Below are 72,089 nucleotides of genomic sequence, written 5' to 3'. Positions count from 1 at the left end.
ATTTAAGAAAGTAAAGGATTCATCCATGCAAAAATTGGCCTCAATCATTGCTTTAATAATGTCTTTTCTTGTTCCAAATTTTCATAGCTATACTCTCACATTCTTGGAAATTTTTTTTTTTTTAGCTCTTGCTAGGTTTTCCAAAGGATAAAAGAAACTATCTCTCGAGGCACCATGAGGAAGGATGCTAAAGTTGCAGATAGTTTATATTATCCTAAAACTTTGATAAGGAGGTAGCTAAAAATTTAGACCTATTTCAAGTATTCCACCCTAAGTTCCAAATCATTTTACAAGGAAGGGACCAGTTTTCCATATTGTATTGCATACCCATTGTGCCTCATCCAATCTATTTGACCAATCTGATTTCCTCAAAGAAATAATCTTAGTTACAATATTTTCCAATTCACTATTGGTGACTTCCACTTGTCCATTTGCCTGTGGATGGTATGGTGAAGACTTCTAGTGTGTCATTTTGTGCTTGTGCATGAAGGCTTCCATTGTGGTGGACATGAACTGTGATCCTTGATCAGATACTATCTCTCTAGGTGCACCAAATCTTTGAAGAATGTGTTTATATAGAAAATCAACTACTTTGCCTTCCCTTGTTGTTGGTAATGCTTTCACTTCAGCCCATTTTGTAACATTATATGTGCAAACCAAAACGTAGTGACATCCCTTGGAAGGAGGATCAACAGGTCCCACAAAGTCAATTCCCCATTTTTCAAATGGTTCAAGAACTATCTGTATTTGAAGTGGCATCTCCATTTTTGTTGTTAGTCTCCCCATGTGATGGCACTCATCACAATGTTTCACATAAACTGAAACATCTTTGGTCATGGTAGGCCAAAAGTAGCCTGCTCCCAAGTTTTTGTGAGTTGTTCTAATTACTGAACAATGTCCTCCTTCCAGCTCATTATCACATGCATGTATAATGCACTAGTACATTTGGGGCTGATTTTCGACGGCCAATCGTCGAGATTTTGACTACTTTTCGTCAAACTGCCAACAAATGAAGCCATCGAAAAATCGACGTTGAGCATTTCGATGATGCCATCTAACGTTAGAATTCTAACGACATCCTAAACTCTTCTGACGGTGGTCATGATCGCTCACCTGGCCATGGAATGTCATCGGATGGACATCAGAATTTCGATGCTCACCAGGAATATGCATCGACTACGACTATGACAACCATCCGACAAGAAAGTGTCGTCAAACATACAACATCCTTGTCGGATGTTTCTTCAATTGGTGTCAAAATTCTGACGCTTGCCAGAAACTATGCATCGACGAGGATGTTGTTGGTCCAACGATTTGGCCGTCGGTGCAAAGTTGGGTTGCCGTCGGAATTCCAACAATAATTTATTTATAAAAAAAAGAATATGCATGCCAATTACAATGGTGCTTGTTGGTTCCCTTCTAGCATGTGGGGTATGATTCAGACCTTGACCTTGGTTTTGAGACCTCAGGTATTGGAGGCTATTAAGCCTATTAGATGGGGCCTTCAACCTACCCATTCCCAAACAATTCACCTTCTATTCTTCTTGGTACAAGTTAATAAGCATTGGGTCTATCTTGTGTGTATGCATCTCTATATGGTGTGTATGAGTCTATCTGGCGTGTATGAGTGTATGGCTTCAACACTTGAAGCAACCAGAACCAACAAACTATGCACAATAGGATAACACCTTCAACCAAGGATATACAAATGATAAAATTATCTCCAAGCATAGGGTATCTGTTGTTAAGGAGGTTTGCTACCCTTGAGATAGTGTTCGTTGCTCTAGGATGAAGATCATTGTCATCAATGATAGTTCGGAGCCTTCAAATGAAGCTCGTTGTCCACAAGATGAAGTTTGCTACCCTTGAGAATAGTTCGTTGTCTCTACATTGAAGATCGCTATCACTGCAAGATGGTTCGCTATTCTTAAATAATTTTCATGCTCTACATCACAATGCTCCAATGTTGACCTTACCTAGTTCTTTATTTCTCATTGAAGCTTACACAAATGCTATTGAGGATGTCATGGGAGCCATCTTGTTATAAGATGGTAAAATAGTATGCTACTATTTAAAGGTTTTCTTTTCAACAGTGAGGGACTATCTAGCTTCTGATAGAACTTTATGCATTAGTCTAGGTGATGAGAAAACGTATAAAAACTAGTATGAGAAAACTCAAATTATGGGGAATACAAATAGCAAGAAAATACACGATCATCAAGGGAAAATCTAAGATTGGTTGACAAATATAAGATAGCAACCATGCAGATCATACAATAGTGATAAGGAGAATTCCTAAATAATAGTCCATATGAATCACCGAGTAATAGCAACATATAGTCATAATAATCCTCACACAGAGCAACCATGGAGTCAAGTAATAAAAACTAGAACAATAAATTCCATATAAAAGTGGTTAGACTTAAAATGATAAGGAAAATTTAAAAATGCTAAAGAAAATGTCAAGTAATAAAAAAACTTACAAGGATGAGGCATATTCATAACTTTTGCAATCCCGCCATGGATATCAACACTAGAAGAAACTCATACTGTTAGTATACATACAAGACAATATGGGAGTTCATTATACCCAACAACTTGTGGTGTTGTTGTTCGTGTTGGCTCTGTTGGACCCTGCAATTAAGATTCAAGTTACATTATTCAATAAGATTAACTGTGTAACATAATGAAATATTGAAAAGTGTGTTATCTTATTGAGCTTTGCTTGGTTTCGAGAATAGTTTAATATTCTCTACTTAACAGGGCCAACCACGTGAAGGTGGAAGCTCATTTGGCCCCTTCCCCCCCCCCCAACATCACTCTAAATTCCCCGTTAACATCTAACATTCATTCATTCTTTCTACCATTAATAAAATATAACATTCATTCATTAATATCACATAACGTTCATTAACACAACATTGATTAACATTAATTAACATGCAACATTCGTCAATATTAATTAACACATATCATTCATAACCATTCATTAGCACATAATTACATTCATTAACACATAAAAATCAGTCATTATCAAATAAGGTAGATTACAATCATTTATTTTTTTGTTTTTTCTTTGAAGCTATGAAAAGACTAAGTGGAACATCATTTTCTTTATCATTTCTCCCCTCTTTAGTTGTTCTGCCCTCTGCTCATGATCTCAGTGTATGCCTGGTCCTATACTGAGGACGAGGACACTAAAGCAAAGGGGGGTCCTCTGCAATAACAAAGAAATGGGTTAAATTCAAAACATTTTTTATTATTGTTACAAGTATTTCATTAATTTGGAGAACATAAGTGTTGCGCTCTTTACCTGATGGGGCTACATCATTTTGTGTAGCCTCAACCTCAACATGTTGAACACCCTCTAGATCCTCTGGAGTTGAAATACTAAAGGTTAGATTAATGTTGAACACCAATTTCAATTAAATTTGTTTAAAGGTATAACAGTGGTCCTCTTTACCTAATTGGGGAACATCACGTTCCTGATGTTCTGTACCCGGATCATACTCCACTTGGTCACCACCGACTACATGCTCTAAAATATTAACAAAAAAGGTTACGTTAATTACTACTCTAATTACAAATCAAGATGTTTAATTGTATTAATAATTACATAAATAAATTTGAATAGCAAATGAATACCTCCACTACTGGGATGCACATCTAGACCTTCATGTGCAGGTGGTGTTTCACGATTAGCATGCTGCATTCCAATGTCATGCACATTGTTATCATTGCTTTCTTATTTAAAAAAAATATAGTAACTTTATGTTGGAACTCAATATCAATTAGATTATTGCAGGTAAAGTATTCAATTTATAACAATTTTTATTTAGCTTATTTATCTATGTGACGAATGCACCAAAATCTTGTGTTTGCCCACTCAATTCTCGTAGCCGATCAACCAAGGCTGTATAGCCTTGCGGGTAGTCAATTCTCTTGTCATCTTCTGTGGGCGCTCTATTGAATTCAAAGCCTTGCATTGTTGATTGGTGTCATGAATTTTGCTTGCATTATTTGATCAAAAAAAAAATCATTTGCAATTTACAAATATTTTGATGTGATATTTCATTTACAGATACTTACAATTCGTGCACCAAGTTTCATATAACCACCAAAGTCGAGTTTGTGTTTCCCATGCTTTTCTTGTCTTGCCTTAGTTGCCTTTGACGTGTCACTCAATCTATGAAAAGTTTGAAATATGTTAGATTATATAAATATAAAGAGTAATTAATTAGTACATAATTACATTCTTAATAGTATCCCATACCTTCTTTTGGCGGCTGGCGGTGTATTTCCTTTTTTCCTTTCAATTCTCTCCTTGGCATCCAAAATTGGGTCCTTCCACTCCCTCTCTGGAATCATGGGGGGACGCTCTTACTTTACATTCATCTCTAAATGGGTCTTGTATTGGTCCCTCACATACTTTAGATATGTGCCAGCTTTTTCAAGGAGCTTGGTTTTGTCGAAGGCGTCATTTCCAAACCACTCAACCATACGGTTTGTCAATTCATCTTTTAACCCTTTTTCTTGGTCATTCCACCTTTTAAAGCAAAAACAAACCTATTAGATTCAGAAATGAACTAAAGGTACATTTATTATAGTTCAAGAAATGGATCAAAGGAAAACTATTCTAGCAATGATATGAAATCAAAATAGTGGATTAGGGTTAGTTCACATATGATGTTCCACCTTTTACGTATGGTGGGCCCAAATATCTGCAATGCAATGTCATTAAGATTTTTATAAAAAATATCATTTCCTACAAAAAATTCATGGGATCATTAGTCCAAAACGAGTGATCAGAAAGTAAATTACAATTATACTATATATAATAATAATTTTAAAGTACCTGGAACCTTCTGTATCTTTAAGGGAATCATTTCTTCGTTGCTCACCACCAATGTGGCCTGCAATGTTCCCATAGTAGCAATACGAGAAGATCCAGGAAATGATGGTATGTTATCAATAGTAGTCACCTCTGGCGCATCCTCATGTGCATCTCCTGCTGGAAAAAATGAATCCACTATGAAATGCCCTCAAGAAATAATGCTTGAAAGGAAATAAACACATAACAGGAGATAGAGCAAAAGAGGGATCTACCAACAGTGGGCAAGCCAATATGACATGCAGTAGAGGATGTCTGCATGCTACGTGTTGCCGACATTGTAGTCGGCAATATAGGTAGGGGTACCTCTGATGAGGCGTCGGTGGCATTTGCACAGGAACATTGACAACACCTGAAGAATAATACATTAAATATATGAAAAGTGCAAGAATTGTAAACAAGGATGAACCTTTATTATGAACATTGACAGTATCAAGTATGATGTATTTTGGGTACTCAAAGTGATAAGCCAAGAAAATCATCATCACCTGAACTACCTGCAACACCCTGATCATGGCCACCAGTTTCATGAGGACGCATAAATTGCTGTAAAAACAAAACGTACATATTTTAGTTAATGACATAAAAGAGTATAAAATATAAACCATTATTGAACTTTTGCTATAATTAAAGCTTTCATTACTACTTACTTGCAAGTTTTCTACTGTCTGAATCAATTTTTGCACCCTCTCTCGTATCTCATCAGTCTAAGGCTCCACGGATGCCAAAGCAACAATCTCTCTACTAATTTTTATAATAGACTTTTTTATCATTTCCATAGGGTTTGTGGAATTTGCAGGGTCATCATTGCTTAATCCTGTTAAGTCCACATCCCTAGAGAGGCGCTCAGGTATTGCAACTCCCTTTCCCTTTCCCCGAACATCCGTCTGTGGAAATAATATCATTAACAATTACAAAATTAGTCTAAAACACTAAAAAAAAGAACATAATAATGTAACAGTTTGCTTATATCTAATTTGTACAATTACAATGAGGTTTACCTGCTCAGTAGAAGTGTCGTGACCTAAGTCCTTGTCTGTGCTATGTGATGGATCCATGTCGCCCTGTGACAAAGAAAAAATATAAAAACATTAGCGAAATTAAACCAATAGACTTAGCAAAAAGACTTCATAATAGAATGGTATATTGGAGTCATTAATTTGAGGTTGGTTAATTTAAATGGTATATAATACGTACCACCCCCATGATAGTAACTTTGTTTATATCTATACAATTCAAATTGTAACCGATTAGCAGCTCTTCCCCTGCACTTATTGATTTTATAGCACATACGAATACATGATTTCCCTCGCGTGCCTCAAATATACAATTGAGTTGTTTATTAGTTGACCCAGATCGCATACTATTTATAAAACCTGCAATGTTCCCTGTTGTTTTTGGCCTTCCATCAATGTATATAGCCACTTGTTTACTTTGATCATTATCTTTTTGTTGCATATAATTTGCTGACATTGCATACCTATGCATACTTTTTTTTTTAATATATCGAACAATCTGCATCCAACTATTGTAATTGTAACAAGGTCCGATAAACTCCATCAATTCAGCAACTTTGTTGTAACAGACCTTTGTGTCGTCCATGGAAAATAGGCCCAAACCATGTAACGACGAAGGTGCTATACGATATATCCTATCATTTAACACAAAAATCAGTGTTTATTGGAGGAAGTTCCTTGGGTACCTATTGCGTCTGCAGATGTTTGTACCTCAAGGGAACCTCAATGTCGCCTTTGGTCTCATCATCATAAGAACATGACCCCTCTTGAGCAAGGAAAAATTTCATGCATTTATTGAATTTTCTTTTAATCTTTTGACCTCTAGTTGATCTCCCTATTGTAGACCTACTACATGTCTCACTTCCATTTTCTATTCCTACATTTCCCTCACTCGAGGAAGCCACATCTGACAAATACCTATTTGGTGGTACCTGCACTCCATCAAATGAGAAAGTTAGTTGGTAATGAGAGGGATATTTTGCAAATGAGGGTAATGTTGATGAATAAGTCAGCCCTAAAGTTGATGTTGAGATTAAAATTTGAATAAGTCCAACTGGGGCCTCAAGTGTTGATAACTGTATTAGATTTGCTGCTAATGTCGAGGTTTGAAAAATTGAGGAAGTTTGTCTTCCAGGTAATTTTTTTAAAATAACTTGTTTCTATAGGGTGTATTGACTTATACTTGTTGATCCATGAGACTATGCAGGATCCTCGTCAAAGGGGTTCAGGTTCCTACACATGTAATTCAATTATCTTATGTTATCTAAAAATTACATAGTACACAACATGAACAACATGAACTTTGTGGACAAAAAGAGTATTAAATAAAAAAAAGATGTTGTCATCATAATTATTGTAATTTTTTTAATTCCTTATCTTTACTTTATGTAGACTATGCAGGATCCTCAACTAAAGGGTTGACGATGTCTGTAGTCAATGACCTGTTCCCACCAAGGGTGACAACATCACACAAAATATATACATGAAATCAGCACCATCAATTGAGCATCATAAACATTACATTTGTAAGTTAATAAACAATAACTACATATGTATCATAAGCATCATAAGCATCACATGTGTATCATCATATATGTAATTGAGCATCATAATTTTCATCACACATGTGTCATCATAAACATTCAATCCATCACATATGTATCATAAATCACTATCCATCACATAGGTAATAAACAATCCGCAATCTATAAATAAACGCAAAGTTCAAAAAATGTCACATGTAATCCATCACATGTGTATTTTAAATCAACATCCATCACATAGCTAATAAACAATCCAAATTCCATAAATAAACACAAAGTTTAAAAAATGTCACATAAATAGTCACTCTCCCTATCTCCATCTCCTTGGGGTGGCATAGTTCTACTATAAGGACCTGCTAGAGGTCATGGAACATGAATTAAAAACATTAAAAGGTGCATCATGAATTAATTATGTAATGATATTAGAATTCAAAACATAATGAATTAATTATGTAACCATATAAGTCAAATAAATTTCTATCAAGAAATAAATATTAAATAGATAATATACTAATCGCATACCTCATACATTTCTTTCATCATCATGACCATCATGATCATCATCGCCACGATGATGATGATGATCATCATCATCATCACCACCACCACCACCACCACCACCACTGCCACCACCACCATCGTCTTCGTCATCATCATCATCATCGAGTAACTGTCACTCATGATCATCATCTACATCATCTTCTACTTCTTTGGTATCTTCTTATTCCATCACATTATACTTTATCGGCCTTCCTCTTGGATCATGTCTAACAACAAATGACCAACCCGGTTTATGTGGAACCTCTAAGTAAAATACCTGCTCACATTGGCTTGGAAGAACATAGGGCTCATCCCCAACTGGTTCAAATGACCTTGTATTAACCATTGTAAAACCATTATCATGTTCAATAATAATTCTATCAGGATCATTTTTATTCAATCGTAGCATGTACCATTTGACGACGAACGAAACTAATTTGAAGGAATTAAAGTCACACTCAAGTATATCATCCAAAATGCCATAGTATCAATTTTGAGACTCTTGAGGATGTATGTCGTTTCTTGATGAAACATTTGTCACCTCAAAGACTTCAGTTATCCCAGAATCACAAGTTTTCTTTGTGTCGTCCGACTTCTTGATGTGAAATTTATGACCATTGCCGCACATAGCGTTGTGGTGTTTGATCTGCGATATGTCAAACATGTAAAAATTATTGCATTGTGAGTTGATAAACATATGGGTGGTTAATAAATTTATACGTACCTGTTTATCTCTTAAACCATATGCTAAATCAATTTCCCTTTGCATAACATTGGAATCTCCATTATGATGAGCTTCTTTAACCAATGAAGCCACACCTTCCCATGTTAATGTGCAACCAAAATGTTGACAACGTTCAATCCATACCGTCATCCAATCAAGATTGTTTGCAATATACAAATGTAGTGCATCCCACTCTCGACCAACTGTACAAAAAATAAATAAACGTCTTACAAATGATTTATTTTAAAAATTAAGAATTAATTAACTACAATAACATCTTATAATTACCTCTCACTTTCCTCAATCTACCTTTCCCCATCAAGTACTCCCCTTCGAATTTGTTAATGGGGTTGGGATCCCAAATGCGATCCACATGGATCTTTGTTGTAAACTTAGGAAGATATTCTCTTTATCTTTATCTAACCATAGAACCCTCAAGATGTTCTCTTTATCTAACCAAAGCCTTCAAATATTTCAAGTGCCTCTCAACCATCCACACTGACCTAGTGTGTACAGGTCCACACAATTCAATCTCTTCAACTCGGTGTATGAGGTAGTGTTCTTGTGCATTGAAAAAAGTTGAAGGTAGACACTTTTGCATTTCACACATTAGATGAGGAATTTTTCTCTTCCAATATTTTATATCTTCTTTATAGATTTCTTTACATGACAACCACCTACAAGATACTCAAGACGCAAAAAAATATATTACATAACAAGTAAAACAAATCGCAAATATAATAGCTATACAATGAACTGAACAAATATCACTACTTACCTCATGTATTTTCCAAGATCATATATGACTTGCTTGACATTATTGTCGAAGTCGTCTGGGAGAGATAGAGGTAGAACGTACTGCAACAATTATAAAATTATCTTTTTTATTTTTTTCTAACACAATACAATGAAAAGTACATGCGCAATATACAAATATATAGTAAAAACACAAGAACATGAATTACCTTAATGAAGGTATGCCAATCATGCGTTTTCATCCCTGACCCAAATTCACTTTTCTTTGATATGAGATTGTTTATGTTCGTAGCAAATACTGTGGGAAATCAATTTTTTTCGTATGACTTCTTTTATAGCATTGCTTTGTTGGTCCATTAATAACCAAGGAAGGTCACTTATATTAATCTGGTCTCCATGACTATTTGATTGAATGACACTTTTCATTGCATGATTGGATTCCTGAATGTCTCTACAAATTTTGACAATTTTTTCTTTGTCACGCCTTCCATCCAATATTTTCCATAATGTCTCTATTATATTCTTTCCAATATGCATAGTATCAAACAAATGCACAATTTGTAACTGCTCATAGTAGGGCAACCTACTAAATTGTCGGGGACAACTTTTTAGTCCCTTAGGAAGTTGGTCATTTATGCCTTGACGACCTTCATGATCATCAGTCACATCATCAGTAAACAAAACACAATAGAAAATATGTTTTATGACATAAACCATTAGATGGAATGGTATTACCTTGATGATTAATTCAATTATATTCCAACTTCCATAGGTGAGGTGTCATTCTTCGTGGCTTTGATGTATTCTCTTCTTTCCCACTGAAAAGATGTTTTTCAGTATTTCGATACTTATGATTTTTGTGGAGAAAGTGCCTATACTCATCAAACACCTACTTTCCTAAACTTTTTGAATGACGAGATTTCATCTTTGGACCACAAACTGGACATGCAAATTTTCCCTTTGTTTGAATACCTACAAGATAATATATAATTGGATTAAATATGTTAATTTTTTTAACTATAATTATCATGCGCAACTTGAACACTATAACATACCACAAAAATGTGTTATCCCTGGGGCATCGTGTATTCTCCATACAAGCATCACATGGAAATGAAATTGTCTTTGTCCTATTGCTCTAGAGACATCATACATAGTGACACCATTCCATAACTCTAGCAAATTGTTGATAAGAGGCTCAATATATACATTCATATCTTTAACTTGGTACTTACCTAATCGAATGAACAAAAACATTACATAATTATTATGATCATTTTACTGCAATATTTATAATTAAATGTAGACAACTATTAAATGATAAAATATCTAGAACAATCATTGCCAACATTATGTGCTCCCTCTTTATTGACATCCATGGAGGAATTTTATTGTTGATAACAAAAATAGGCCACACTGAGTAAACAGATCTCAGCTCTCCAAATGGATTGACACCGTCCGCTGCCAATGAAAGCCTGAGATTATGAGGTTATTCTTTAAAGTGTGGCCATTTTTCCTCTATGTCCATAAATGTTGAACCATCCGCAGGCATTCGAATAATGTCATCTCAACTTCTATTGTGTGCATGGTAATCCATAAATTGTGCCAAGGTAGTGCACTTGAATAATCATTGCATACGTGGAATAATGAGAATATAACGAAGAACCTTGTGAGGCACCCTTTTGTTATTTGATCTGTTTGATATCTACTGATGTGACATTCAGGGCATTCAATTCAAAATTCATTTTGTCATCTATTGCTTGATACTCCATGCCAATATCTTTCATAATTGCAAATAATTCTCAGTATGAGCGAGGTAGAATATTTGATGGTGGTAACAAAAACTCACCTATCAATCTACAACAAAAAATAATAATTTGTTAATATAAAGAATATTAATGGTACATGATTCACCATTTATTAACTATAATGACATATATGACATACCTTAACATACGTGAGATTGTTATGTTGGACAAACCATTCATAACCTTCAAGTTCACCAACAAAAATATAGCGGAGAGAAGAGTTGTCTGGGAGTCTTCATAAAGGGCCTTAGATGCCTTCTCAAGTAGAAGGACATCATGAACAACATCAAGTTCATCTTCATCATCATGATCAGTTGTGTCAGTACTAAATGTGTCATGGATCAATGTATTTGTACCATCATCTTTAATTGTGTTTTGTGGCTCATGATCGTCATCCTCCATGGGATCATTATCTTCAGCTTCGATATTCACACCTCCATGTTCCTCCACTTCGAAAACCATATTCTTCAGGTTGTGTTGATCCATATCATGTGCTACGGGTCCTTGACCTATATAAAATTGATAAACATAAATAAACCATGATCATGATCTCATCATCAAGTGATTTCTTATGTATATAAATTGTTAAAATGATATAATGAAAAACTTACCAATGGATGATAATCATGTCCCCCTTCAATGTGACCATGCAGCCTACAATGTTTCTTAGTTATTTTGATTAGAAGTCTTCTAGTCTTTAATCCCTTACAAATTTTGCAGGGACAATAACATTTTCCATCACCTTTTCTTTTCAAGTTAGACCACAATCTAACAATTGTCTCCGTATTTTGTTATTCACTGATATTGTCTGGCATGGTCTTTCTTCACAGGAAAAAACATCGAGCTATAGAACTAGTTGTATAGAAGTTGAAATGTTAGTTATGAAATTGCTTTTCAGTATAATATAGAAAATTAAATTACTTGAACATAGAAATTATGCAAATTGAACCAAAACCATTTAACTCTTCTTTTTCATCTCAAAACATATCTAATGGCTTTGTGGTGATTTAAAGCAGGTGATATGCTAATGGATTTGTGGTATGCAATCCTTGTATCATATCTTAAGTTTACTAATGTCTAATTGGGGTAGTCCATGAGTGTCTAATGTGAATTCATTATCAATGTTGTGAAGTCATCGAGAGTATGGTGACAAGTAAGACAAAATTCTCAGTCACACCTTGGGTGCAAGTGAATGGTATTACATATACTTTTGAGAAGAACACCATTGAGAGTCATAGACCTAAGTTAGTTTATAAGGAAAGTAATTATCCATTCCCATGTTCATGCATGCTTACATGACTAATGTTGCCCTTGTGTATCCAAAACATTGGAGAGACCTTATTTGATTTGCCTAATCAATGTGGTTGTTGTCCTAATATGAAATACTGAGTTCAACCCTTGCCTCTACATCAAACTTCTCACATCATGTTTCTTCACCAAAACACACTATTCCCAATCTTCCTCAATACCCTCAATGGAGGGGCATGTATAATGGTTTCAACATACAAAGTCAATGATCATACACTCTATTCTTCTAGACACCCTTGGATACATTACTTGGCTTCTAGGCTTGAGAAAACTAATATGAATTGAGCCAACACCATGAGGATAGGGTCAAGTTTAATGACAACTGATCATAATTTTTGAAGACAGGGTTCACACCTAAGTTTTGGCTCTCGACGATTCCACACTTCTAAAATTGTTAGTCTCAAGACATCTCCTATTGGGTCAACACTCATTGATGGCCACAAGGCCAAATCAATGTATCTACGCTTCAAACTCCTTACTCTGGGCTTGGAGGACCCTACACAAGGTCTATTAATTTTACCATTATAATTATTTTTTAATGGATGAGGATCTATATTATCATTTCCAAAATAGTGTTATGCATATTCACAAAAAGAAAGGTAAGTGGAAAGAGTGGCATCCTGCTGTGATGTATTCACACATCGCCCCATTGCAAATGGGGACCCCCACTTTTTCGCTTTCTAGGTTAGTTGTCTTATCTTAGTTGGTTATTGTTGAGTCTTTGTTGTTAACCTTTGTTCATAATTGCTCAAGAGCTAGCCAAGTCTTTCTCTTTGGAATGAAGTGAGTTTTAACATTCCCTTTGCCCAGCCAAGGCATAATCCCTTTCACTTTTGTCGATCGTGTCAGTGGGTGCCCAAACTCAATCACTACCGTTTCCATTTCCTCCCATTTCCACCTCCCCTAACACTCTTCACTTCCATTTACCATACCTTCTAACTCACCTACCTTCCTATCCTCTATCCTCCATCCACCTTTCATACCCCGTGCCTTAACCTCCTTCACATCTTAACTTAAACCTACCCTTCCATCTTACACCCTCACCTCCCTCCACTAACTTGCTTTCCACCTTACCCCTACCCCTATTCTATCCTAGCATCTCCCTTCCCGTCATACCTTCTATCTCACACTCCCCTCCACACTACCTACACCTTTACCCCTTTATTCCCCTAAAATCACCTATTCTAACCCACATCCCATAAGTCTTACTTCCTTTATTTCCCTAAGCTTACCTCTACCACACACCTATTATCCTACCCTTTCCATCTTATCACCTACCCCCATCCTAGCCTACCCATATCCTATCCCTATCCTAACCTACCACCCTACCCCCTTACCCTTTTTCTGTGCCCCTTATAACTCCCATTATAACCTACATCCCCTTTATCCTTTCATTACCCCCTTATACCTCCCACTCCACTTTATTCCCCAACATATCCTAATTCCAACCCCTTCTACCTCCCACATCCTAAACCTCTTTCCCCCCCACGCATCTCCTTCTTTCATCATTTATATCCCTCATGTCCCCCTTTTCCCACACATCCCATTCCCTCCTCTTTCTCCATGTAGCAGCTACCCTTAACATTTCCTACCACTCCCCCCTCATATTTCTCTCCACCGTATCATATCATCCTTTTGGGACCCACACACTCAAAAATGGAGAATCAAACAAGATTTTTTAAGGACGCAATGTAAGGTGTGGCACTTAGGAAATAAATAAGTCGACCTTTGAAGGGAAAGATGTGTCACATGAACAAAACCATTTGGGGGATTTAAATTCAAAATAAGATCATAAGGAGGGCATAAGTAAATGACAAGGCAAAGAAACAAATTCATATTTGAATTGAGGTAGTCAAATTTTAAGGAGAATTCAAGAGGTGCAGATTTAAGTGAATAATCTAACAGGCATGGATTTCAATCTACATCAGATTCTGGAAACAAGTATATGCAGTCCTGATATGAATTCAAGCAGAGATCAATGCAATCTAGTGAAGAAGATCAAACTTAAGCTAAATCAGAGAAGAAGGGAAGTAATTCTTGAAGACAAACAAGCTGTTCATATTCAAATCCAAGTGTTTTCCTCTCATTCTTGTGTCACAACTTACCTAGGCTCTAAAGGGAGTGCAATTGCCAAATGACCTTTCCAACGGGGCTCACTTCTTGTTTTGGTTACTTCGGAGCATCAACACAAATCAGTTCATCATCCTTGATCTTTGTTTTCCTCAAGCCACCTAGATCAACAACTTGAAGGAATTTGAGGAGTTAGTAGCTAGTTCTTCAAAATCAATATAGCTGAACAAAATAAAACACAAAATTGATAATTACAATATAGTTGAACAAAATGATCTTTATTTTAATTGAGTGTGTTTACAAAATGGGTAAACTTTGTAGTAGAGATGAATGCCTTCTATTCTTGTTACATGATTCAAATTCAGCCACTATATAGCTTTCAAAAAAAGGAAAACTTACTAAAAGTAGTATATTAGGGATCTTGGTGGAACCAAAGAATCATCACACCTAGTACTAACTAGTGTCCTTGGAAGTTGAAACAAGCATTCAAATAAGGACAAACCTAATGGAAAACTGAAAATGTTTGTTGGAAAACTATTTATTTGGCACTCCCATTTATCAAGGCCATAACTCTTGTCTATAACTGCCATTAAGATGATATTCTCAACAATTGATTGAATCTCTTGAGCTAGGTGACTAAGACACTAGTGGTCCAAAATCGAGAATAGGGTCGAGGAATTGTTATGGTATTGAATATAATTTTGAGTCAAGGAAGTTCTCTTAACTACTCCGTAGATCAATGACAATGAGTGTGTCAATTTAGAAACAAACTTTGAGATGCACACTCAATTAGTAAGCTCCTTTTTAGTAACATCATGTAGCAAAGTCTATAGGTGCTTTGTGTAAACCTTTCCTTGTAGTTTTTATCTTTGTGCTATCCAAAATCTATTTTTCTACACGTGTCATATCCTTGATAATAGAATTTAATAATATGTTGAGCTCATTACTATTTTCTTAGACAAATATGTATTCATTTTTTTAGCAATGCTTTCTATTTGAGTTGAAACCATAAAATTCTTCAAATAATATTTGAATTTTATATTATTGGAATGTTTATTAATCAAATTATTGTGTCCTTTTTCTTTATTTCCTTTGGATCTAGTGATGAGTCCAAGCTCTAATTATTTTCCTTTGTTGGGAGTTAATCTTATAACCCTCTTGAACTTCTCAAGGGAGAACAATGACATACGCTCCAACTTGTTCTTTCCCTCCCTCTAGAGCCAAATTTGTTAATGGGTCTTTTGACACACTCAACATAGACTAAGTATCGCCACTTAATCTCTCTTATAAAATAGTAGAAACTAAAGGTATTCCAGACCTCCGAAGGTAACAATGATACAAGATAACAAAGTGTTCATGTGGCCAATTTGTTCAAGGGGAAAATGTCACTAATCAAATTGAAATGTTGATTTCTCAATCTGCCTAAGCTAAAAGGTTAAAATAAAATGCGAAAGATAGAACAAGGCTATGAGAAAATGAATCATCAGTATTACCTAAACCCACATTATCAACAAAATCTAGAAATAACCTTGTATGTAAATAATTTATCATGCCAAAATTGCCAATTCTAACATGAAAATGAGACCAAGGAAAGCTCTAGAACAACTACTGCTATTCATTTGCATGCTCATTAACCTCAATCACCACGAATGATGCACACATTGATTATAACAGAGAAGATGTTTCATAAATGTAAATATTAATTCAGGACTAAGGAAAATGAAAGAAATAGAAGAATACCAAGCAATCAAAAAAGACTACCAATATCGTTGCAAACTATGAACTTCATTTCCATTAATTCTTCAAAATATACCAACAAAGCACAAGTATTCAATCTACAACCTCTTGCTAAATGTCTTTTGAAATAGAACAAACTAAGTAGTGTTAATAAACTTGGACCTTAAATAATCAATTCTTAGACCCTCAAAATGAATTTTGAAATTACGTTTATAGGGAAACTTTTTCCTCAAAATTAGAGATTAAAATCTATGCAAAACCTTATTAAACTAAGAGGTACAATCAACACAAAAGATACTAGCCTATAACTGAATTAAGAACTATAAGTTGACTCATGAAAATGAAATATAAGTCAGAAGGACTTAGAATATGGAGTTGTCAAGCATTGGGAATTGATAGTTGTAACTCAAACTATTGAGAATGAGCACTTTGGACCTTTAGTTGAATTGAGAATGATCAAACTGTTGAGAATGATCATACAGTCCATTCTTCTAAACACCCTTGGATACATTAATTGGCTTTTAGGCTTGGGAAAACTAATATGAATTGAGCCAACAATATGAGGATAGGGTCAAGTATCATGGCAACTGATCATAATTTGTGAAGGCAGGGTTCACACTCATTGATGGTCATTTTGCAACTAACCTCGAGTCTACATGAGCTGCAGAAGCTTGTGATAAGTATGAATGATTGTCTCTTTCCAATATGTAGTCCTTTCATATTCTAAGTGCCTACACACTATGTTGTTGTAAAGTATTGATGTAGTCTTAAGACATCTCATGACTCCATTACATGTCCACACTTGGGTTTACAAACACAACTCTATCAAAAAAAAACAATATCACTAGTAAAACTATGACTGTGATAATTAATACCCTTAGGACAATCATACAAATTTAATCTATTTCATTTGGTTTTGATCCACAAAACCTTTTGAAGGTTGCATAGGGTCCCCTCACCCCTCTCTCTATCATCAACTACTTCAAAATACTAATCCCTTGGTCTTCCCACCATATTCTTCACTCTTATTGCCTTTTACTGTCTGATACATAGAGATATCAGATTGTCCTCATGCCCAAACACGTACCAAATCTAATTTGGAGCCCTGCACATAACATAATATGATACATAGCATGATACCCAAGTTAGCATGATACACCTATGATTACTCCTACTTAAGTGCAAACACAAGAAGCAACGGAAATGGTTGTGGACCAAGACAACTCAAGAATTATCATGACAATAGAAGACCGATAAGATTTATTTTTAGAGCCCAAGGCCAAACAAAATGAAGAGAGAAGAAACACAGAGTCAAGAAGCATGGAGAACAAGAAAAAGAGGATCTATTTAGGCCCCCACCCACAAGATGACTCCTCCAAAATTTAAAACTTAGGTGCACAAGCAACAAGATGAAGAATAAAGGCCAAAGTAGGTTGCAACTACCATGAACCCATCCATCCAAAGTGATGAGAATCTAGATGTTCCTAAGTGGCTACAATTCAACTTTGAAAGGATAAAGAAGAGAGTATCGAAGAAAGTAAGTTTGCAAAAGATGATCTTTGAGGTTGAGGCCGCAAGGAAGCCAAAGAAGGCAATGACCTTGTATACCACCTAAAACTAGGCAAAAGGAGAGATAGTTGCAAACATCGCTATCCCAATGCCAAATAAGGATGACTGAGAAATGGATCCTTTTGACATTTAGGGAACTCGAGTGAAATTTAGAAAATAAATTAAATGGGGAGAAGTACCAACTTTAGATGCAACTACTGAGACTATAAAGGTAAGGATGCAAAAATGATACCAATCTAAACAAGAAAGGAAGGCTATTTAGTATCATAGTACATGAACAACTCTTTAAAGATCTCGATGCCCCTTGAGATTCTCAAGTTTTAGGGATACTGATGCCTACTTTTCTTCCTAAAAAATAAATGGAATATTTGTATGCTATGAAGGGTAAAGCTACAATGATGGATCCATGGGTTATGAAGCAAATGAATCACATCAGAACCTTCTTTGCTAAGTTCTACAATGTTTATGATGAAGCCAGTAAGTTGGAATTTAATAATGTCAACCTGTGCTAATCAATGGGAGAAAGATGCGAGGAAGCGAAATTAAAAAGTTGAGTGAAAATAAAATCAAAGAAGTTGATGTATTGAGAGATGAAGATAATGGATTCATTCAAAGTAGTCTAGATGAGCTAATATTCAAGCTAGAAATCATAGAAGGAAAAATAACTAAGATGGTAAAGTGCCATTATCCCATGTTAACTGAGCATCAGGCTTATGATGAATACATAACAATCAATTTGGGGGCTCATCCCTTTAGATCAGATAAGGATTGGTTGGACACTATATAAGTTATTTAGTCTAAATGGGATAAGAAGGTGGAAGGGAAGTTTGGGATAAATAGTAAATTTGATAAACAAGTCTTGAATGAATATATGGGGTTAATTGTGGCTACATCTCATGCTGCCAATGTTGTGAAAGCCTTAGAGAATTCCATTACCAAACTAAATAAAGTTGTTAGAGTTGTTGACTTTCGAATCAAATGGATAGATGGGCCAAATGAAATATCTTTAGGCTAATATTTTAATAATTATAAGGAGTATAAGGAAAGGCAAAAGAAGGCTTCCTCCACAAGAAATCCAAGTCCGAATCGATTTGTTTCAAATTTTGATCAAGTAGATGGCAAACAATGGATTCTTAGTTAATTCAAAGTGATGACCTAGCAAGCTTATCTTTATTTAAGTAAGGGCCCGTCCAAATACTATTAGTGATTTCTTGTGTTCTCATATGTAAAAGTTTACTAAAATGAACTTTTCTTTGTATTAACTGCTTCACCAACTTTGGAGATCCATTGGATGTGTTAGGGGAGTGGATTCTTTGTCATTTTCCTTTGGTTTCATCCATTTTCATTCATTTTTTACAAAGTTAGAGAAGATTTAGTAAAAAATGCCAATACCCTAAACTGGGGTAACCCAAGACAGTAAGAAAATAATTTGGGTGTCATTCCCACGTTGAAAATCTTTGTCAAGAAGTGGGATGACCCTAGTAATCATGTATTTAATCTTATTTGTCTTTGCAAGGCCACGTGATAATTCTTCCACGTGCTACATGAGTTGGAAGGACTGGTTTTTGGGTGTCTTAGTTTGTTAGGACGGTATTTTGATGGTGAGTTGGGTTGTGAATGAAAAGATTAGGCTTTGAAATGTTGGAGAAGGGATAGGCACATGGTTTGTGAAGATACCGCAAACTTGTTCCTAGCTCTGCACCCAAATTAGAAAGTTTCCTTCTTTCTACAAGCATTTCAACTTCCTCCTCTACATACATAAATCCAACTTCAATGTACACAATGTATAAAGGAAAGTGTGAGTTGTCCAAAATTTGCCATGCAAATATTATACAAATTAAATCCGAAGATCCAATGAATGAATTAAGGTGAAGATTCAACAATTATTCATTATGCAAATCCGAAATTAAGGTAAAGAATCTACCTCCAATGGTGAGTGTGCCATTTGATCTTGTCAGGGGTTGAAGTCGATGCGGACGCCTACACGGGATTGCAATGCACAAATGACTTGTCCTCTTTTTTTTTTTCTTTTTTTTAAGTAATGCTCGTTGTCATTGGAATTTCGACGAACGTGGGCACTTTTTTGAAAAAAAAAAACAAATTTCATTACTAATTCCTTCTCCGTTGAAACCAAATGTGAAATTACAGTCAGAATTCCAACAAATGCAGGCATTTTTTCAAAAAAAAATCAAATTTGGTCACAAAATACCTTCTCCGTCGAAAACTCTGTAAAAAATCTAGACCAAATGTATTAGTGATGTCATAAACATCAATTTCTTGTACACACCTGCGAAGAACATGATCAGGACATATTTTAAATAAAAGACCATCAATCCATTGAATTGTAGAACTTTCATGAATTAATCTTTTCTTTTTCTTAGGATTGAAATGATTTGGCCACTTCCTTGTTACAAGATAATTTGCAATATCAGCAAACCAAGGAGATTGTGATGAAATAGCGAACAAATGTTCATTTGCAAATGCATCATTTACTGGTTCATTATTTCCCTACAAAACCATTCTTGAGAGAAAATCAACAATGATATTATCCTCACTTGGTTTATCCATGATGGTAATATCAAATTCATGCAAAAGTAACAACCATCTTATTATTCGTCCACCTACAACAACTTTGTTCGTTAAATACTGAATGTTTGCATGATCAATGTGGATAAATATTTTATAATGAGTAATATAATGTCTAAATTTGTTTATTGCATACACAACAACTAAAAATTCCTTTTTAGTTGTTGTATAATTCCTCTTTGTTGGACTCAAATTCTTGTTGACATAATGAATAGCATGCATTGCTCCATTTTCATCTTTTTGTCCCAGGACTACACTAATGGCCAAATTGGATGCATCTATATGTATGTAAAATGGTTCTCCCTAGACAAGTCCTCTGATAATAGGAGTTGTTAAAGCATACTTAATAGCTTCAAAGGATTTCTAGCAATCATTTGTCCATAAAAATTATGCTTCCTTCTTGAGCAATGTAAACAATGGTTCAACAATCTTACTAAATTCCTCAATAAATCTTTTGTAATAGCCTGCATGTCCAAGAAAACTTCTTACATCAGTTTGAGTTTTTGGAGTTTCAATCTATTAGAATGATTTCTACCTTCTTTGGTTCAACTTTAATGCCCTCTTTGAAAATATGATCTCCTAAAACAATTCCTTCCGTCACAATAAGAGCGGATTTTTTATAATTTAATGATAATCTATGATCTTTGCATCTTTTCAATACTTTATCCAAGCTTACCAATGCTTCATCAAATGTTTTTCCGTGGACTGTAATATCATCCATGTACACCTGAACACATGAAATAGTCAAATTTGCAAAAATAGCCAATACAACTCTTTGGAAGGTGGTTGGTGCATTACAAAGTCCAAATGGTAAGACCCTATATGCATAAGTTCCACAAGGACATGTAAATGTTGTTTTGTCCTAATCCTCAAGAGCCACTTGTGTCTAATTATAGCCACTAAAACCATCTAAGAAAGAGAAATAATTAATGTCAGCTAAATTATCCAACACTTGATCAATAAATGGTAGAGGAAAATAATCCTTCTTGGTGGCTTTATTTAATTCTCTATAATCTACACAAACACGCCACTTAACCATTTTCCTTGGGTACTGTTACCAATGGTGAAACCCACTGGCTATCTAAAATTGGATAAATGAATCCTACTTGCAATATTTTTTCTATTTCTTGTTTAACAAAGTCTCGCAAGGCTGGATTGATTCTTCTTTGTCCGTGTCTTACAGGTTTAACATCCTCGGTGTAAATGTGGTGTGTATAAATAGAAGGATGTATTCCTCTCATGTCTTTGTACTCCCAAGCTAATGCTTTAGTGTATTTTTCGAGAGCAATTTTTAATTCTTTTTCTTGTGTTGGAAGAAAAGATGAATTAATAAAGAGAGGTTTATCATATGAGAAAATTTTCCTTGGTATCTTTTTCCTTCAGATGGTTTTCCAATGAGTGTATTAAGTGGACAGGGATGTTTCTCATCGTGATGTAGAGCTTGCTTTTTACTTTCCCTTCTAACTGGTTCATGAGAAGGACATTCTTCATTTCCCCAATTCAGCATTCTACCATCATTCAACTTTCTTCCATGTTCTACATATTCCTCATATTCCTCGACATGTTGAGATAAATTAACCATAGCTAACTCAACCACCCCATCCCATTCTAAATTTGTTTCCTCATCAATCCAATACTTAGTGTTAGAATGAAATGTTGGCTTTGCTAGAGGATAAAGGGTCAATTCCTTCTACTTCTGACCATTTTAAATAGTCATACTTCTCAATCTATAGTCTATCAATGTTGTTGTAGTTGCTAGCCAAGGTCTTCCTAATATGATCGAGTATCCTGATTCTCTCTTTCTAGCCTTGAGTACCAAAATGTCAACTAGGTAATCCCAAGTATCAATAGTAACCATGACATTTTCTAGAACACCTTCAGGTTTGGCAGTAGATTGATCTACTAACCGAAGTACAATTGTTGTGGGCCGAATTCCTAAGATTCCCAACATTTCTACTTTGTCTACAGTGATAACGTTTATGGCTGCCCCTAGATCAACCAACACATTAGGTATCTCAACTCCTCCTATGCTCAAATTAATCACAAGACTTCCAAGGTCACTATATTTCCAAGGAAGCAATCTTCCTAACAATACACTAGTAAGATTGGTCCTTACTTGGATTGTGGAAGGAAACTTTCATTTTCTTCCAGGTTTTATTATACAAAGTGACTTAACGAGTTGGTTAATTTTTGGGATGTCCTTAATGGCTTGTAACAAAGGGATCTCTATGTTGATATTTTTCAATTCATGGAGAAGTGGAGAGTTTTTCATGCTAATATGTTTAGATCAGGAGGAAGCAGGAGCTTTTGTGATGTCTTCAAATGTTTTGGATATGGGGCCTCATCAGTTACTTCCTTTACTTTGTTAGAATTTTCATCACCCTTGAGACTCCTCACTTTTTTGCTCCTCCTTGTCCAAAGCATTGGGATTTGAAGGAATGTTGTGATTTCTTAGTTGAATATCATCAACTTCTATTACATTCAAAGTACGAGGATTAGAATCAACATTGCATGCTTGTTTTGGACGGTTGTTTTTCAGATTTGGGCTAGGTTGAACTAGAATTTGAGGTTGATTTACCTATTCATTAGCGGTATTTGGTCTTGTGATAAGAGGTGGAGGTTGTCTCATTTTGGGCCTTGATTTTGCCATGGTTGAAATTGAGATTGATTTTGTTGCCATGGTTGTGGATTAGGCTGCCACTGTGGTTGATTCCATTATGCTTGGTTTTGTTGCCATTGTGGTTGATTCCAGTGTGTACTAACCCACTTTGGAGGTCCCCATGATGTAGGGGTGGTTTCATTTGTTACAAAGGGTTCCATTGATTAGGATTTTGCCACTAATTTGAATTCCAATTATTCTTAGAACCAAATAATCTTGAATATGCATTAAACCCTAAATTATAAGATCTTTGTCGAACATAATTAAGCTCTTCTTCTACCATTGGAGGTTTCTTCAAATGATTTTTAATCTTTGGTCAAAGACTACAAGAGCTATTTGAATTATTCTTTTCACAAATTTCACAAAGATCAATCTTGTTCAAATGACACTCTCTCAAAAGATGCTTTCCTCCACATTTTGAGCAATACATGGCTAAGGGTTTAGTGTTTTTCTTGTCTACTTAAGTATTAAAATGGAGGAGTAAATCAGTTTTCATGTTTTTTGGCTCCTCCATTACTTGGGATACATCGGGTACCGAATCTTTATTTCTCCTAAAATCCCTAGTTCTAACTCTGGTCCTAGAGTAGTTTCTGTGTATATTAATAATATCCTCTAAAGGAATCTTATTAATGCCACCTTTTCTCGTTAAGTTCAAAGCTTCTATTGATTCATCATCAACTCCACGTAAGAAAATCATTCGACTAATATCATCATTGAGTCCTTCAGCACATCTTTTGTATACAAACATAAACCCATCATCATAATCCTCCAAACTCTCATCTTCCAATTGTTTCATTCGAAACACTCATCCTTCTTATCTCTTACTCGATAATAATCCTAGTACTTATCTAGAAACACAATTTCCATTTCCTGCCATATTGCAATTGAACCAGCTCGTAATCCCATGAAGCATCTTAATGCTGACTCTTTCAAGGTTAAAGGGAATAACTTCAACTTCTGATTATTAGATGTATAGTCATAAGTCTGACAAAGGACTTTGAACGCAAAGAGAAATTGATCAAGATCCTTAGAAGTGTTTCCTTGAAAGTGGGTAAAACAGAAGGTGATATATTTTTCATCGGAGGCTCATTATCTCTCACATTTAAACTAATAGGATATGAAAATGCCCTATTAGGTGGGGAATCCTCTTCTACACGGTCTCCAATTTCTTCTTCTTCTTCTTCTTCTTGTTCAATTTGTTCAGCTTGTTCTTCAAAATCGTTTTGTTTCTCTTCTTGCAGTTGATTGAGATTATAATGTCTTGGAAGAAATATTCCAAAAGGATCTCGAGCTCTTCTCATCAACTGCTTAACTTTTTCCTTATCAACACTAAGGATTCAACTCTAGTAGCTAGATCTTTTAATCCCTGACAATGGTGCCAAAAATGGTGGGCAAGGTCATTGATGTCACAACTTGCACCATTTAATTTCCTTTCAATATCGAACGGGGTGTGTCTTAAAGTTGTCTGCAGTAAGGATTTTGTTAAGGTTGGAGGTTTTTGTACCGTAGGACAATGATTTAGGTTCGGTCATGCTCCGTTCGGAGCTCTCAGGATCTCTTTCCTATGGCTAAATTCGAAGTTAAAGATATTCTATGAATTTAATTTAAAGAAACTAGATTAACCTAAGGAATATTTTGGCTTTTGTACCAAGAGTTAAATGGGACATGATTGAGACTCATTCATGGAATTATCTATTTTAAAACTATAACAACTTTTAATTTCCTATGAAATCAACTCCTAAATTATGTGCTGAAAAGTAAATCTATTTTACGCTTGCAAGAAACAAAGTCTACTTTACATTTGCATAAAACAAAATATATTCTAATAAACATTAAAATAAACTAGATTCCATGAGTCAATCCAATAGAATCTTCATTTTAGACTTGATTCCAAATTCCATCATCTCTTAACAAATATTGTGGAAACAAAATTTAATAATTATTCTAAAAGTAAAATACAATACTAAGTGAAATTAAAGCTATGAAACTGAGATTTTTAACAATGCATCCATTCATTAAAGTACTACTGCATGAAAATGAACAACTACGACCTTTGCAATCAATTTTCATCTACTTAAACCTTATCACAATTGAACAAAATAAAATGTAATGAAATCATTGCACAAAATAGAAATGAAAATGAAAACAAACAAAGATCACCTCCCTTTGGTTGAGTGGGTCATGCTCTTCCTCTAGTGGGATCCATAACACAAATATTCTGAGATCAACTTTGGTCTTTCATTGAAAATGAACTTCCATGCAGAAGTAGAACAAGTTTGAAGATCACAAAAAGTAAGACTCTGAACTACTGACTAATTTACATATGAACTTACTAAATAACTAGCTTTCCTGAAGAAAGCGATGGAATATTTAGACTTATCCTTATTTGAAGTCAAAAGAAAAGTTACTCACTTAAAACAAAGTAACAACTAAAAATTAAACTAAAGAAAACTTAACACTAAATTAATGACTTAAGATAGAAGTTGAAGTTCACGGAGACAACCAATAAAAAAGACTTAGAGTAGATCAAGGGAATCTCTCCAATTGGAACGATCAGGAGTGACCATCACTCACACGGTGGTTGATCATAACTCTTTGTCTGCTTGTTAGTTTCAAATACATTTGAAATGCATTCAAGAAAATTGAACATAACACAATGGTAATCATTCTGAATATTCAGCCATTCATCCATATTAATATGCAAAAAGTAAAACATTTAACCACGAGATATTACTTCTAATATACTTTCTAATCAGTGGAATATAATAGTATAAGAGAGTATATATGCATGCATTAGATTTGCTGCCAGGCATATTAGTTCACATAGTATTAAAAATTTTAAGTAGAAAGTATAATTAAAAGTAACATAATTTATTATCATCAATCTACTTTGCTTTGGTGCTATCATTTTTTCATCATTGTGAGTAGAAATATTACTTTCAAAAATTTGGTCTTTTTAGGCCTATTTTGGCATATGTAATGCTTACGTCTCAGTCAGGTATTTTGCATCAGCAATTTGAGTCTGTTGTAGTGTACTTAAGGCAGTTATAAATAAAAAATTAGAAATCCTTTTTTCCTTGATTTGCAAGTGGACTCTTCAATAGGCACTAAGTATATAGTGTCGTCATGCTTTTTTCTACTTTTTTTTTTGCGGGGGGGGTGGGGGGGGGGGGTTCTTTAATTGAGTGAATTAGGGGGGCGTCTTATGTGGTTTTGCCTTCATTACTTTCCTTGCACTCTTTAATTTTTAGTTATGGGTTTTCCTAAGTTCCCACTTCTAACTTCACATAACTATGCATCTTGGAAATACATGTTTGGAGTAAATTAATGGAAAAATGACTAGCTCATTACATTGGTGGAAATATTGAAGCACCGTCAGATCCTAAGGCCAATTCAAATGCTCAAATGGAATGGCTTGCTAAAAATACTATAGCTCTTGGAACTTTGAGGAAGTATGTATCGGACAATCTTATCTTTCACATTGATAAGTGTGAGATGGTTAAAGATGTTTTGGAAAAGCTTGGTCAATTGTATGACCAATTTGATGAGGTTAGGGGATACAAGCTTGACAATGATCTAATGGATTTGGAACCTAAAAGTTTTTATACAATCCAAGACTATGTAACTAAAGCAAATGAGCTACGAGCAAAAGTCAAGGATTGTGGGTAGTTCATTCACTACACCATCATTTGATGCATTCACATAAATGTTGATGCTTGAGTAATCAAAGTTGATCAACATGGTGATTCTCAAGACTTCTAAGTCAAAAGATTTGGTGGCTAATCAAGGGAATCAAAGGAAGCAAGGAGAAGGAAATAACCAAAAGCAATCTAAGCCAAAACCACAACATGATAGAGCACAATCACCCTCATAACAAGACAATTCTTCATCCTCTTTCAAGAAGAGAAATTCAAACAATAAGGAGAAGCCAACTTGCTCATATTGCAAGAAAGTTGGACATTATGAGAATCATTGCCACACTAAGCAAATTGAAGAATTGACAAACATCACGAAGAAGAACAACATCAATTTTCCATCTGCTTACAAGAAGAATGATTCATCTCCTTCCAATTCCTCATAATCAAAAGGAAAAGGGAAAGCATTTGTGGAAACTACAAGTTCTTCACATCAATGGATACTTTACTCGGGTGTCTCTCATCACATGGGTTCTACGAGGGAACATTTTTCTTCATTGGAGCCATCCAAGGTGCCTCACATTTTCATAGGTGATGATACACGAATGGAAGTTGAAGGGAAAGGTTTGGTTGATATGGATGATGAAATATTTGAGAATGTTCTCTATGTTCCTAACTTGAGCACCAACCTTCTTTCAATCCAACAAATCAATCGCTTTGGAATGGAAAGAAAGGTGAGTTTCTACCTAATTTCTTTATGGTCAAAGAACTTAAGGATGATGCCTTGGTTGTAGTGGGATCAGTCAATCACAACACTTGACTTTACTCATTCTCCCACTTTGTGCCTCAATCTCCTTCTACATCCTTTCTTACTCATTCAAATTTAGAAAGTAAGCTATGACATGAGTAATTTGGATATCTCAATTACCACCACCTTCAACAGCTTAGCTCCAAGGAGATGGTTACAGGTCTTCCTCAAATCAAATTTTTAGATTTTGTATGTCCAAGTTGCTCAATGGGTAAGCATCTAGGAGAGAAGTTTGACAAAGGGAAGTCTTAGAGAGCTTTAGAAGATCTTAAATTGGTTCACAGTGATGTAGCAGGTTCATTTCTAGTGTTGTCATTTAGCAACACTCGCTATGTCCTAACCTTTGTTGATGACTACTCCCGCTTCACTTGGGTCTACTTCCTTTATCACAAGAGTGAATTGTTTGACAAGTTTCACAAATTCAAGGCTCATGTTGAGAAGCAATCGGGAAAGCAAGTCAAGATTCTTTGAACAAACAATGGAAAGGGATTTGTGAACAATCAACTTGTGCAATTTTGTACTCTTGAGGGTTTTGATCTTCAACACTCAGTTGCCTACACTCCAAAGTTGAATGATGTTGTAGAGAGGAAGAATAGAAATGCATGACTCAGTTTCTTAGTCCCGCATTTTGAGTATAAGCCATTAATTATGCCACACACTTCCAAAATCAGGTTCTCAATAAGGAATTGAAAGGTAGGACTCCTTTTGAGGCTTGGTGTGATAGAAAAGTGATTGTGAGGCACTTTAGAGTTCTTGGCATGCAATGTTGGGCACACGTACCTCTAGTGAAGTGCAAGGCATTGGAACCTCAAAGTAGGCCTTACATATTTGTTGGATATTTGGATGGTGTTAAGGAACATAGACTTTTGGATCCAGAGGAACATGAGCTATTCATTGAGAGGAGTGTTCACTTCGAGGAAAGCTCTGGTAACTTGGCTTCCAATCCTCCTCCATAGTGGAAAGTGATGATAGTGACTCGGATGATGATTCTACCTCAACTTTGACTCACAGGTTCACACCTACGTAGGGTCCACTTGAAGTTGAGGATACTTGTCCTTCATCTCCTACAAGACCTCGTTGGTCTTGATAGACTCTTTAGTTAGCTGGTACTCTTGTTGGGGATCCTTCTGACACTCAAAGGACTTGGCCACAACATCAGCATCTTGCACATGTTTACATTGCTAGTGCTTTCAATCCACAATCCTTTAAGGAAGCATCAAGAGTACCTAAGTGGGATTCAACAATGGAGGAAGAGCATAGTTCCTTGATGAGGAACAACACATGGGACTTAGTTCCTCTCCTTGAGTGGCAAAAGATGGTTCAATGTGACTAGATCTATTGGGTTGTAGCGGATGGAAGTGTAGATAAGTTCAAAGCTCACCTTGTGGCAAAAGGTTTCTCACAGGCTCCTAGTGTTGATTATAAAAAGACCTTTTCCACCATTGCTAAGATGAATTCCATTCTCTTGAAATTTGCTATTATTGCAACTCATGGTTGGGATATACATTAGATGGGTGTGAAGAGTGCATTTCTTCACACGGATCTTCGGGAGGATATTTACATGGAGCAATTGCAGTGATTCATTGAGGATTTTTCTTTGGTTTATAAATTGAGGAAATCTATCTATGGCCTCAAGCAAGCCCTTAGGGCTTAGTGTGCCAAGATGGAATCCTTTATTCTCTCAGTAGGCTTCACTAGGTGTCATTCAGATTTGAATGTCTACATTTTGAAACAAGATGATTCTCATTTGCTACTTGTGCTCTATTTTGATCATTACAAAGTACCTCATCCATCATTGGTAGTGCCAAATCTGCCTTGCATGATAGATTTGCTATGATTGACTTGGGCCGTTTGCCCTACTTTCTCAAGCTTTAGATCTCACAGTCTTTTAGGATCACTCTTGCTTAGCCCAACCATGCTCTAGATCTTCTAGCTCAGTTCCACATGACTGATTGTAAGCCTGCGTTGACTCCCTTTCTTTTAGGAGTCAAGCTCGAGACTGAGTGTTCCATTCCACTTGTTGATGCCACCTTGTATTATCGGCTTGTTGGGAGTCTCATCTACATGAATTGCACATGCCCTAATATTTCCTTTGCAGTTGGCATGGTTTCACTCTTGAACTAGGAACCACATGAGCTTCATTAGAAAGTTGTGAAACACATCTTGCACTATATATAAGGTACACATCACTTTAGGATTCACTATGCAATGGGTACAACACTTTACTTGGTTGGGTATACAAACTCATATTGGGCTAGTGATCTTGATGATCGTAAGCCCACTTTCGACTACAACTTTCATCCTGGTTTCGACCCCATTTGTTGGTAGAGTAAGAAGTAGCATGTTATTGCTCTCTCTTCAACTATAACTATTTGGCTTCAAAATATTATCTCAATGTTTGGATTCACCATTCCATGACCTATAGTCCTTCATTGTGACAATCAAACTACCATTCAAATATCAAAGACCCTGGTTCACCATCATCAAACCAAACACATCAAGATTCATATGCACTACATCAGGGAGCCAATACAAGAGTAGGTCATTGATTTACAGTATTGTCCTACAACAAAGCAATTTGCATACATCTTCACCAAACCCTTCACTAAGAGTAAGTTTCATTAGTTGCAAGCTCTATTGAAGGTGCGAGATATTTCATCAAGATGGGTCAATTGACTTCTCCATTCTCTTTCATCTGGGGGACTTTTTCCTCACTTGGGGTTTTGTCCTTCTTGTTCTTCTTTGAGAGTTCTTTTGTATTTTCTTCTCTCTCTCGTGGGGAAGTTTTTTCCCATTGGATTTTTTACTTTTCTCCGTTTGTGAGAGATTTCATTGCATTTGTACATGGGTACCTATCATGGGCTAGTTGTCATGACCCATCTTGGATTGTTAGATTGAGTCTACATTCCCCTAAGTTGCACTTAAGGGGTTTTTTGGTGTAATTAAGGCATTTTACCTTGGTTTATTCTTTCCTAGGTCCTAATTACACTTTACTTAAGCTTACTTAGCAAATTGCATAAGAGTAGTTAGAGCATCTCCACTTTAGGTGGACCTATCACTTTATCATATCCACCTTTCATCGTTGCTCACTTTTCCACCTTCGGTGTGCAATCCACCTTTAATGTTGTTGTCATGTGATTACTTTTCCACTTTAGGTGGGATGATAACTTTCTGCTATACTTATCATATCACGAGATAAAGACACTTGTCATTGTCTCACTCACTCACCTTGGCTATATAACCAAGGGGGTCTCTTATGTGTTTTTGTCTAGCTTATTGCATCATCAATGAGAATACAATTTATTCTTGTCTATATTATTCTCTTGTTATCGTGTTATTCAATGGACCTGTAGGTCTTGGGTGGCTATCCCCATGGCCAATTCTTACAACAAGATTTAGAAAGGGTAACTCTATCCACATATGATATTTTGATCTAGAAGGGCCTTTGGGATGAAAGTCCAATGTTCATTCCTACAAGTAGCAAATGTGTCTATAGATAACCCAAATGCCATGTTGAAAGTAGAACTTGTGCATGATCTCCACTCCCCACTCAAATTCTCCTCCATTTCATTGCCATCTTTACCTTCCCTAGTGATCTTTGTGGACTTTGTTGCCTTTTCTTCAACCAAGTCAATGACGCCATTTGTTATTTATCTAGTTGTGGCATCATTATTTTTTATTAGAAGGACATCATTTTGATTGGTGTCCAAAACTCTCATTAGATCCCCTCTTTCTTTTTGTTCTTTTGTCTCAAGTCTCGTAAGTGTAATTGACCTCTGAACACAATGTGAGATGCTAGTGTGATTCATAAACACATGGATTGAAAGTAGATCACTAGGTTTTTTTATTCCTTTGTAGAACACTCCTTAGTAAAAACTCAATTCTAAATCAAACTTCCCATCAAGCATCCATCAAACAATAATATGCAATTATGAAAAGCACGACCATTCTTGTAAGGACCATCATAATATCAAATTGACATGATTCACAAAATACATACAATTAATCAATAGTTAAAGCAACTTACTCAAATATACAAAAGAATAAGGACATGGGATTTCATTTTTACATAAAGAGTACACAAGCCAAGAATAAGAAAACATATTCCTTTACACTAGGCTACAAGGTTGTTCATACAATGAATACATAACAAAAAAACCACGAAGACCATCACGAGAGGAGATCCCAACCTTTGTCTCCCTTGAGCACACCATGAGTGAGAACATTGTCAAATTACTTATCCACCATGCCACAAAGTAATTACACTTCCTCGAAATTCTTCCTAACATGAAGAGTGCTCGACCTAGCAAAAGGAAGACTAGCAATGCAATTCTAGTAGGAGTAATGGAATGTATGTAGTATGACATATCTACATTTAATGCAAATGTAAAGATATCTTGATTTTATAACACAAACAACGAAGACACCATAATACAATCATGCATCTAATCTTGAAGTCAAAATCAAGAACATATCAAGAACATATTTCCTCTTTCAAAATATCACGAATCCTTTAACATATGGGGCAAAAGATAGTGGACCGAATAATTTAATTAATACGCACAAACATTGCAAATATATATGATAACTACTCAATAAGAAGAATAATTTGTTATTCAAGCTTATGCCGATATTATGAGATTGCATATAAAGAAAAGCGAACCTTGTCATGCACTATTTAGTTGATATCATTCAAGATTTCCAATTATTTAGAAAGATATCAAAGCAACAATTCATGAGTAAGTACTAGAAAGTCTAGTGAACACTTTGCTAATGCATTTCATACCTACGGTCATTAATTTAACATAAAGGTATTCATAATTTAATTGTAGATCTTGTCAGAATTAATCATACCTTATTCTTAGGGACTCAAAATGATACCTCCATATAATTTTACTTACAATATCCAAGTAAGGTTCTCACAATTATATAACTAGCATACTTACATTTTTCTAAAGTCCATGTAAAATAAGTTGAGATATATCATGAGAATATTCAATCGTCAATATAATTGAACTTGAATTTGCAACGACTACCTATATGTTTTAAAAGCTTCTAAATAAATTACATAGATATTTCAAAATCATACAACAAATTTATTATAACAATCATAAACTAATATGCAAATTTCATTTCTAACTCTAGATCACACTAATAAATGTTTAGTTAAGATAAAGATTAAAACCATACTCCCTCTCCATTAAAACATAATTCAAAGTACAACTTCAAAAAGAGTTTGTGCAATCTCAAACCAAGAAAAAGGAAGGGTTCATAGTAGACTAAAGTTGAAATTTTAAATTTTTTTTGTTAAACCTTTGAAACATCAATTTGAAATACGTTGCCCCTACAAAACTTGATAAGGGAAATATATACTTAAATGTTAAAAATCTATTACGCATAAACAATGGTTAATCTAAAATAAAGTCAAATTGGATTTTTTGATTCTTTTATGGAAAAGTGAAACACCATTAAATGAGGTCGTGATAAATTGAATAACAGTGGTCTTTACTATACAAGTTGTGGGTCATCTTTAGACCAACAGGAAATACAAGATATTTCTTGAAACATTTGCAATTACAACTTTGAAGGCTAGTCAATGATTAAGATGTATATAAAATAGGCTTGAGAGAAATGATGAATACATGTATTTAAGACTTTAGGTAGTTCATCACAAGCTTGAGCATACGCATGAGTGTCATTTGCATGGTATAAAGAATAGTTAAGACACTATCGCAACACACCCAGAGGAGACTAAAAGTTATTGCAAATATATAAGTATTGACGATATCGTTAAATAAATTGATAAAGCATTGATCAAGCAAACCTAGGTACTACAATAACAACAATGAAGATAAAATCAGTTGACACTGCTTTGGGATCACATGCAAGGAGAACCCATGAACAAGAATGATTTAAAAATAAGATTGCATGAATAATTTAATAATCAAAATCAAACCCAAATCAAGAAGACCGCATGAAAAAAAATCTTGGGAAAAATTCTCTATAGTAGAAGCAAGTAATTACTATGAACCTATTTTGAGAGAAATTCTCAAAAAGATTGCTTATACTAGATTTGAACATTCAAAAACATCAAATCCCAATAGCAGACATAGGAAGAAGGAGGTGGGTGTAGGCAAAACCAAAGCAGAAGAGGAAGCATGTAAAGTGTGCTTGGAAAACCACTTACAAAAAATTGAAAAACAAAGATCAAATGGAAGCATTGCAAGGATACAAACTTAAGTTCATTATTGGTACCAATAGTGCAAGATTATTAGAGGAATTGTGCAACTTTACTAGCACCGATAGTGCAAGATTATTAGGGCATTTGTGCTAAAGTATTGAATTAGTCGTGCAAATTTTGTGGTGGTTAAAGCGAATGTTGAATGAGACAATAGAAAATATGTATCATATGTCAACTCGAATCTACATGCATAATAAATCCTATCGTGTTTGTCGTATGTAACTAAAAAAAAACAAAAAAACTATAAACATATATATTACTTATGAAAAAACCCCAAAAATATCATCAAAATCCTACCATATAAGAACTTAATAGCTATAACCACTTGGGTATAACCACTAGTGGTACCCTCCCATAATGCATTTGTGAAAAATAAGTCTTTAATATCCCTAGCACACACAAAACTAACGAGACATAGTTTATATGGAGATTACTTCAAAAATATATTTTAAAAAGCTTAATCCATTAAAAAGATGACAGCATTCAATGCCTTGGGAGATGCGCCCTTAAATGGCTTCATGCCACATGTGTTTATTAACAGTCTACGTTGCTCTCATTTAGTATACGTATAATTCACTTCCATGCGCGCTGTTTTAATGCAAAGCTTTCATTAAAAGGCAATGGCAGATGTCCCTTCAGAAGAGTTCGTACGTCTTGCTTTTTTAACAGAGCCATTTTTTATGGGCTTCGAGATGAAATCTTGAGCACTGCTCATTTTGTTTTTCGTTTGTTTTTATCACTTCAAGCCCTTCAAAGGTCAGTTCTGATTCCGTCTTTGTTGTGAGGCATAGTTTGGCCACGCCTTTCCTCTTAGTTAAATTTGAAACACTAAAGATTAATTGAGTCATTCTTATGTTTTTTTTGTTTCAGGATGGTAATGGCTGTTAACCCTCGCTTGCTTTCACCAGCAGCGTTGGAGCATGTTTGTGTTGCTTTCCATCCATTTTTCAATTAGGCCCGCCTTTAAGGGTTTTATTTCTGAAATATAATACTTGCGCCGTAACTTCTATTATTTTTTCCACCAGCGCCAAATTTTTATATAAATTCTGTCAATTTTTTTACGCAAAAATAAAAATTAAACCAGTGTTTATTTTAATTTTTATTTTGGTGTTTTTTCTACAGAATCTCATATAAGGGCCACAAGCTGAGCGTAGGAACTCTGAGCGCACCTGAGTGTCAGGTAAATATTCTTATGAATCTTGCTTAGGTTATGAAGTTTGCCAGTGTCTTAAACAAATTCATCCACTTGGAAAATTTATTTATGCCACGGGTTTATTGTAATTCATATTCTCAATACATCTCATGACTGTAGTGGGGATTGCATTCTATTTGTGCAGTTGTAATGTCCCCTACTAAGGTTTGGTCAATTTTAACCATAATTAATCTATTTTTAAAGTATTTATGACTTAAACTAATTTGATTAAGAATCAAGACTATCTTAGCATAAATCAAATCTGAGATGTTCTATCCTTTCTTTAGTCTATCAAGTACTTGCTATCGTACCATACTAAATAATTAATCTTATTCTGATCCATTTATAAATCCTTTATATATTTATTAATTACTAATTATATGAATTATTACTAATTTTTAAAGGTATTATATTAATATTTATTATTATCAATACTATATTTACAATCCTTATATATTATTCCTTACTCTGATTTGAATATGTACATAAATAAATAAATAAAGTAATATAACCAACTATTTATGTATTAGCTGATATCCTTCTATATAATTTACTAATACTACTACCAACTTAAAACAATCCTAGTAGTAATATGTTTACTGGCTGGTAATGGCAGACAGATCTGATGCATGTCAGATCTGGTCTGCTACTGTCATGATACTTGGTATCCTTATTAAATACATATTGCACTCTATGTTAATATTTCTATTAATATTAAATTCTGCGTAGAATTATTATCATACTTCATATAGTACAATACATTCCCATGCATACCATCAAGGTCAAGGATGCTACCACCTGTAGCTTTATGCAGTTCTGATCTGTTCTGATCGGTGCTATTTCTGATGTAAACTTTAAAGTATGCAACCTGTTATGCCGATGCAAATAATTCTCAAGAGAGCAGATCAAATAGGATACAAATAAACAAAGAAAAACTCCCATTCCATCATTCCCTGGAATGAGTTCGTTCCTCATTAAATATCTTGTGGGATTGAATGGATGCAACCCTTCCTTGAGAATGGACACATCCTTGTCTTGATTGCAGTTTGCAAATAATATTTATTATTGTCTTTTAGAACTAATTACACTCCTTAACTTCTAATCAGATCATTCACGAATGAATCGCTATTTTGTTAATGTTCGTGCCTTTCTATAATCGCTGTTGTATTATTGTTTTGCTTAATGAATCGTGGCATTGAAAATAATGAATCGTTGCCATCTTTTAATGAATCACTGTTTGGTGCTTGTGTCACTTGCACTATCCCTTAATGAATCATTCTTTAGAATCTAACTAAATCTTTCTTATTAAAGACTTAATCATCCAGGCCAAGGCACCTTTAGATTGCTTGATCTTTCAATCTGTAATCTGATCATATCTTTTTACCAACAGAAACATTGTATGAGGTAGCTATCTTAATCAATTGCTTAGAATATTAATTACGGTATACCATTGTTGTCTTGTCATTCTCCAATATACTCAATGTTATATGTCATACTGATGCAATCGCTATACGTTAATGGTAGTTACGTTACCTTGTAATCAAGTCATTGCTTTTAGTATATGCATAGGCTTTACAATATCATCGCTGTTCTTTAAAATTAATCTCTTTGGCATACTTCCTTAATCTGATAATATCTCTTAATGCCAACTAGGGAAATCATCTTTTTTTAGTAAGACCTTCGTGATTTTCCCTCTTACACTTTGATTCTTAATAACTACTTAAGCTGTAGAATATACCTTCATCAAGATGTGTATGTATTCTATACTCAGAAATATCCGAGTCTATAATATACTGTAGGCTGATTGTTAATAAATAACATTATTAATTTATAATAATATTATATTAATTTAAGATTATTAATAAATTATGTTTCATGTAAGTAATAAATAATAGTAAATAATGAATTAATAAATAATAAATAATTTGTTGGTAATTATTATATTAATTAACAGTAATAATTATATATATATATATATAACGATCAAGGAGGGGACATGACAGCAGTCGATTTCAGAGTAAGTTAAAGCACATTAATAACTGAATAAATTATATTTCTTATAATTAGGACATTGATATCTAAAATTGAGGCAAATTAGGCAAATTAAAATTAAAATGCCTAAGGAAAGTTTGGCATTCCTGTCTATCCACGGGTCTGGGCGGTTCACCCATTCACAAGTCACCTCTCCTTTCATTTCATAACTCCATTACTTGCGTATATGTACATCTAAATTCATTTTAGTGCATCAAATTAAAATGATCTTCTATGAATTGCTCCTTAGGACGAGTGAGGATGTTTGAGTGAGAGGATGTGAATTTGTTGCAAATGAATACCTCAAAACAAGCACGTAGCATCATATTGTGCAAATGAATGTTTAGTTGCTTTGGAAACCAAAGTCGATAGGGTGATTGTCAGTTTGCAACTTCCCTTCCCAAATCCCTTGAGTGATCATGCATTCTTGTGTTACCACCATCCTACACCTCAACATGACACTTATTGAAAAGCCTTTCCCAACTGTATAGACCGCTCCACTCTGATCCCTCCCATACTGCAATGGCGGCACTTTTCCTCAACCCAATGAAGAAACATGTCGTATCCAAGAATAGCTCTTTCTTTTCATTGTCAAAGCCATCATAGCTGACTTTGAGGCTCAATTTGACGTTGTCTGGCAATATTCTGGACAATTTATCTAATAGACTGCCAATAATGTTTTGCAAGATCTACCATATAGCTATGCCCCTAATCCCTTGAGTGACAAAGGCAGACGATAGCAAGCATTTAAGAACTCCTAATGAGATCCTCTAATCCTGACAGCAGAGAGGGTTAAAAGAATGGATGCCAACAAAAGAGCTGCTTGGAAGAGTGGCATTGAGAGGTCTCATTTGATCTATATGATCCATGTCAAAGCGTCTCCCTTTTTGGTAAAAAGCGTTGAGTTGGTCTATGCCTTGCTCACTTAACCCCCAATTACTAACTTCAAAGAAAACAAAAAAATGACATCTAAAAGCACATTAATAAATCTCACAGCCGCCTAGTTGTAACCTTAGTAGTTATAATTTGTAGACTTTAATTGGATGAGTTGTGCAACTTTACTAGTACCCATAGTGGACGATTATTGGGACATTTGTTTATAAGTATTGATAATTTTTGAGGTGGCTGTAGTGCACATTTATTGGGGCATCTTTAAGTAGGTATCAGGTGACACTTTGAAATGACCACTTTTTAACCATTGCATGCATAATGGATCCAACGGCGTGTGGTGTTACTACCTAGAAGCTAGAACAATAGCTATATGTAATTAAGTCACATACAGAGACAACAATTTTTTTTGTTGAAATTCAATGTACCATTTAGGATTTGTGGGTGCAGGAAGTTAGCTATAATGACTACTAGTACAGTTCCCCTATATATACATATATGTATATGTATATGTATGTACATATATAAATGCATATATATATATATATCTATGTATACATATATATGCATACATATATACATACATATATGTATATATACATATATACATATGTATACATGCACACACACACACACACACACATATATACGCACGTGTGTGTGTATGTACATATATATATATGTATACATATATATGCATACATATATACATACATATATGTATATATACATATATACATATGTATACATGCACACACACACACACACACATATATATACACGTGTGTGTGTGTACACATATGTACATATGTATACATATATGTATATGTACATATATGTATACATACATATGCATATACATATGCATATACATATGCATATACATATACAATATATACGTATATACATATACATATACATATACATGTATGTACATGTACATATATGTATCCGGCTTTCCAGGCTAGTGTAGAGTCCTTAGCTATTAGCCTTTGCATTGGAGGGGCATAGTTGGTCGAGGGGCCGAGAGTCAGGAGGATAGCTCTTCTTTTCTTGGGGGTGAAATGAGGTCAAAATGAACATAAAGAGAAAGAGGTTTGATGGAGGAACTCTTCAAGATCAAGCCCAATCAAGCATTGCAAGGAAACATCAATTGGGTCAAGTATGTAGGCAACTTCAAGTGCCCCTCTCTCAGACTGAATTTCACTCTTATTGCCTCAGGTTGAAGGTGAAATCATATCAAGGTGAGTTTTTGAGGCCTTTTAGCACATAGGAGCATAAACTAAAGCATAAAGTGATAAGGTTCAACTCAAAAGTGCATTTTCAAGCTACTTCAGGTTCTCAAGGTTGAGGGCGAAAAACTTCAAGTGCTCCTCTTGAGGAGCAAAATTCACTTCAAGTGCCCTTAGTTGAGAGCAAAATTGTTCCTAGAATGCACCATGAGCCTAGTTTCAACAAATTTGAATGAATGGAATGAAAGAGAATGAGCAAGAAAACTGTAATGTCCCCTATTTGTAGGCCATGAATTCCAAGAGCAACATCTATGTTACTACCTTCTATCATGATTACTTAAGCATAACTAACTAATTCTCTATAATATAACTTATGATGCCATTAAAACCATGCCTAAATCCAAATCAATCTGACCCCATTTCCAGAAGAGGGCTTGGCTGCCTAGGGTGCTTGACACCACCTCTTTAAGGTAGCCCAGATTACCGAACTCAGTCCATTCAGCCTTGGGGCCTGCAGCCCAGATTTCAAGAGGAGTCTTTCACCCTTCGGGCTTTCTATTGGATGGTTTTACTCTGCCCTTCCCTAGCAGCACCCATCTCCCTTGGGGAATAGAAAATACAGAACTGATTATGATTTAGACGGTTTAAAGTCATTCTTATTTATGTTTCAGAAATTATCAATTTATTTGTTTATCTTCTTATCTATTTATTCTTGAACCATGGATTAACTCTTTATTTAATATATTTGATTTAATTTAAATCGTAATAATGTTCTTTGATTTATTTATATATTTATATTTACTGTATATATGATCAGTATTTATATTCTCCTTTAACTTCATACAGATTACTAACTGTTCCATTTGCATATATATATATATATATATATATATACTTATAATTATACTTATAATTATACAAATACAGGGAAATACAGAAATATTATTATATTTGCTATTGTAGTTACTAATGCTGGGTAATATTCTACATACCCGTGAGACCAGAACGAAGTCACTGTTTATGTGCTTCTTTCTTTTTCTATCTCCTTGTCATCTCCTTGTAATCTCCGTATTACCCCATCTTTAAAACTATTTTATGCATTCATATACCTACATGGAACAATACGTCTTTTTCTGAGAAGTCATATTCATTAGTTTGTGGCACTTAAAAGCTATTTGTTCCACCGTAGCTTCTTAATGTTTAAGTTCCATCATGGCTTTTCAAAGTCTAAGTTTCATCGTGGCTTTTCAGTCTAAGCCCATGACTTTCCAACCGTGGCTATTCATATTAATATTGCAGCCATTATGAGTATAAAGTAAATCGTGACTTTTTTTCAACGATTTGTTACTAACAAATCGTGGTATTAAACAATGCTTGGCTTTTGACTTTAGTCTTGTTCAAACTTATTAATATTTATAATATTGATAATGATTAATATTATAATATCTCATTTACATTTATAATATATTGTTATTATATAATATCTTATTAACATTTAATCTTCTTTCTTTCTGATCACTGCATTTGATATACACAGATCTTTTATATCGCTGCCTTTAGTTATATATTGATCATCGTCTTAGATTGCTTCATCAATATAATCGCTGATCCTCTACAATTTTCTTAATTACATAATCATTGTCTCTTCTTCATTATCGCTGATTTATCCTTCCATTTAATCGCTGCTACACATACTTAATTGCTTATCATTCTTCATAATCGTTGCTTTCTCTTGTAGTCACGATCATATATCCGATACCATGTAATCGTTGTCATATATTATAGGCTTATTCACTGCTCCTTATTCACTGAGGTATGTCTATCGATAATGGCATTTGGTCAAAGTCTGGGGACATGACAAAAACACCAAGTGTCAAGTTTCAATCCACTTCACATTCATCCACTTTGGAGTGAACTTCACTTCATGTGCATCCACTTTGGAGCGAACTTCACTTCATGTGCATCCCTTGTGGAGTGAACTTCATGTGCTCAAGTCTTAGAGGGAAATTCTTCCTAAGATCTCATTTTAAGCATGCTATGATGTGTTGGAATTTAGAATGTGAGTGTAAGTGAGCGAAGGAGAGTTAGAGTGTTGATTTGAAATTAACTTCAAGTGCTTTTCTTGAGGAGCGAATTTCACTTCAAGTGCTCTTTGATAGGAGCGAATTTTCCTTTTAGGCCTTCCATGAGGCGAGTTTGACATGTTTTCATGAATGAATGTTTGAGAAACCTAAGGTTTGAGTTGATGGAGCAAAGTAAAGTGATTGAGAGCAAGTTTAGTTTTGATTTGAAATTCACTTCAAGTGCATGCAAATTGGAGCGAACTTCAAGTGCATAGGCTTAGGAGTGAACTTCATGTGCATCCAAGTTGAAGCGAACTTCATGTGCTTCACTCTCAGAGCAAATTCCTCTAGAGGCCTTTCCCTAAGGACATTTTGTCATGTTTTCATCAATAAATGGTTGAAAGACTCAATGTTAGAACTTATAGGATGAAAGGAGATGAGTGAAAGCAAGATCAATGACAAACTTGAAGGCAACTTCAAGTGCTTCTTCTTTGGAGTGAACTTACCCCTAAAGCCTTGATTGAATGTGATTTAGTGCATTGGAATTGTCATTAGTGAGCAAGACCTAGTTTTGAAAGACAACTTCAAGTGCTCCTTCTTTGGAGCGACTTCAACTTCAAGTGCCCTTTCATGAGAGCGGATTCTCTCTAAATGCTCTTATCAAACCTGCAAGTCACATAAAATCAAAAATCATATCAAATTAAGAGATTATAGAGGTTATATGTCATGTGTGTTTGATGCTCATTTGTTTGTTTTGCAAGAGATGAAGAAAGAAATCAAGGGGATCACATTGGAGGAGGATTGAAACAAGTCTCTCAAGGAGTAAATTTCAACATCAAGATCAAGATACAAGGAAGATATCCTCAAAGGGACTTCATAGACAAGCACAAAAAGGTGACTACACAAGAAACGTTTACTAATACAAGGGCATGATCCAGCTATTCAAGGAATCAACAACATGAAGGGAGTCACAAAGAAGGAATTCCAAAGGAGAGAAGCAGTTGTGACATCAAGAGTTCGTTCCAAGGCAACATCAATACTTCAAAACTAAGAGGAAGTCAAAATCTATACCTTGCACTTCCATGATTAAGGCATTCAAGAAGATATTTTCAGAAGGGTTAATCAAAGTTAGAAGATCATCATCATCGCCGCTGAAGCTGGATAATGATATTCATGATGATGAATCAGGTCTACAAGTGCAAGTTAAAGTGGCATCCTAGTCATCATCCCAGTCACCACTAACCAATAAGAATAGTTCCACATCAACATGTTTGGATGCAATGTACCTAACTCGTCCATGGTGGCACAAACTTCGAGGCATCTACCCCCATTATCTATTGATCGAATATTTTAGAGGTGACATGTGTCAAAATGTTGTAATTATTTCATTGCCCAGAATTGAGTTTGTTGTAACAAACCCTAATTAGGGTTTTCATTGTAAAATCTTGGCCATTGATGGAGATTCAATCCTGGCCATTGAATTGTATTAAGAGCATTATAAAAGGCTCAAGCTCTTCATTTGTAAAGGTTAATAGAATAATAGGATAGTCTTAGGAGAATAGAATAGAGAATAGTTCAATAGATAATAGTAATTAGAATAGAAGCTAGATTAGGAGAAGGCAAAAAGTGTTGCCAAACCTTGTTGTAAAGAACAATTGATTTCATTGAAGTTATGGTGAATCTGATTTGTTACTTCAACAACTTGCATGGTCTTTACTTCTCAATTTATTTTCATGTTGATTAGATTGAGTGGAAGAAATTGTTGAATGCATTTAAGTGGAATCTGTTTAGTCCATACCACTAGTCTCTTCCTGATTGTAAGTGTGCCTTGTGTGGTCAGCTGGAATGATATACGTTTAACTTAAAATCGCTATACATCCATTGTTTATGCATTGACTTGAATGCTGATCAATGTTTGATGGTAATGATTTGAATATCGTTGAATTATCCCTTAGAAGATTGCACTGAGCTTGTGTCAAATTGTTCAGTTCGATGGTGAGACCTCGCCCAGTAGGATTCCATCTAATCATTCACCTACTTTCTTGCATTCCAAGCTTTAGAATAGGCTTCCTCAACCTTTTCCTTTTGTTCTTTTTGCAAATCAAGCTAGTTTAGGATAAAAACATCACAAGATTGCAACATCAGATGATTGAGTTCCAACAATTCAAACATTCAACAATTCAACGTAAGTCCCCTTGTGATTCCAGCATTATCACATCAAACCAACGAGCTTATCCACACGTCGTGACCCAACATACCAGAACCTTGGAGTTATCTCAAGTGATCCTTATGTGAATCTTCAGCATTTGAGAAACTTTGTTCAAGAGAGGATAAGATACTTTTGGGCATTTTATTCCGTGTTTGCATGTGTATAAAAAACACATCAACAGTATATACATATACATATACAACATATACATATATGTACATATATATATACGTATATACATACATATGTATACATATATACATATATACATATATATGTACAGCTATACTCTTATTAGTTTTTGCCGTAGTCACTACTATTGCATTCATTGAAGCATTTTGTTGGTTATTAATACACCCACACACACACACACACACATATATATATTAGTTTTCGTGATCAGATTAACAATAATGAGCAGGAAATAATAATGCACAGTCACAAGAATCAAAGCACACAAATAGAAAGGGCACACAACACAAGTCTACCTTGGGAAAACCTCCCTCTTGGAAGAAAAACCCAGCAACAACAGATCCTCAGATCTGATTATTCCTTATGAATAAAATTGCAGTCTTACAACACTTATCTCAGGTTGAATACATGTGCAGATATCTTCAGCTTCAAATTACCTTTTTGTAATCAGCATAACCGTGCCTTCTTCAGCATGAACAATAGACTTAAGTTCTCATCAATCAGAGCAGAGTCGCATCCATAGATCAGGTATCTTCACACCAAAGGAGAGCAGATATATTTCGCACTGTTATTGCAGATCTGATTCGCATATATAATAATTGTATCAAGATGCATTCTATGTAGCTTTTATATATGAGGATTGGTGCCTTATTGGGTCGGCCCAATAAGGCACCTTTTGGCGCTAAAGTCTTTGTACTTTTCCCACATTATATGTGCAAGATAGGGTCGGCCCTATATCTCACTCCACAATTTATTTAGGTTCAACCTCCTGGGCGCTAAGGTAGATGCTACAATCTCACACGTTTTACCTTGCTTGGCGTGTGGCAGAGAAAGGGCCCAGCCCTATCCTAATTTGTGCACATAGATAGGGCCCAACCCTATGTGCCCTTTTACATAAATACATTAGATGGAGATAGGGCCCAACCCTATTTACACGCCTCCTTAATGAAGAAGGGCCCAACCCTATAAGTATTCAGATGATGCCTTAAGGCAATCCGAATCCCTTTTATTTTCCTATCCTAGTTACACACACAAAAAAAAACACTCCCTCTTAACTAGGGAGGAAAATAAATACATAGCCAAATTTTCATGGACAAACCCATGGCATGAACATTTACAAGGTTTAGGATTAGGGCCCAGCCCTAATAGTACAATCAATATACAATTTGTGATTTGATCACGCAAATACATTACAATGAACCTTTACATGATCTTCTCTTGCAATGCTTGCAGAGGATGAAGCCAACGCTTCATTACTTCACACTTTCCTGGGGACCTGCATGTAACACCATGATCTTTCATCATGCATATCCGCAGAGGATGACAAAGACCTTTCCATATGCACACCTGCAATAATTAATACTCAAAGATATATATAATCACACAACATAAATCATGCACAACCGCAGAGGATACATAAGCTTCTTCACTGAGAAGAACAACCTGTCACCTTGCACTTCGCAGAGGGTGAACTCACCTTGCACTCCGCAGAGGGTGAACTCACCTTGCACCTCGCAGAGGGTGAGAAATAACCGCCACCTTGCACTCCGCAGAGGGTGGAAAGAACTGCCACCTTGCACTCCGCAGAGGGTGGACTCACCTTGCACTCCGTAGAGGGTGGACTCACCTTGCACTCTGCAGAGGGTGAGCGAGCACTGCCACCTTGCACTCTGCAGAGGGTGGATGATACACCAAGCATATCATGGTTAGCATCATCATAAATAAACATTTTGCAATAGACAAGGAATATACATTAGATATATATTATCAATTCCTCTATTAAACCATAATGATTAGAACCCAAGAATGAAATGAGATATTAAAAGATATCAAGACTCCCTCTAAAACCCTATCTAAATAAAGAATTCACAGACCTGATGATTCATTCTTACTTACGAAGTGGACCCATAGCATCTTAAAAGAGAGAGATGAAAGGTAGACTTTCATAATTAGTCCGATGACAAGATTTGATTGAGGTTGGGCTTCTCAGGTCATGCATGAATGCTTTCTTCAGAGTGACATAATCTGAAAACATTATCCTCAAGAGTAGACATTAGGTTACCTTAGAGACATGATATAGTAAAACAAAACACCAACCCTTACAAACCCTCAACACACAGATTCAGACATATAGATAGAAGACATTTACCTATACTCGGATCCTAATACACATCCATATATATACACTATCACTATTCAGCCATGAAAACATTGAATATATAGGTGATAGCAGGTATATGATAGCAGAAATATATAAGGATGACAACAAGTATCAAAATAAGGTAAGTTTTAAGGTAGCTTCAAATCACCTACAACTTCACTTACCTATCTCCCTTGAAATAAATTGAGATTCATCACCTTTGAAGGTTCTAAGATACTAAGAGGATGAGGAATCCATTGATGCAGATGAAGGACCTTGACTGTGCATGTAATCATCTGAAAACCCTAGCTGTCACACAGAAGTCCAGGTTGTAAATCTGATCACTACACATGCAAACCTAGGCTCTGATACCATGTTAGTTTTCGTGATCAGATTAACAATAATGAGCAGGAAATAATAATGCACAGTCACAAGAATCAAAGCACACAAATAGAAAGGGCACACAACACAAGTCTACCCTGGGAAAACCTCCCTCTTGGAGGAAAAACCCAGCAACAACAGATCCTCAGATCTGGTTATTCATTATGAATAAAATTGCAGTCTTACAACACTTATCTCAGGCTGAATACATGTGCAGATATCTTCAGCTTCAAATGACCTTTTTGTAATCAGCATAACCGTGCCTTCTTCAGCATGAACAATAGACTTAAGTTCGCATCAATCAGAGCAGAGTCGCATCCATAGATCAGGTATCTTCACACCAAAGGAGAGCAGATATATTTCGCATTATTATTGCAGATTTGATTCGCATATATAATAATTGTATCAAGATGCATTCTATGTAGCTTTTATATATGAGGATTGGTGCCTTATTTGGTCGGCCCAATAAGGCACCTTTTGGTGCTAAAGTCTTTGTACTTTTCCCACATTATATGTGCAAGATAGGGTCGGCCCTATATCTCACTCCACAATTTATTTAGGTTCAGCCCTATCGTGGGCGCTAAGATAGATGCTACAATCTCACACGTTTTACCATGCTTGGCGTGTGGCAGAGAAAGGGCCCAGCCCTATCCTAATTTGTGCACATAGATAGGGCCCAGCCCTATGTGCCCTTTTACATAAATACATTAGATGGAGATAGGGCCCAGCCCTATTTATACGCCTCCTTAATGAAGAAGGGCCCATCCCTATAAGGATTCGGATGATGCCTTAAGGCAATCCGAATCCCTTTTATTTTCCTATCCTAGTTACACAAAAAAAACAACTATATATGTGTGTGTGTGTGTGTGTGTGTTGTTGAACACACCACAAGCCTGAGACGGGGGGGGGTGAATTAGTCCGGACCTTAAACCAATTTATCTTTAAGCCCTTAAACTTAAAACCACAATTATCTTATCTCTACAATAATGAGACATGAAACCACAAAACACAATACACAAGAGAACACCAAATTTACATGGAAAACCCTAAGCGAGGAAAAAACACGGTGAGAATCACACTCACAATATGAATAATTGATTACAATGTTTTAGGCTCAAGGCCAAGGAAGCTCACTGTTCTTGATTTGGACTTGCAAGACTAAGGCACACAACCCTAGGGCAAGATACAATGGACTTGCATTACTGAGACACACAATCGCAAGGCAAGATACAATGGATTTGCATTACTAAAGCTCACTACTCCAGGGCAAGATACAGATTTGCACAAGCTGCCAAAAGGACACACTGTCTTCTGGTAGGCACAAGGAAATGATGAATTGAAATGAACAAGATCTCCTGATCATGAAACTGCACTTGAACCGCTGTGTCAAGCAAACAATATCAGGGCAAACACAACTAACACTTTGGGGGTAAATCAGTCTGGACCTTAAACCAATTTATCTTTAAGCCCTTAGACTTCAAACCACAATTATCTTATCTCTACAATAATTAGACATGAAACCACAAAACACAATACACAAGAGAACACCGGATTTACATGGAAAACCTTAAGCAGGGAAAAAACATGGTGAGAATTAGACTCATAATATGAATAATTGATTACAATGTTTTAGGTTCAAGGCCAAGGAAGCTTACTGTTCTTGATTTGGACTTGCAAGACTAAGGTGCACAACCTTAGGGCAAGATACAATGGACTTGCATTAGTGAGGTGCGCAATCCGGTTTGCATTACTGAAGCTCACTGCTTCAGGGCAAGATGCAGATCTGCACAAGCTGCCAAAATTACACACTGTCTTCTTGTAGGCACAGGGAAATGATGAATTGAAATGAACAAGATCTCTTGATCATGAAACTTCCCTTGAACCACTGTGTCAAGCAAACAATATCATGGCAAACTGTAATGTCCCCTACTAGGAAGCTGCCAATTATGAGGTATAAAAGGGATGTTTTAGGATATGAATTTTACCATTATTTAAATAAATTCTTCATATGATTTCACTTATTATTTATGCCATGTGGCTATCAAACATCAAATTTACTATTGTTGTTATTCAATCAAATTCTTCATATTCGTTTACTTATTATTAATGCAATGCAGCTATCAAAATTCATATTATTCTTTATTTAAATTTTGTCAATTTTTTTATGCAAAGAATAAATCTAAACCAGTGTTAATTTTAATTTTGGTGTTTTTTCTACAGAACCCAATAAAAGGGCCACAAGCTGAGTGTATGAACTCTGAAGGACCATGGTTGGCAAAGCGCACCTGAGTGTCAGGTAAAGATTCTTATGAATCTTTGCTTAGGCTATGAAGCTTGTCGGTGTCTAAATAAATCCATCCATTTGGAAAATTTATTCATTCCATGGGTTTATTGTAATTCATATTCTCAATAAATCTTATGACTGTAATGGGGATTGCATTCTATTTGTGCAGTTGATTGCAGAATAAGTTAAAGCACATTAATAACCGAATAAATTATATTTTTTATAATAAGTATAAATTAATATTTAAAATTGAGGCAAATTAGAATTAAAATGCCTAAGTAAATTTAGGCACCCCTACCTTCCCACGGTTCTTGGCAGCTCCCCCATTCTCAAGTCACCTCTCCTTTCATTTCATAACTCTATTTTTTGATTGTGTCTACATCTAAATTCATTTTAGTGCATCAAATCAAAATGATCTTCTATGAATTGCTCCTTATGATGAGTGAGCATGTTTGAGTGTGAGAGGATGTGAAATTGATGTAAATGAATGCACGTGGCATCAAATTGTGCAAATGAATGTTCAGTGGAGAGTGAATCTGGATACAATTGCTGTGGAGACCAAAGTCAGTAGGATGACTGTTGGTTTGCAACTTCCTTCCCAAATTTCTTAAGTGATCATGCATTCTTATGTTACTACCATCCTTCACCTCAACAAAACACTTATTGAAAAGCCTTTTCCAACGGTTTAGACTGCTCCACCCTGATCCCTCCCATACTGCAATGGCCGCTTTTCCCCTCAATCCAATGGAGAAACATGTTATATCCAAGAATCAATCTTTCTCTTCATTGTCATAGGCATCATAGCTGACTTTGCGGCTTAATTTGATGTTGTTTGGCAATATTTTGGACAATCTATCTAATAGAGACTGCCAATAATCTTTGCAAGATCTATCATATAGCTGTGCCCCTAAATCTTTGAGTGACGAACGTAGACAATTGCAAGCATTTAAGAACTCCTCAATGAGATCCTCAAATCCTGACAGCAGAGAGGGTTGCAAGAATGCATGCCAACAAAAGAGCTGCTTGGCATGAGTGGCATTGAGAGGTGTCATTTGATCTATATGATCCATGTCAAAGCGTCTCCCATGCCGGCGAAAAAGTGTTGAGTTGGTCTATATGATCCACATCATCCAAAATGGCAAGCACAGATATGTTATGCGGATCTTCACAATTCAACCTTTAACATATATGTATATACATACACACATCTCTATAAAGAGAGAAAGAGGGGTTCACACATATATGGTAGACATGTATGCGAAATGGGGAAGTACAGACAAGGTGCGTGAACTGTTTGACAAAAAGCCTCAAAGAAATGAGGTCTCATGCACCAACTCTCCCTCCCTCTCTCTCTCTCTGTACACACATATATGGTAGAAGCAGAGACAAGACATGCGAACTGTTTGAAAAAGTGCCTCAGAGAAATGTGGTTTCCCAACACCCCCTCTCTATCTCCCTCTTTCTTTGTATGCACACATATTGTAGGATGTGTGCAAATTGTAGAAGCATAGACAAGGCATGCGAACTGGTTTTGCAAAATGCCTCAAAGAAATGTGTGTATATAGAGAGATGTATAAGATGCATAATCACCCTTCTCTATCACACATTTTGGTAGACATGTATGCAAAATGTGAAAACAAAAGGCATGTGAACTGTTTGAAAAAATGCCTCAAAGAAATGTGGTCTCACAACTCCCCATTCTTCCTCTCTCCCTCTTTCTCTTTTTCTGTATGCACGCATATTGTAGAAATGTATGGAAAATGTGGAAGCATAGACAAGGCATGTGAATAGTTGGCAAAATTCTTCAAAGAAATGTGTGTATATAGAGATGATTATATATCATCTCTCTTTATACACATTATGGTAGACATGTAATCAAAATGTGGAAGCGTAGAAAAGGACAGCTGTTTGAGAAATATTTTCAAAATGTGTTTGTTGAAAAGCCTTTAGAAAGTTTTAAATAAATTTAAACCAGCATCCTGCCTGCCTGTGCTCAAATTGGAGCTTCGAAATAGGGTATGGACATCCATCAAAGCATAATTGAAAATGAATTATTTTTCAGATGTTGTAATAATGGGCTGAAGCTAAACTGGCTCCAAAACAGTCAAATTGTACATCGTGTTATTGACCGCTTGGAAAATCGCAGCTGTAGCTTGCAAAATCAACGGTGTATAATGTGTGACTAAGTTTCGTGTTATGCACTTTCCGTGCAAATGTACCGTGTTTTTGGAGCCAGAATAGCTGTGTCCAAAACGAGTCTCTCTCTCTCTCTCTGTCTCTCTCTCTCTCTCTCTATATATATATATATTCTCTCTCTCTCTTTCTCTCTCTCTCTTTCTCTCTCTCTCTCTCTATATATATATATAGTAGAAAAGGACAGTTGTTTGAGAAATATTTTCAAAATGCGTTTGTTGAAAAGGCTTTAGAAATTTTTAAACAAATTCAAACCAGCATCCTGCCTGGCTGTGCTCAAGTAGGAGCTTCGGAAGAGGGTATGGACATCCATCAAAGCATAATTGAAAATGAATTATTTTTTCAGATGTTGAAATAATGATTGCCACTCCCTATGTATGTATATGTATGTATGTATATGTATGTGTATATGTATGTATATATATATGTCTATATATATGTATGTATAGAGGAAGAGCACCAGTTACTGCCCATGTTCCAATAACTGTTCACTCCTTGCACACCCAACCCCCCAATTACTAACTTTAAAGAAAGCAAAAAAAACAAAACTAAAAGCCCATTAATAAATTTCACATGTACCAGTAGCCACCCATTTTTTAGCATTTTTGGACTGTAATTGGCCCATTTGTGCACCATTATTGGTATCCATAGTGCACAATTATTTGGGCATTTGTTTATAAGTATTGGCAATTTTAAGTGCATGGTTATCAAGGCATCTTTAAAAAGGTATCGGACAACACTTTGAAATGTGTACTTTTGACCCTTGTGCACATAATGGATCCCACAGCGTGCACATCATTACTACACAGAAGCTAGTAGCTATAAGTAGTTAAGCCGCATGAGGAGACAACAAAAAAAATCGTCGAAATCCGATGGATTGTTTAGAATCTGTGGGTGCACAAAGTTAGCTATAATGACTACTGGTACGCTTCCTCTCTCTATGTATATACACGCACATGTATAATGTACATGTATATGTATGTATAGGTATATGTATATGTATATGTGTGTATATATATGTATATGTATATGTATGCATATGTATGTATATACATATACATATACATGTGTGTATATGTGTGTGTATACATATATATAGTTGTATATATGTGTGTGTGTGTATACATATACATCCATATATATATACATATATATATACATACATACATATACATATACATATATACATATACACACACACATGTATCTATATATATATATGTATGTATATACATATACACATATGTATAAGTATATGTATATATATGTATATACATATACATGTGCATATATATATATATATATATCCATTTTTCAGATGTTGTAATAACTAGCATACCTATATTATTAAAAATCTATGTAAAATAGGATGATAGACATCAAATTTTAAAAATAAAATTAAAGCAGAGAAAACAAGAGCTGTGAGACAGCATGAGTCCCTGCCTTTAGCTAAAAACATGCTAGTAATGAGTGAAGTGTTGAGAACAATTAAGTAGTTGTTTATCTAGCAATAGTAAATTGATAACAAAGAACTAATATAAAATTTTCATCTTTAATTCTAAAGCTAAGTATATCTATCTCCCCGTACACTACACTTGTTCAACAATCTCTCTCTCTTACAGAATACAAGAACTCTAGGATTTACAAATGAATAAACTTCATCTCAGTGAATTATTACCTAGGCTAGATGAAAAAAAAACAAAGCCTAATATTTTGGTCATATATGTTTGAAGAACAAATCAAAAGAAACAACTTTAAGAAATAGTTACTTACCTTGAGCAGTAAGCATGTGAAATTTGTAAGACTGTGTTGAGACTGTGTTGTGCAAAGGATACCCTGCCAGACAAAAACTCATTTATATTGTCAATTCATATCACAATATTATCCTTTACAAAGAAGAAAAGCTGAGTTTGGGAATCCATTTTTCTCTATTGGGTGTTTCTTACCTAACCCACTTGTCTAATAATAAAGAAAAAAAAATAACACAACTTCAAGGAAAGTGAACCCCAGTTTCCCTATATTCTGCTAAAATTTATATGCCCCCGAATCCATTCAAAAAGCGTTGCATAATAAAACTACTAAAATACTGAATATCCCTATCAAACTCCATGAATGGTAAAGCCAGATGTATGCTCACTCAAGTTTTAGCTAACTGGAAAAAGGAAAAAGGAAAAAGAGGAAGGTTCAGGAATCCACTTTACTCATTGTGATTATTTTATCATACCCACTTGCAAAATAATTACACAACTTCAATCTCAATGAGCCCTAGTGTCCTTGTATTCTGCTTAAATTATAAATTTATAATCCTATGATTCCGTTCAACAAGGATAGCTATTATCCCTATCAAATTCACACGGGTTTCATTTAAAGAATACTTCATTCAATATTCGATACAAAACCTCAAATTCAATTAGAAATGCAAAATGTCAGTACAAAATGAATTTGAAAAATAAACACGGAATGCATAGGATAGGCCTAGTGCACCAGTAGGCAATGTAAGAAGGCTACAGGCCATGCTGATACTGTAATACTATTATGCAAACGGAAAAAATGGAGCATGCCCAGGTTTTGTAACTGCCATGAAATGCAATGGTTGTAATATACACACAAATTTTGTCTTGAGTTATTTGTTGCAACTGCACAAACAACCTTGAAGGTGAAACCCCTACCAGTTGCAGGGAAATAAGAATGGAATTGGTATTATGCAGATTTCTATCTACATTTGCAAAAAAGAGTCCCGAGCTTTAACCTATAAGTTCACACCAATGGAAGGGTCAAATTGAATAGGATTATAGAATTTTCCCTACAAATATTTGATAGGCGAATGTCTGACTTGGTGGGAGGATGGTTTGCCCCTCGAAATTGTTTGTTGGGATCAAAGAGTAGTTAATGGGTAACAAGACCAGCCTGTAGTGGTATGCAGACTAAAAAAATTCCTCTTAATCGCGGCTTTCAAAATTCATAAAGATCCCTAATGCAAGTGGACAACAAAACTGTCCAATCTGATATTGATTTGCTGGATAAAAAAGTTCATATGCATTACAGAAACACCTCAAATTCCTGCCATTGTTGTGGCGAATTTTGTGGACAACGGAATATAAAAAAAAAACATTTCCGCTCTTCTGCTTCGTTTCAAGCGAGAAATCTATGATTTTGTAAGGAGAATTTTTCTCAACACAAGAACGACATTGAGGACAAAGTGTCTGTGCAGAAGGATATCAGTAGCCTTAGCCTATACATTGGCCATAGAGCCAAAAGTCTTGAAAATGAAAATGAAGCTAAATGAAAATTCTTCAAATTAAGTCACAGTAAACAAAGCTCCTGCAAAAAAGTCTGGATACTGTTCTCTAAAACCCCTGTCAGTGAACAAATAAATGAATGAAAGTCTCAGGCAATAATCAGCGATTCTGGAAAATACCCACATTAGTAATAACAATGAAGTTGAGCAATAAAAAAAATAGGGGTTTTAATTAAAAAACAAATAATGAAATTTTTTACTAACAAAAACAGAGAAACAATGGTAGCGTTCTGCAACTAAGAATTGCTGACAAATCATACCTGTATTTATGCAGTCTTCTTAGGAAACTTTTCGCAAACAAAATGGTCTGCTTCCTTAAATCTTTCACCCTGCCAAATGAGAATGCAACAAAATTGTAGAAGCAATGAACGCAGTGTAGTTTTTTTAATGAATGACACACAGATTAAAACTGCCACGAATGCCAACTGGAGTCATTAAAAAACCTGTACAAATGCCTGTTTCAAGTTACAAAATCATTAATGAAATTGTATAGAGCACTTGCGGTAAGCACAGTGCCAACTAATTTCTATATTTTTTGTTATTGAAAATTTATTTAAGCCCCCAGGAAAATTCTATCAGCCAATAATGTTTTTAGGAAAAAATTAAAATAATTTGAAAAATAAAAAAAATCAAAAGAATCATACTTAAAACTTTAGAATTAAATATTTTTGATTTCATTTGACAAACTAATTGAGTTACATGAAAACATTAGTTCCCTGCTTAAGGCAGGGACTAATAATCTTTATCTAGCAATCATTTGCTTTCTTCCTTAAAAAATCAATATAACGATCATGTGCACAGCAAATGCAAATGCAAATGTATGTACATATACATATACATATACATATGTATGTATGTATGTATGTATACACTATACATACATACATACATACACATACACACACATACATATATATATATATATATATATGTATATACTATATATATATGTATGTATATATATGTATGTATGTATGTATGTGTATATCTATATGTATATGTCTGTAAAGAGAGAAAGAGGGGTTCACACATATATGGTAGACATGTATGCAAAATGTTGAAGCACAGAAAATGCATGTGAACTTTTTGAAAAAGTGCCTCAAAGAAATGTGGTCTCACAACCCCCCACTCTCCCACTCTCCTTCTTTCTCTTTCTCTGTATGCACATATATTGTAGAAATGTATGCAAAATGTGGAAGCATAGACAAGACATGTGAACTGTTGGCAAAATGCCTCAAAGAAATGTGTGTATATAGAGAGATATGATTCTCTATACACACATTGTGGTAGACATGTATGCAAAATGTGGAAGCTTAGAAAAGGACAGCTGTTTGAGAAATATGTTCAAAATATGTTTGTTGAAAAGGCTTTAGAAATTTTTAAACAGATTCAAATGAGCATCCTGCCTGCCTGTGCTCAAATTGGAGCTTTGGAAGAGGGTACGGAGTCTGGACATTCATCAAAATATAATTGAAAATGTATTATTTTTCAGGTGCTGTAATAATGAATGGTCAAAAGGCATGAAATGATAAGTTGCGACTCCCCCAGTATGAAGTATAAAAGGGAGAAGAGAACTCATTTGAAGGGGGGATAATTTGGGAATCAGAAGTGCAGATCTTATTTAAATAAGAAGTGCAGATCTGATCGTGAAAGGTTGTGTCCCTTTCAAAGGGCAGAAATAATGAAGAGTTGCACTCTTTCAAAGGGTGCTAATGGTGAAAGGGTGCGTCTCTTGCCAAAGGGCATACATGATGAAGAGGTGTGACCTCTCCCTCACATTGAGAGATATAAAGGAAAGGAATCAAAAGCATTCAGTGACATCACCATTGATCAGATCAGATCAGAACTGTTATTTACAGGCAGTAACATCCTTGTTCTTGGTGGTATGCATGGGGATGTGCGTAATATGTATGCTTAATATACGAGGCTTGATAATGTTCTTATGCAGAATTTAATAGTAATATTAATAGAGACTGCAATAGGTATGACAGTCATACTTAATTACATATTTATTCATAATACATTAGAAGTTAGTGTACTGATAGCCCATTCCTTTATCATCCGCCATAGCCCGTCATGAGGATAGGTTGGTTTTGCTAGAGGGAGGCTGAGCAATACCACACAAGACAGGTAAGCCCACAATGGGATATGGACAGAGTCCTGAAACCTCGAGGGAGCCTACTTGTAGACTGGTTTCCAAGCGCCCTATGATGAGTAATTCCCCATCCTCCGTTAGGGTTGATGATTAGGAAAGAAGTAAGGATTGGGGCCTAAGTATAGTAACTGTCAAATGTATTATGAATCATAATTGTTCCTTAATTTTAATAATCTGCTTTAAGACATAATAATGCATAGTGATGTATGTTAATCATTGGGAATTGGCAGCCTCCCAGTAGGGGACATTACACTCTCACACTCAAACATCCGCACTCAGTCTCTCATATATATATTGGTGTTGGTAATTTTCCTTTTAAGCTAAAAGTTAATTCTTTGACCTTTGCTGTAATATTTTGAAATGGTCTGTGTTCAGAGAAGAGCAGTACAGCTAGATATTAGATCCTGGTTAGTACTGAGTTTGAAGTGACCTGACCTGCCTTGTGCTTGTCCTATTACTCACTGCCAATACCAGTCCTTAAGTAATATCCAACAGTAGGTGTTATGGCTTTTTGTAAAAATAATAAGTTTTCACAACGTTGATGTGATTACAATACAGTGGATGGGATGTGATATTTATCAGAAGAGCTAGTTGATCATTGAAATGGCCCTGCAGTTATGATTACCTAATATCTAATTTTTTTACGCATGGAAGCTTGTGGAGAATATTTGTAGACTCTTAAGCCTTGCATATTCTGTATCATACACCAATCCCGATTCCCAATATGTGGAACAGGTTTAGAAATGAGTAAAAAGGAAATATTATATATTTTGATGTTTTTGGGGCTGTTTTGTTTGATCTGGACCACTGTTTATAGCAAAATTTTACTTCCAGCGATTGACTATAGCTTTGAAGTTTGAATTTGTGTTCTCCCTAGAGTTTATCTATTAATTAGGAAAGTTGTTGTTTTTGAGGCTTTTGAGGGACCAGTTATTATATGTGTTTTGGTGGGTATACACACACACACATATGTATATGTCTATACATATATATGTGTGTAAGGAGAGAGAGAGGGGTTCGCGCATATATTGTAGACATTTATGCAAAATGTCTAAGCATAGACAAGGCGTATGAACTGTTTGACAAAATGCATGGCAAGAAATGTGGTCTCATGCACCCCCTGCTCCCTCTTTCTTTGTACACACCTATATGGTATAGATGTATGCAAAATGTGGAAGCAGAGACAAATAATGTTGAACTGTTTGAAAAAATGCCTCAAAGAAATGTTTTCTGACAATCTCTCTCTCTTTCTCTCTATGTACTATGCACATATATTGTAAAAATGTATGCAAAACGTGGACGCATAGAAAAGCCATATGAACTGTTTTGGCAAAACGCCTCAAGGAAATGTGCGTGTTTATATCAAGTGTTGCATGGTCACCCCTCTCTCTATACACATTATGGTAGACATTTATGCAAAATGTGGAAGCATAGAAAGGCATGCGAGCTGTTTGAAAAAATGTCTCAATGAAATATGTGTAGATAGAGAAAGATGCATAATCATCTCTCTCTATATGCACATTGTGGTAGACATGCTTCTGAATGTGGAAGCATAGAAAAGGCATGCAATCTGTTTGAAAAAATGCCTCAAAGAAACGTGGTCTCACAACCCCTGACTCTCCCTCTTTCTCTTTTTCTGTATGCACATATGTTATAGAAATGTATGCAAAATGTGGAAGCATAGACAAGGCATGTGAACTGATGGCAAAATGCCTCAAAGAAATGTGTGTATATAGGGTATATCATCTCTCTATGCACACATTATGGTAGACATGTATGCAAAATGTGGAAGCGTAGTAAAGGACAGCTGTTTGAGAAATATGTTCCAAATGTGTTTGTTTAAAAGGCTTTAGAAATTTTAAAACAAATTCAAACCAGCATCCTGCCTGCCTGTGCTCAAATTGGAGCTTCCAAATAGGGTATGTACATCTATCAAAGCATAATTCAAAACTGATTTCTTTTTCAGATGTTGTAATAATAAGTGCCATTTCCAATCACCACAGCCTTCACAAAAAATTATGCGCAAAATTCAATGAAGAAGAATTTATGTACAAATTCTGTTGAATGATGTCAAATTGTGACTAATTTTCTTTGTAGCTTTATATATATGAGATTTGAAGTTCCTTGTGGAATCTATCCTATTGCATCATGCTATGAGGTAGCCGTAGCTTTGATAACTCACTGAGGTCTATTCCAATACATTTTCATTGATAAAAAATGTGTTGAAATATTGATACAAAATGAATGTCTAGTTCTAATTTGCTTTTTCTTCTGAAGATTTAGTTTCCTTTGTGAGGATCGAATCATTCAGTTGAATTGTGCATTGAATGGATTTCTGGAAGGAAGCTTTTGTTTGGACACTGTCAAAGGGAGCCTAACACCCTTATCAATTTATCATATTTTGCAGGTTGCTTTACCTTATGAAGGAAATTGGCTTAGGTAACTTACATTATGAAGAAAATTGGTGCAGCTGTGGTATTGAATTGCTCACACTGTCAAAGTGACTAAAACCTTTATCGATTTATCATATTTTGCAGGTTGCTTTACCTTATGAAGCAAATTGTCCCAGGTAACTTACATTATGAAGAAAATTGGTGCAGCTGCTGTGTTGAATTGCTCATATTGTTAAAGTTACTAACACCCTTATCAATGTATCATATTTTGCAGGTTGTTTTACGTTATGAAGCAAATCGGCCTAGGTGACTTATATTATGAAGAAAATTGGTGCAGCTGCTGTATTGAATTGTTTACACTGTCAAAGTGACTAACATGCTTACCATTTTATCATATTTTGCAGGATACTTTACCTTATGAAGCAAAGTGGGCCTAGGTGGGAATTCAGCCTAGATACCTCCTTAAGAAAATTTGTCTAACTGCTATATTGAATTGCATATATTGTGGGTTGATCCTTACACTATTGTATTTTGCAGGTTGCTTTAATCTCTGAAGCAAATTGGACCGGGTACCTTTATCTTTTGGAGAAAATTGTTCTGGCTATTGTATTGGATTGCATACATCTTGGTTTGTTGTTGAATTAATTGGTATTTTATAGGGTATGTTTACTTCTGTTCACTTAGACCACTGCAGTGGATGGCCCTGCTTTTCACGATGCTTGCAGCTGCATTCCCCATCTTCAGTTCCACCATAGCTGTTACCATAACTTTGAAGTCCTAGGTATTACTTTGTTTTAGATATAAAACTTTAAGCTCTGTATGGCCAGTTTGGGATATGTCTTTAGCCTGCTTTTCCCCAAGGAGGGGATTTGATGGATTGATATGCCATCCATGTTAAGTGGATGGTTTTTATAGTTTCCTGAACTCAATAGGTTTCCAATAATTTTTTTTCATGGATGGTTTTTATAGTTTCCTGAACTCAATAGGTTTCCAATAATTTTTTTTCATGGATGATTTTTAGTTTCCTGAACTAAATAGGTTTCCAATAATTTTTTTTCAAAGAACCTTGCAGTTTCATAAGGATCTCATGGCATGGCTTTCTTCTCTTTCTTGCTTTTGCAATATGGCATTATTATTAATTCTCATTTCCCTTAGGTAATTCCAAAGCATGATCTATACAAATGACTTTGAAGTTCTAGGATACCTAATGACGTGTGTTAGTTCAATGTTGTTTGGTATTGTATAAGATTAATTTAATATTTTTTTAAACTATAATCACTTATTCTGGGAGTCATTTTTTTAATCTTTTGAAATTGAAATTGAGGTTTGTTTCTCCATTCAATTTCGTTTGTACAAGATGCCTGAGTTGCAGGTGAGGATTTTCTTAAGAGACTTTTTAGAATATCAATTTTACCATTATTTAAGCAAATTCTTCATATTCTTTCGCTTATTATTTATTCTATGTGGCTATCAAACTTCAAATTTACTATTGTCATTATGCAATCAAATTCTTCATATTCTTTCACTTATTATTATTGTTATTTGGGTATCAAATTCTTTACATTCTTATTCTATATGAATGATTTTAAACAGAATGAAAACAAAACCACATGAAAATGGGAATACACCAATATAGAGTTTAGATGTTTGAATTCTTGCGTTTACATTCTTATTCTATATGAATGATTTTAAACAGAATGAAAACAAAACCACATGAAAATGGGAATACACCAATATAGAGTTTAGATGTTTGAATTCTTGCGTTTGTGTTTGCATTGAATGCATGCAATTTCGTAAACTCACAAAATTAATAAAGCTTATCTCATGGCATTTTTATACCAATAACCTGTCAACTAAATAAGTCAAGGATTATTAAATAAAGGGCTATATATGTAGGCATCTATCATTAGGGATTATGCTCATTTCTCGAGTAGAAAATATAACAAAAGACGCCATCTTTGTATCTTCTATGGGAGATTTCTTGGAGTCATTCCTTATTTAAGGAATGTTGTATGTAGTGTACCACTACTCTTTAGGGTTTTTTAATTTTGATTCTAAGTAAATGGAAGATGGGCATATTTTCCCATCAAATATCTGTGTGCATGTGATTGTGTCTTATTATGTCGAGAGGCATCTACAATGACATACAAATATCCATAAGCAAAAAATTGATTTTGAATAAATTTGACGTGTAGATGACTGGTAAATGCATGCATGTTTCAGTTTCTCTATAAGTATTATTTTATTACTCTGAATAAAATAGAATCATTGCCACTTGTTTCTAAGTATATGAAACTGTTACATCTTTAATGAGAGTGTGAGAGTGCAGCATTATTCAGCTCCATGTCCTTCTTGACACCTAATAAACATGCAAGACAATTATGTGATATCTCTCGGCATTATTTTACGTATATTTTTTAAGAGTATAGGTATACTAGTTCATAGATACTTTCTGTATATTTGATATTTGATTCTCAAGGGATAACTATCTTCTTAGAAAGCTATTGATAGCCCTTTATTTACCAAGGAACTGTACAGTATTATTTTACTAGTAACCAAAAAACTATCTAGCATTAGAAACTTTTTTTAGCTTCCACAATTATATTATGAAAACAGTTTACAACAGTATTGCAAAAAGCAAGTGGACAGTGTTATGCCCCCTATTTTCATGTGAACTGAATGTGAAAGCTAATATTTTCAAATGCCTTCTCTAGTAAGTGAGGAGATTGGGTCAATTATTGATGACAATATTTCTGGGCTAGCCATTAATACAGTTTCTCTGAATTATAAGTTCCAAAGAAACGAGACTCGGACTCGGTGCAGACTCGGCAAGGCTGACCCGACTCGGGACTCGGCAAAAACTAGGCAGATGTTGGCAAAAAAACCAATTTCTAGTTATTTTTGCCTAGAGCGAGTCCTGGAGCGGCAAAAAATCGACAGGACTCTGCAAAAACTAGGCAGATGTTGGCAAAAAGAATAATTTCTAGTGATTTTTGCCTAGAGCGAGTCCTGGAGAGTCACAAGTCCCTGAGACTCGGCTAGGGTCACTCGGCTCGGGACTCGCTAGGACTCGGCGAGTCCTGGAACTATAGATTATAACATCTTCATTAACCAAAAAATTTCAGAAAATATAACTAATGCTGATGAGCAAATTTTTGGAATAAAAATCTAGGGGAAGGGGTCAAATTACTGTTCATGTTCTGATAACCGTTCATTGGATTTTGCTAAAGAAAAGCCCACTTAAAAATCATCTAGTGGGCCAATAGCTGCAAAAAAAAGTTTGTAATTAGAGGAATTGTGCAACTTTATTGGTACCAATAGTGAACGATTACTGGGCATTTGTGTGTAAGTGTTGGATCAGTTGTAAAAATTTGTGGTGGTGGTCAAAGCGAATGGTTAATGGGTCAATAGAGAATATGTATCGGACGTCAACTTGAAATGACCACTTTTGACCCTTGCATGCATAATGAATCTCACCATGTTTGTCATAGCTACCCAGGAGCTGAAACAATAGCTATAAGCACTTAAGTCATATACAAAGAAAACAAAAAAATTGTCAAAATTCAATGTACCGTTTAAGAACTTAGAATGCACAAAATTTGCTATAACTACTAGTGGTACCTTTACCCTATAGGCTAAAGATATTGATGAAATGAAATGCAATTCTTTAATATCCCTAGCAGACACGATACTAACGAGACATCATTTATATGGAGATTACTTTCAAAACTTAAAAGAAGTAAATTTAATCGATTTAAAAAGTGACAACATTTAATGCCTTGGGGGACGTGCCCTCAAACAGCTTAATGCCACATCTGTTTATTAACAATCTATGTTGCTCTCTCATTTATTCTATGCATCATGCGCTTCCATGTGTGCTGTTTCAATGCAAAGCTTTCATTTAAAAGGCAATGGCAGATTTCTCTTCAGAAGACTTCGTACATCTTGGTTTTTTAACAAAGCCTTTTTAATGGGCTTCAAATTGAAATCTTGAGCATTGCTCGTTTTGTTTTCCATTTGTCTTTTATCACTTCAAATCCTTCAAAGGTCAGTTCTGAGGTCAGTTCTGATTCCGTCTTCGTTGCGAGGCATAGTTTGGGCACGCCTTTCCTCTTAGTTAAATTTAACACCCTAAAGATTAATTGATTCATTCTTAATGTTTTTTGTTTCAGGATGGTAATGGCTTTTAACCCTCCCTTGCTTTTATCTGCAGTGTTGGAACAATTTTGTGTTGCTTTCCAAACATATTTCAATTAGGCCCTGGCCTTTTAGGGTTTTATTTCTGAAATATAATACTTGTGCCATAACTACCTTTATTTTTTGCACCAGCGCCAATTTTTTATTTAAATTTTGTCAAATTTTTTTATGCAAAAAATAAAATTAAACCAGTTTTAATTTTGGTGTTTTTTGTACAGAACGCAATAAATCGGCTAGCTACAAGCTGAGCGTAGGAACTCTGAATGACCATGGTTGGCAAAGCGCCCAGATTGTCAGGTAAAGATTCTTATGAATCTTGCTTAGGCTATGAAGCTTGTCAGTGTCTAAATAAATTCATCCATTTGGAATATTCATTCATGCCATGGGTTTTTTGTAATTCATATTCTCAATACATCTCATGACTGTAATGGGGATTGCATTCTATTTGTGCAGTTGATTAAGTTAAAGCACATTTTCTTATAATTAGTGGACATTAATATATAAAATGAGGCAAATTAAAATTAAAATGCCTATAAGTAAATTTCCATGGGTCTTGGCGGCTCCCCCATTCACAAGTCACCTCTCCTTTCATTTCATAACTCCATTTATTGAGTATGTGTAGATCTAAATTCATTTGTGGTGTATCAAATCAAAATGTTCTTCTATGTATTGTTCCTTAGATTGCTCCTTAGGATGAGTGAGGATGTGAAATTGATGGAAATGTATACCTAAAAAAGGAGCACTTAGCGTCAAATTGTGAAAATGAGTGTTCGGTTGAGACTGAGAGTGAATCTGAATGGATTGCTGTGGAGACCAAAGTTGATATGGTGACTGTTGGTTTGCAACTTCCCTTTCCAAATCTCTTGATCATACATTCATATGTTACCACCATCCTACACCTCAACATGACACTTAATGAAAAGTCTTTCCCAACTGTATAGTTTACTGATACTCCACCCTGATCCCTTCCATACTGCAATGGCAGCACTTTTCCTTAATCCAATGAAGAAAGATGTTGTATCCAAGTATATCTCTCTCTTCATCGTCAAAGCCATCATAACTGACTTTAAGGCTCAATTTGGTGTTGCCCGGCAATATTATGGACAATTTATCTAATAGAGACTGCCAATAATCTTTGCAAGATCTACTATATAGCTGTGCCCCTAAGCCCTCGAGTGACAAAGGCAGACAATCGCAAGCATTTAAGAACTCAACGAGATCCTCGAATCCTGACAGCAGAGAGGGTTGTAAGAATGCATGCCAACAAAAGAGCTGCTTGGAATGAGTGGCATTGAGAGGTCTCATTTGATCTATATGATCCATGTCAAGGTCTCTATGCTTTGCTGGGAAAAAAGCGTTGAGTTGGTCTATATGATCCACATCATCTAAAATGATAAGCACAGTATGTATATATATGTATGTGTATTTGTGTATGTATATGTATATACATACATATAGATATATACATGTACATATACATACATATAGATATAGATATATACATGTACTTATACATACATGTACATGTACATGTACATGTACATGTACATATATATATATATATATATATATATATATATGTACATATATGTATGCATGTATGTATGCATGTATATGTATGTGTATGTGCGTGTGTGTACACACATATATAATATACATGTACATATGTACACATGTACGTATGTATGTATATATATGTGTATGTTTGTGTGTGGTTTAATGTGTGTATGTATATGTATATGTCTATGTATATGTATATATATGTGTGTGTACTAGTATATCTATATTTAAAAAAATATATGTAAAATATGCCAAGAGATATCTTATACTAGAAGAGAATCATCTGTAAAATAAATGTTTTTCTAAAATACTAAACACCAAGAATACAAATCCATTAAAGTCCTGCATGCAAAAAGCTGTGACTAGAGACAAGTGGCGAGGGTTCTATTTTATTTGGAGTAATAAAATTACACCTCCACAAAAGCTGAAACATGACATATTTCATGCATTTACCCATCATTTGCATGTCAAATTGTTTCAAAAATGGATTTTTTGTTTACGGACATTTTGATGTCATTGTAGATGCGTCTCGGCATAATTAACTCTTATTAGTACTTGCTATAGGCAATACTATTCTATTTACTGAAGCATTGACTGGTTATTTAGTTTCTGCCGAAGGCATGATACTATTGCATTCGTTCAATTCAATTCTTTAATTAGTTTAGCCAATAAGACTATTGCACTCTCCTCAAATGAATACAACATCACACTACTAATTGCACCTAATCCTAACTCTAAATACATAGCCTAACACTATTCGCAAGAACTTGATGCATTGCATCCCTTGTTCATAAATTGGTTTTGTACCAATTATAAGATTTTATTTAATGTCTTACATGTTGCGTTTTGTTTACAGCTAGCATACATATAACAACAATAATAATAATAATAATAATAATAATATATATATAGAGAGAGAGAGAGAGAGAGAGAGAGAGAGAGAGAGAGAGAGGCACCCACATGAATTGTTTGACAAAATGCCTCAAAGAAATGTGGTCTCACAACGCTACCACTTTATCTTCTTCTTTCTTTGTATGCACAGCATATTGTAGAAATGTATGCAAAATGTGGAAGCATAGACAAGGCACGTGAACTGTTTTAGCAAAATGCCTCAAAGAAACATGTGTATATAGAGAAAGATGCATAAGATGCATAATCATCCTTCTCTGTACACACATTATCATAGACATGTATGCAAAATGTGGAAGCATAGAAAAGGAATGTGAAATGTTTGAAAAAATGCCTCAAAGAAATGTGGGCTCTCAAACCCCCCCACTTCACCTCTCTCCCTCTTTCTCTATATGCATATATATTGTAGAAATGTATGCAAAATGTGGAAGCATAGACAAGGCATGTGAACTGCTGGCAAAATGCCTCAAAGAAACTTGTGTATATAGAGAGAAATGCATAATAATCTTTCTCTATACACACATTATAGTATGTATGCAAAATGTGAAAGTGTAGAAAAGGACAGCTGTTTGAGAAACATGTTCAAAATGTGTATGTTGAAAAGGCTTTAGAAATTTTTATGTACTTTCAAACCAGCCTCCTGCCTGCCTGTGCTCAAATTGGAGTTTCGGAATAGGGTATGGAGTTTGGACATCCATCAAAGCATAATTGAAAATGGATTTTTTTCATACGTTGTAATAATGAGTGCCACTTCCAGGCACGCACAGCCTTCAAAAAACATGTGCACAAATTCTCTTGAATGATTTTAAATTGTGTCATTTTTTTTTGTAGCTTATATATGAGATTTGAAGTTCCTTGTAGTATCTATCATATTGCCTCATGTTATGAGGGAGCCGTTGCTCTGCTAACTTACTCAGATCTATTCAGATTCATGTTCATTTATAAAAATTGTTTTGAAATAATGATACAAAATGAATGTCTTATTCTAATTCAATCTACAATTTACAAAATGCTGGGTTGACCCCTCAAATTTCAAGTTTCAAGTTCAGATTTGGTCAACTCCTGGGTATTTTACTGTGGGCATTATGAGCCAGCTAAACAGTCATTTGAACAATTTGATGCTCCATGCTTGTTTTTAAGGCTTCATTTGCATCCATTTCACATCCTCACACTCAAAACACCCTCATGTTGATGTTTTTTTTAAATGAAACCTTGAACACAGAATAAAATACTAAGCATTCTATCCTGTCTTGAACAAGGAAACCTTATATGCTAAATAATGTGATCAAGTAAGGCTACCCCAAGGTTTCTTTAGTTAGGTCTTGACAATGCAAATGGATAGACTCAGTGAATATGATGTGATCTTGTTGGTAATCACAAAGGGACCTACATTTATGAATTGCAGCTCGAACCTGCAAAGTAACTTCTCTCAAACAAAGAAATATCAAAAGGAATAAAGGGCTTGGGAATCTAATCTAAGACCTAAGAATAATGATGATGATAGATGATGTTTAGATAGACAAATTCCTTAAACCAAGCTTTGCTTCATTATGATAACAACAACTACACAACACTGATGCCCACATTCCTTAAACCAAGCTTTCATATTTTCATAATTTCATTTTTCACATTCAAAATTGCAATCCTTGAAGCTCATCCGTACACTATACCTGATTTAACAACTTAATTCCTGGACCCACTTCTAGACTTATCAAGACAAAACCTGTTCACCCTAAGGCTAGAAACTTTGAAATTATTGCCAAGCTAACTAAACAAAGCAAAACTACTGACTTAAGAAGCGAAAAGTGGGGATTCCCATTTGCAATGGGGCGATGTGTGAAAACATCACAGTACCTCACTCATTCTCATATTTATAGGTGGTGGTAATTTTCTTCTTATGTTAAAAGTTAATTCCTTGACCTTTGCTGTAATATTTTGAAATGGTCTGTGTTCAGAAAAGAGAAGTACAACTCTAGATAACTAGATCCTGGTTAGTAGTTAGTACTGAGTTTGAAGTGACCTTACCTGCCTTGGGCTTGTCCTATTACTCACTGCCAATACCAGTCCTTAATCAAAAGTCACACCCAACAGTAGGTGTTTTGGCTTTTTGAAAAAAAAAGTTTAAACAATGTTGATGTGATTACAATATAGTGGATGGGATGGGATATTTGGTAGACTCTTAAGCCTTGCCTGCTTTCTATATCATGCACCAATCCCAATATGTGGAACAGGTTTAGAAAGGAGTAAAAAGGAAATGGGGATGTGTCTAGATGTTTTTGGGGCTGTTTTGTTTGATTTGGGTGACTGTAATAATGCTCCCAGGGATTGACTATAGCTTTGAAATTTAAATTTCTGTTCTCGCTAGAAGTTTTTCTATTAATTAGGAGAGTTGATGTTTTTGAGGGTTTTGAAGAACCCAATTATTATGTGTTTTGGTAGGTAAATTTATATACACACATGCGTATATCTATATATGTGTGTATGTAAAGAGAGTGAGGGGTTCACACATATATTGTAAAATTTTATGCAAAATATCTAAGCATGGACAAGGCACGTGAACTATTTGACAAAGTGTCTAAAAGAAATGTGGTCTAATGCACCCCCTGCTCTCTCTCTCTTTGTACACACCTATATGGTAGACACGTATGAAAAATGTGGAAACAGAGATGAGGCATGCTGAAATGTGATCTCACTCTCCCTCACTCCCTCTTTTTCTGTGTGCACATATATTGTAGAAATGTATGCAAAATGGTGAATCATAAAAAAGGCATGTGAACTGTTTTGGCAAAATGCCTCAAAGAAATGTGTATATATCGAAAGATGCATAATCATCCCTCTCTCTATACACATTATGGTAGGCATGAATGCAAAATGTGGAAGCATAGAAAAGGCATGCAAACTGTTTGAGAAAAATGTCTCAAGGAAATGTGTGTATATAGGGAGATGCTTCTAAATGTATAAGCATAGAAAAGGCATGTGAACAGTTTGATAAAATGCCTCAAAGAAACGTGGTCTCACAAAACCCCACACTCCCCCCTCCCCCTTCTCTCTCTCTATGCACAAATATTGTAGAAATGTATGCAAAATGTGGAAGCATAGACGAGGCATGTGAACTGTTGGCAAAATGCCTCAAAGAAATCTGTGTACACAGAGATGCATAATCATCTCTCTCTATACACAAATTATGGTAGACATGTATGCAAAATGTGGAAGCATAGAAAAGGACAGCTGTTTGAGAAACATGTTCAAAGTGTGTTTGTTGAGAAGGCTTTCGAGACTCTTAAACAAATTCAAACTAGTACCCTGGCTGCCTGTGCTCAAATTGGAGCTCTGGAATAGGGTATGTATATCCATCAAAGCATAATTGAAAACGGATTTTTTTTCAGATGTTGTAATAATAAGTGCCACTTCCAATCACCACAGCCTTCACAAAGTTTATGCACAAATTCAATAAAGAAGAATTTATGCACGAATTTTCTTGAATGATTTCAAATTGTGACTAATTTTCGTTGTAGCTTATATATATGAGGTTTGAAGTTCCTTGTAGTATCTATCCTATTGCATCATGCTATGAGTTAGCCGTGGCTTTGATAACTTAAATCTATTCTGATTCATGTTCATTGATAAAAAATGTTTTGAAATATTGATAGAAAATGAATATCTAGTTCTAATATGATTTTTCTTCTGAAGATTTAGTTTCCTTTGTGAGAACTGAATTCTTCATGTGAATTGTGCATTGAATGGCTTTTCGGAAGGAAGCTTTTGTTTGGACACTGTCAAAGGGAGCCTAACACCCTTATCAATTTATCATATTTTGCAGGTTGGTTTACCTTATGAAGCAAATTGGCCTAGGTAAATTACATTATAAATAAAATTGGTGCAGCTGCTGTATTGAATTGCTCACACTGTTAAAGTGACTAACGCCTTTAACAATTTATCATATTTTGCAGGTTGGTTTACCTTATGAAGCAAATTGGCCTAGGTAATTTACATTATAAATAAAATTGGTGCAGCTGCTTTATTGAATTGCTCACACTGTTAAAGTGACTAACGCCTTTAACAATTTATCATATTTTGCAGGTTGCTTTACCTTATGAAGCAAATTGGCCCAGGTAACTTACATTATGAAGATGATTGGTGCAGCTGCTGTATTGAATTGCTCTCACTGTCGAAGTGACTAACACCCTTATTAATCTATTTTATCATATTTTGCAGGTTACTTCAAGTAATAGGTAACTTACATCATGAAGAAAATTGGTGCAGCTGTTGTATTGAATTGCTCACACTGTCAAAGTAACTAACATACTTACCATTTTATCATATACTGTGGGATAGTTTACTTTATGAAGCAAAGCGGGCTTAGGTGGGTCCTTGTGAAGCAATTCAGCCTTGGTACCTCGTGAAGAAAAATTGTAACTGCTATATTGAATTGCTTACATTGTGGGTCGAGCCTTACACTTTTGTATTTTGCAGGTTGCTTTATTTTCTGAACTAAATTGTTCTGGCTCTTGCATTGGATTGCATACATCTTAGGTTGGTGTTGAATTAATTGGTATATTATAGTGAATGTTTACTTCTGTCCACTTGACCATTGCAGTGAATTGCCCTGCTTTTCACGATGCTTGCAGCTGCATTCCCCATCCTCAGTTCCACCATAACTATTACTATAACTTCGAAGTCCTAGGTATTATTAATTCTCCATTCCCGGTAGGTAATTCCAAAGCATGATCTCTATAAATGACTTTAAAGATAGTTCTAGAATACCTAATTACGTGTGTTAGTTCAATGTTGCTTGGTATTTAATAAGATTAATTGAATATTTTTTTTCCAATTATAATCATTCATTCTGGCAGTCATTTTTTATTAGTTCCTGCCGACACGCATCAGTTGCATCCGCTGGACACATTTCATTTTTTTTGTGCATTTAGCCTTGGGCAAATGTTTACATATTTAAATAGAATTAATAATTCGTATGAAATTATTTATGTTTAATATGATTGGTTAATGCCATTAAAATTTTGCCCCCGTTAAATGAAATATCAGATTTTGGAACTTTAGACATGTATATTTTAAATGATAAGTACCATAAGTACAAAAATCTTGCGTGCTTCTAAGCATTAAGTACAAAATCCAAAATCGAATGCAAACATTTGTTTTGTAGAAATTTGTAAAAACTCTTTGCTCATTTAATGGCATTGAATTGAGTAGGGGAAGAGCACCAGTAGTCTGAGGGTGGTTGATACTTTTTACTTCAATAATAGTACAAATAAAAACTATTGTACGAAACATAAAATATCAATTTGTGTGTGTTTATGCACCGATAGTTGTGACTTTAAAGTTGTTATTCTTAAGAAATGTACCATTAGTTGTGAAAAGTAACCAATTATGTGATTGAAACAACATAAAATATCAATTTTTGTGTGTTTATGCACCGATAGTTGTGACTTTAAAGTTTTTATTGTTAGGAAATGTACCATTAGTTGTGAAAAGTAATCAATCATGTGATGCCACATCAATTGTACAAGTATTGGGGCCTCTTTTGCACGCCTATTGGTCTCATTTTTTTTTGGTTGGTTTGGACACCTTGGCAAAAACCATGCTGATGTGGCACCATACTTGACGATGTGACCCTGAAACCTTAGTTATAAGCAGGGGACTTGCCAAGTAAGCTACTGTAAAAAATTGGGAGTAATTTGAAATTTCAAAGTAGGATTTTGAGAAGCGCGAAGTTAGGGTGCACAACTACTGGGTCCTCTCCCTTATTGACGGACTACACTTTGTTTTTATTTCATTGAATGCATACTCATTTTGTATCATTCCCTTGCAAGACATAGACTTGCAAGACATAACAATGGTGAAAACATTAGTGGCAAAGGTTGATAATATTGACTCGGTGATACGATGGCTGATAAGAAATTTTGTATCATTCCCTTGCAAGACACAGACTTGCAAGACATAACAACGGTGAAAACATTAGTGGCAAAGGTTGACAATATTGACTCGGTGATATGATGGTTGATAAGAAATCTTTGTCTGAAAATTAAAAAATGTTAGTTTAAACAGATTAAATCTTCTGTTATAGTTGTTATGGCTGTTTGTTTGCAGAAAACAAAAGTTTGAATGAGGTGCATAGAAATAGGAATCAAAATTACTTTGGGTGAAATATATATATGCCTAGGGTGCTATTAGACAAATAACCAAAATATTCGCATGGATTTGACCTACCTGATCACGCTTCATAGTCCTCAAACCCTAATCTTACCCAAATTCAAAAATCTAGCAATAACATGAATCAAATAGCCCAAATTTTAAGAACTATAATAGCCCAAATTTTAAGAATTATCTTACCTTTTCAAACCAAATTTCTGTGCAAAAGTCCGCAGATTGTGAAAGGCTGGAAAAGCTTCTGTATCAAGGAAAAGTAATTGATAATACCATCAAATTGTTCTCCAAGCTTTGATCTTTAAAACAAAAAATTAAAAATCTTGAAGTGCCCATTTCAAAACTATTGAAACACAAACCTCCCACTGCTAGCGATTGAGTTCATCGATCTCCTTCCGGAGTTCCTCCGCAGTCTTCTCTAGCATAGTGTCGGCTTTTTTTTTCATTGCTTCAGATCATGGAGTAAGGTCCATTGTGAAATGAATTAGCTAAAATTGAGATTTTACTTTTTATTTGTAAACCTGAATTTATACGATCAGTCGGTACATCTTTCTTTTTTCTAAGCCCCACAAAAAACAAATCTACAACAACCCCCCCCAATTTCATCGCATGTGTTCAACAAAATTGAAATCTACAACCACCACCCCAATTTCATCGCACGTGTTCAACAAAATTGAAGCAAATAATCCCAAATTTTATAGCGAATTTTTTGAGGTAA

General features: G+C 35.1%; 1 long non-coding RNA gene across 13 annotated transcripts; it reads left to right on the top strand.

Annotated features, from left to right (window-relative positions):
• The first annotated feature begins 34,434 nt into the window (after window positions 1-34,434).
• Window positions 34,435-69,792, top strand: LOC131046607 (uncharacterized). 13 transcript variants are annotated; one of them, XR_009106038.2, is made up of 15 exons: window positions 34,438-34,648; window positions 34,763-34,814; window positions 35,015-35,072; window positions 48,441-48,516; window positions 58,558-58,589; window positions 58,688-58,719; window positions 58,818-58,849; window positions 58,948-58,980; window positions 59,081-59,112; window positions 59,203-59,324; window positions 62,959-63,037; window positions 69,030-69,061; window positions 69,160-69,191; window positions 69,290-69,321; window positions 69,425-69,792. It is a non-coding gene; the product is annotated as an uncharacterized LOC131046607 (long non-coding RNA). The 13 variants fall into 13 exon arrangements; XR_009106046.2 differs by lacking the exon at window positions 59,203-59,324 and having other exon boundaries at window positions 34,435-34,648; window positions 59,081-59,171; window positions 68,969-69,061; XR_009106045.2 differs by lacking the exon at window positions 59,203-59,324 and having other exon boundaries at window positions 34,435-34,648; window positions 59,081-59,171; window positions 68,965-69,061.
• The last annotated feature ends 2,297 nt before the right edge of the window (window positions 69,793-72,089 follow it).

Source organism: Cryptomeria japonica, chromosome 10 (genome assembly GCF_030272615.1).
Source record: "Cryptomeria japonica chromosome 10, Sugi_1.0, whole genome shotgun sequence".
Lineage (NCBI taxonomy): Eukaryota > Viridiplantae > Streptophyta > Pinopsida > Cupressales > Cupressaceae > Cryptomeria > Cryptomeria japonica.
Note: the sequence above shows the minus strand (reverse complement) of the source record. Positions and strands in the feature narration are given on the sequence as shown.